The sequence below is a fragment of the Opisthocomus hoazin genome, chromosome 2, assembly GCF_030867145.1.
Source record: "Opisthocomus hoazin isolate bOpiHoa1 chromosome 2, bOpiHoa1.hap1, whole genome shotgun sequence".
NCBI lineage: Eukaryota > Metazoa > Chordata > Aves > Opisthocomiformes > Opisthocomidae > Opisthocomus > Opisthocomus hoazin.
This window is the reverse complement of record NC_134415.1, coordinates 60980018-61052106: the sequence shown is the minus strand read 5'-3', so window position 1 is coordinate 61052106 and position 72089 is coordinate 60980018. Positions and strand designations below refer to the sequence as shown.

At 41.4% G+C, this 72089-nt stretch overlaps 2 long non-coding RNA genes across 2 annotated transcripts; one reads left to right on the top strand and one right to left on the bottom strand.

Annotated features, from left to right (window-relative positions):
- Positions 1-15418: 15418 nt before the first annotated feature.
- Positions 15419-32640, bottom strand: LOC142365566 (uncharacterized). Its single transcript, XR_012766492.1, has 3 exons — positions 32400-32640; positions 20397-20497; positions 15419-15943 (listed from the first exon to the last, which is right to left on the bottom strand). It is a non-coding gene; the product is annotated as an uncharacterized LOC142365566 (long non-coding RNA).
- LOC142365571 (uncharacterized) lies at positions 31589-63687 on the top strand. Its single transcript, XR_012766493.1, has 4 exons — positions 31589-31680; positions 31771-31976; positions 58522-58641; positions 63027-63687. It is a non-coding gene; the product is annotated as an uncharacterized LOC142365571 (long non-coding RNA).
- The last annotated feature ends 8402 nt before the right edge of the window (positions 63688-72089 follow it).

Sequence of the window (72089 nt, the reverse complement as noted above, 5' to 3'; positions counted from 1 at the left end):
GCAGGTGTCTTCTGTGGGATATACTTTGTTATGGCTCTCTTCAGCAGAGATCAGTGCAGATCCCTGACAGACTCATTTGCCTGTTGTTTGATTCAGGCTTTGTCTGAACTAAAGGAGGGGATCAACGTGGTCATCTGCTTAGAGGCAGATGCGGCCCAGTCTTGGTGGGTGGGAGGCAGAACGATGCAGCCAGACAGGTCCTGTCATGGTCAGCTTTGCTGTGCTTGCAGCACTAAGCAGAGCTGATGGAGGAGGCTGTGTTACTTTTCTGAATTTCTGTGCTTATGCCTGAGTAAGCAAATCTGGGGATGTTGTCAGGAGGCTTCTTTGCTTGGCTGACATCTTGCAAAACAAAAACGTGATCTCGATCTGAAGCTTTGTGAGATTCCCCCTAAAGTGAAATACATGCTTTAAAATGCCCTGCTGAAACAGAGTACCAGTGGACAGTCTCTTTAGAGAGAATTTTGTATATTAGCCCCCAGTAGCCAAGTTAAGTTTGCAATCAGCTCAGACCAGGCTGCTCAGGGCTTTGTCTCACTGGGTCTTGAAAACTCCAAAGGATGGAGGCTGCACAACCTCTTCACTTCATGGAGAAATGACACTTGCAGTAGTTTAGTTTGCCACCATCAAAGGTAGAAGGTCCCCACACCTTCAGCCAGGCTACTGCTTCTCTGATACGACACTCCTCCCTGCTGACTGTGGCATTTCCCCACCATTAGTGAGATTGTATGTTGTCAAGCCAGTTTGTCACAGGAAACAGTGATTCAGCAGAGCTGGGTACAGATGCAGAGAGAACTGTGGGCAGGTTTAGCATCAAAATCTTAAAAACTAAAGCTACACCACACCTGTGCCTACCACACCTCTGGACAGCTGAGCCTAGTAATCCAATTGCAAGACTAATGTTATGTTGTCTGTTGTCTATACTATCACTGTCTAGTCTGTGTCATGATTTTAAAACACTCCAGATGTTAGCATGAGGTATTATGGACTGTGGCTGGAAACGTGGGAGAACTACAGAGTTTTCTGTTCACTTCACCTTTCCCATGTCCTGCAGAAAGTCTGCAAACCCCCATGCTTGCAAATCACCTTTAAAATCAAACAAATTTGGTGTAATCCAGGAAGAGTGAAAGTGTTTCTGTATTTACTGTGTTTCACTACACTACATAGGATTCAGGTTGTTTCTTATATTCAGAATTACTACATCTGCAAGAGATCTACCAGACAGAAGCCACTTACAGCAGGATTATTTTATCACATGGATAGTTGTGGAGAAAGGGCAAGCACAATCCACTTGCAAAGCCTCATTCTCAAAATAATCTTGCAATAATCTACACTATAAAAGAGCAGCCCTAAAAGCAAAAGCCTGTACAAGGACTGCTGTCCCTCAATCATTTCTCTGCACCAGCCTCCCGAGTATGAAATGCCATCATGGCTGAGCATAGAGAAATAAGCGATTTATAGCTAAAATGAAGCCTGCAATGGCTAAAGTTCTACATGAGACTGAAGAGTTTGTTTGCTGAGTTACTATGAAAATTTAACAACTAAATCTTCTCTCAGATCCTGAGGGAATACGGGGGATTACTAAGGAGTAGGAATTTGACATGATTGAAAAAAAAAAGAGATGAAAATGGAAGGATTCCCTGCAGTTGATCAGTTCTGCCCTGCACAGTAGGCATCACAGCAGCTAGTGAGAATTACTACAGAGATTTCCAGGAAGATTTGTACAAAGCAGAGGAAATACAATGAGGAAATATAAAACCTCCACCACATAAGTCAACTTTTATTTGTTTGTCTGTGTGCAAAACTGAATTACGAATTTACCTTCAAGGCCTCAAGTGAACTCCACACCTCTTGCTTCTGCATCCAGCCAACTAAAAGTAACTAAATAACCTCAGAAAGGGGAAAAAAAAAAGCTAACCAAGAAACAACAACTCTCTTTGGTTTGACTGATCTAAGCCTTTATAATTTTTCATTTTTTTATTTATTTTTTTACTATCCCCACTTCCTAAGCTTGGTAGTTTGAACAAGAGACTTCTGTTTTGACAGCCTGTCTCCTGGGTTCCCCACTGAAAAGGCCAAAGCTCCCAGTGAAGCGGCAGTAGCTGCCTTTAAATAGGAGACGAGCACTTCTTGCTTTCCCGTGCTGCATGCAAATAGAGAGGCTCAGTGCTACCCAGCTCTGCCAAGCTTCCCTCCAACGTGCCTTCTGCATGGCAATGGCCAGTACAAGTGATCATCCAGCAAAGTGTCTCTGAGTGTGTTAATGCCTCTGACCCTGGTCCACTGATCACCCGCTTCGGCAGGGGACTCGTCATCTGTACAAACAGCACTTACAGAGCCCGCAGCCTCCCGGCTGTACGTGACGGGGAGCACTGCTTTATGCTCCGGCTGTTCAGCAGAGCTCGGTGAAGGGCAGCTGCCCCTTCCATGCTTGTAAGTAACAGTTCCATGACAACACCTTCAGCTCATTAGTTTTGTTTGTTTCTTTCTAGAATGGCAGTATATTTTCTGTTTTTTTAAGAGCACTAAAGAATGGACCATCATATCTGTTACTAAGCTACCCACGCGGTAATTCAGGAAAAAGCTGGAGGTTTTAAAAACAGAGGAGAAATGATCACACGGCAGAAACTATATTTACTCCTCCAACCCCCACCTCACCACCTGATCCTCTGCTGTGGTGCCCGAACCAGAGCCCGATACATACATTTGTAGTCACGCATGTGTTTAATAAAGTGAGAAACTCTAAACCCCAAATTAACAAAACTTGAAGCAAAGACAGCGAAGATGCTACCTTCTTCTGCCTTGCTGTTTGGTTATTTCTTTGATGAAGGAAAAAGTGATGCTTCCTTCCCTCTGTCAAGGGAAAACCAAGTAGCCTGTCAACTCTGGAAGAGTTAAACAGGAGTAGACTCTACGGGAGTGGGGGACCAGGTGGGTTATCAGGGCGGTTGTGAAGGTGATCTTTGAGTTGGCATGCAACAGCTCTGGGCTGCCAAGTCATGGGCCACCATCCACATCTCATTTTTGACCTGGCTTCATCCCCACAACCAGGGGTCTGAAGCTGTAAAATCTGTGCCAGTATGAGATATCAGCACCATGGCTTGGGAGAAAACTCATAGCCAGTTGGCGCCATGAAACATGCCCTACATTTTCACCCTAGAAGCAAAAAAAAGACAGAAACAGAAATATATAGTATGCATGTAAAATCTCCTTCTAGTCATGTCAAAATCCTTTGATGATTTGCCAACATACATTTACAGATCTTTATTTTAAAACTGACTCCATACTCCAAATAGGAGGAGATTCTAATATGTGATGTAGGCTTCTGGACTCTAGCAGAATTTGATAGGGGAGGCCGACACAGTCACTCATCTGCATTAATGGGGAGAAAAGCCACAAGCAAACCATCATTTTGCTTTGATGTTTCCTGCACAAACTGCTTCAGGTTCAAGTGCACAAGATAACATCATCCACCAGCTTAGGAAACACAGCTAGCTGGCACCACTGAGTAATGCTGAGAGTCCTTTTCATACAAAGCAGGGTATTTTCCTCTCCTATCAAGGCAACCCTGAAATTATGAAAAGACAAGTGTCACCAAAGAGATGCTGTTAACATCGATTAAGAACTGTCTGGGCATCTTGGGGAGGGAGGGGGAGGGGGGAGGGGAAGAATGCTATCATTTTATATCAAAGATTATTTTCCTCCCTAAACCCCATAAAATCTGGTTAAATCTCCAAATCGTTATCCAGAGATTTTTAATAACTTTTGTAACACAAATATTTCAAGACACTTTTGTGTGGAAGATCATGTGTGTGCAGTGGATATTGCCATATTTATGTTCTTATTTTGCCAAACTTGAATGGCCCTTTTTTAGTCCTGCTAAGAAGACTGGACCCAAACTGGGGCATGCAAACATTGATGAGCAACAGCAACACAGCTGGTTTTCTATTTTCTTCTGCCCCTACACACACCTACCCACAGAGAATACAGTCAGCTATCACTGATGTTATGAGCTGTGCACAGGCACAGCACCCAGGCAGACGCAGCAGGCCAGGGATGGGGATTCACCCAGCAGACACATGCAGCAGGACTGGTGTGGGGTGAGAGGAGGACAGAGGCAGCACTGCACCTCAGATGGCCCACAGACAGCACAGAGGAAAGGGTGCACAATCTTCTACTCCCGCAGAAGCTATTGAGAGCAGAATGGGGAGAGAAAATAGGGGACCGAGCACTGAGAGCTGGCTAGAAAATCATGAAGAAGAGCAAATGTCACCTTCAGGGAGGAGATGGTTCTGTAAATGCTGATTCAGATATTGTCTGAACCAGGGCAGAGAGGTATTGAAATGAAAAGGCTCCTGTTTACTTTAACAAAGTGCTGTACAGTGACGATCTACTTGGGTCTCTGCCACTTTCTTCCCAGCAGTTTCTCCCTCCTATAACCTGGCCTGTCATATTTGCAGTGGCAGTTTGGCTCACAAGCCCTCCCTCTCTCTCTGCCAGCTCACCTGCCACTACAGCCAGCTTTCACAGTAGCCACAAACCCTCCACCGCTCCTGCCTTTTGCTGACTGCACTTTCTGGAGTAAGTATCTCTGGTAGCTCAACTTTAAAGACCACAGGCTGTGGCACATACCAGGCCACACTCCCTTGGTGGGCCATTCATCAGTGTTTTCCATGTTGGGATGGGAATAAGAAGAAAAGACACATACGGAAACTGAGGTAGTGTAAGGAGTGGAAGAAGCACTCAATGCCTCTTTGCTCTAAGCCAGAATGCCTGTCCATTAGTTTTTTAAGCATCAGCTTAACTCACAAAGTTAGGCAAAAGAAAAAAAATTTCCACCCTGAAGCAAATTTTCTCAGTCAAGTTAAACATTTTTCTCTTGAATAGCAGGGTCTATAAAGAAAGTGCTGATACAACCTTAACCTTGGCAGCACAAGCACCAGGGCTGTGATAATTAATGTAAAGAGCAGTATAAGTGGTTGGAGCATCAGTAAGAATCATTGAGATAGAGTGGTACAAACAGAACAAAAAAAAGGGTCACAACTCAGAAAAAAGGGCTTTAGAGGTTCAAAGGCTTCTTCCTCTGTCTTAGATATGAAAACAATATGAAAATAAAATGTCATTTATCCTCAGTCTTAAAACTGAAGTGAAGTCCTATCTGCATGCAGATCTTGACAGCTTCAGGCCAGGAGAAAGTAGCCATTGTAGATCTTGAGCACATGTGTTATTACATATGTGGAAGTTGTGTGCATGTGTGAGAACAGTTGCAATAGGGACAGTCTGTTACTGGGAAGCAGATATGCTGAGTTTCAAGTTCATGTTACCAGGAGACCCGAAAAAGTTGAAACTCAGCCTAACCAGGCTGCCAATGGCCTCTAATGAAAATTTCCATTTGGATAGGCTTGATGTTGACTTGGCATGACACCAAACAAGCAGCCTGCTGCAAAATTTTACACCAATTGTATTTCTCCTAATTAAACCCTGTCTGACCTCAGCATTAAGAAACAATTTGTTTCAGGATATAACCAGCACACATAAGCAATTACATTCTGTTTGCCCTATTAGCATTATTTGGCTTCTATGCTTTCCAGTGCTCCTACTGTTGTGAATGCTGCCTGGGAGCCAGAGCTATAGAAAGCGTGGAGTGCTGAAACTTTTTTGTGGGGTAGGGAGGAAAGAGAGGAGAGGAACAGAAGCTTAAACTGAAAATATCGTAATCTTTTAGTCAAACCATAGGCACCCAGAAATAGTGGTCAGATGATGCCTTCAGGTTTATTCAGGGACAACGGGAGACAGAAATAAAGTGACTTATGCAAACCATTGAGAAGATATGTATCAATTTGGGGTTGTTCAGCCTGGAGAAGAGAAGGCTCCGGGGAGACCTTATAGCAGCCTTTCAGTACCTGAAGGGGGCCTACAAGAAAGCTGGAAAGGGACTTTTTACAAGGCAAATTTGCTAGCATTTGAAAAAAATAAATAAAGATGATAAGCTAATTATCTATTATCTCTCCTAGCTTGTTATTTTTCATCCATTTCTCTAACTTCTGCTTCTCATCAGTCAGTTAGAAAGATCAGAAAGGACAAACTTTGGTGTCCTGGCTGTGAAACCCTAAAACGTAATATACACCTAGCAGGGCACAGGATGCATTTCTTGTCTCTGCCTTTCTGAAAGCCAGGGGAAGACAAGTGGCTGTGGGAAGACAAGTGTTTTGGAAGTGGAGGTGAGAGGTGAGACCATGATGCACCTCCAATGTTGAGGGGCTTCTGCAGAGACTTTTCCAGTTCGTTAGGAGACTTTCCCAGTTAATTAGGAGTAATTTTCACTCTCAGTTCAGTACCCCTCAGGCACAGAGAGGAGAATTATTTAATACATATGGGAAGTGAGGATATAGAAGTAATCTCTGCATCGTGGTTTCTTCACAGGCCAGAGCTCTGGAAGACCTCTGTCCCCCACGGATGGATCGGTGCTCTTTGGGTGAAGACCTAGCGTGATCAGGAGGCAGGAGGAAGGGGAGAAACGAAAAGAGGGTGGCTTGTCAACCACACTTTCTGCAATATGTGCAGGGTGACTAAAATGTGAAAGACAGTGGTAGACTGCAGAGGAAAGAGATGAGTAAAACAACCAAATGAGATCTGTCTAGCACAGGACAAATCAGTTACAGCTTGGCGGTCTCAACATCTTTAGTCCACAATGAGATAGGACTAATACCTAGATTAGACCTTTCTGTGTTTCTTTGCCATTGTAAGACTGAAGAAGACTTTTTAGTGTTCAGATATTCAAGGAACTGACTGGAAAATAGCAGTAAGATGTGTCTGTGCCAAGGCCATTAACCCTCCATTCTTGCCAACATCAAATTAAATAAACTGAGAAAACAATTTTCATAACACTGTCACAGTGATATACAGTCGAGGCAACCTTTTGGAAAACTGAACTCATGAAGAGATATAGTAGAGTAGTCACAGTCAGCGACTACGTGGTCAGACCTGTGAATGACTGAGCTCGACCCCTGGAAACAAGCTCCACAGGTCTATGCACAACTCTCACGTGCAGTTATGTCAGACTCCTGCAGGGCTCATATGGGCCATGAAGAACAGTCTCCCCCTTCGACCTGTGCTGCAAACTGCTGCTAAGTTCTCCTGGTGGTCTTCTAGAGGAGGATGAGATCCAGGAATGTACATAAATATATGAACCATTTGAAAGCAATGAGAGAATGGCAAACATAGAGACTGTGATTGCTGGAGAACATGGAGTCAGCTGTTGTGAAAATGTGTGAAGTGATCACTTATGTCACTGCCTGTACCTGTTCAGGCCTCAAGGAGAGAAAGGAAGGAGGCACTTGCTCTTTACAAGCAGTTGAACTGTTTGCTTGAGCAGAACTGCGGCAGCCACTTCCCTGGCTTGCTTTCACTTGAACTAAGCACTTCCAGGAGACACTCCTGTACCAGCTTTGAGTCCCGGCTATTCTTTATGTCCATGTGGCAGCAAATGGAGTACCAGGATGTGCGATCCAGGATCCAAGATCTGAAACTGTTGAGATGAGACACAAGACACTGTAAGGCACATCTGGAGTCTGATATCTTTATGCTGAACAGGCACAGCTACTAAAGGTTGCTTCGGATTTGCTATGGTTTAGCAAAAAATGTAAATGTATGGATAATCATCAAAGTATGCTTTAACTTGAGGGATTCTTTCAGCTCTCCAAAAAAAATTTAAAGCTGGGTAAATACAAATGTGCATTTTACTAATTGCTTAACTATGCTTATTCTTTTCTATGTGTTTGCATATTTGAACAATTGACTGTAAAGAATGTGTTTTGCTATCCCACATATAAGCCCAAGACAGAATGGCTAAATCCTATGCTAACTCTTTGAAAATATAAAGTTTAATTTTATTTAAGTGCCAACTCATGTAGTTTAGTTTACTTTCTTGTTTTGATTTTGTTCCCTCATGTCAGTTGCATCAAAAACAGAACAACAACCCAAATACAACCTACCTTATCACCTTTCTTAGTTAAGAAACAACCCTACAAAAAGGGAAGGTTTCTTGGAGCTTTCTGTGAGCAGATACAACATGTTCTTTAAGGTCCATTGTGTAAATATGAAAATATGTGGAAATGGAATATATTTAGGAAAGTTTTAAAATGCATAATATTTATTCAACTCTAATAGCTTCTTATTAGGAGTCAATAGAGTCTATCAACTAAATGGGTATTTCAACCATTTTCAATAGACACATTATTTACTCAATAGACCATAATGATTCTGAAGGAGGCATTAGGGCCTATTATGCAAATCTGTGTGTATTGTAGGTGTATTCAAAAATAGTGAAATTTTGACCCTGGCTGTTCTACCGATCCTGATGCCATGGCTCTTTAGAAAGCAAATTGCATAAACCTAGTTTGAATGAAATAGAAAGGTTAGAAGTAGCACAGTGGAAATAATAGATTTTTTTTCATTGGGCTACTGAGCAGAGAATATAAAAAATTTTCGGTTCAACTCGAAGCAGTCTTTTTCTTCAGCAAAATAAAAAAAAGGAAAAAAACAATTTTGTCTCAGAAGAAACATTTCCTTTCACACACAATGTTTTCACTCCTGTTTTGCCCAGTAGCTACAGAAATAACTTCATTGCATTTTCAGCTGGTTAGAGCATTCTCCCAGGAGACCTGCGGCGAATAACCTTCTTGACACTGGATGTGAGGGGGAGGGGTCTGAACATGAATTAGGACCATTGCTAAGATGGCAGTGCCAGTCACCCAGCACTCCTGTTGGTCAGACCTCCAATTTGTTTCCAGCTATACTGCTCACAAATAGTTTCAGGCTGACTGAGAACATTAAAAAAAGAAAAAAATTACTGCAGGAAAAAACTGTAAAAATGGCCCATCTGTACTGGCATGGGAAAATCCTAACAGCACTTGGTTGGTGACCTCATTCAAAACTAATAGGTATTAATGAAGGTGCTTCATCTGATTTCAGTGAGTTTTAGCTCTGTGTTCCTTGTTGCATGCCAGATACAAAGAGATTTCTTTAGGGAGACTTACAAGCATCCTAAGGGAGACATATACCTAAAAAAGATACTTCTGATTCACATAAACCCACATGAAACTCTCTCAAAGTTCAGCTGAAAGTGATGAAACGGGCATCTTCATTCATATCAAATATTGAAAAAACAAACATTTCTTAAACAAAAAAGAATATAGGTCCCTTTCCAAGAAGTTAACATACAGCAGTGAACCCTGGACTAAGACATCCAGAATAACTTGAGGGCTAGAAGTAATATTGTAAGAGATTGGATAAAATATTTTGCACATGAGGCTCTGTAGCTTGTACAAAGTCTCTAGGTAGTGGATGGATACTGCTGCCCAGTGCTTTTTGGCTCTCCACGGTGACTTCGCAGAACAGAAAATAACATAAACTTAACATTAAAAAACCACCAAATTGACTTTGCTTTAACTTGCAGTGTACTAGGAGGTTATTTTGACTGTCTAACCACTGTTTTTCAGAAAAGGTGGTCACTGGTGAGGTAGTATGTGTGGAAAGAAGCAATATTTTGTATGAAATTGTACTTTTTGGAATTATGTGCATGGAACTAATGGACATACATTCTCAGTTGTGTACAGCTGGTGTATGTGGAGAAAACCAGATGGAATTGTAGGCACTCGGACCCTTCATCACATTCTGTTCATCAGAAATTAATTTGCAATTACAGCCTGCAGAATGACCAAGATTATATGAGTGTGTTACATTATACAGTATACTCATCATATCCTCCTCTGAAGACCATACAAGGTGAGTTAGCTACGCTGCCACTTACAGCTTCCTTAGTTTTAGTAGTGGCAGCAAGTAGGTCTTTCCTTCCAGAATAAGGTTGCTAGTGAACTTCAGACCAGGTCTCCACAAGCTGAAGGCTGCCGTTGAGAGCAACATAAGCCAAACAGGCATCCCATGACAGTGTAGCTGGGCAGTTGTTATTGTTGTTCTGGAGCTCACAGGAGTGAAAGTGAGGTTGGAATGGAAAATGCATAAGGATCAACCAAGAGTGAAGGTGAAGATTTGAGTATCTTGACTATCTAGACAAAAGAACCCTAATCCTGCTATGCTTATCTGTATTTGTGCTTTATGGTCTCATACCAACAACAGAACTAACAACAGAACTTCCTTTTTCTCTTTTTTTTTTTTTTTTTTTCCTTTTGGTCTTTGTGGGGAAGAATTATTGAAATGAGTTTTGGGGCAGATGAATACCCTGGAGGTGCTTTGGCCCATTACTTTCCTGTAGACCATTTGCCTTTCACTCTCACTTGAGCTACTGTTCGACAAAGTTAATAGCTGCAAATTCCTCAGGGATGGTTTGTTAAATCATGGCCAAGAAAATAAATATAATGAATGAACAATCTCAGGAGAAAGTCCTGACATTTAAAAAAAAAAAGTAAATGAGTCTCAGAAGTCTCAAGCCACAAAATAGGCAAAGTACATTAGTAAAAGTGAGATATGTTTTGCAGCAGTTAGAGGAGGAGATAAAGTCTTCTCCAGGGGCCCACACCCCATTTCTTGAAAGCTCAACCAAAACCCAGTTGTGTTCTGCATCCTGGTGTCTAACAGGACAGACCTGGATGTGCTCTGCTCATAACTTCCCTCCTGCTCTCCCAGCATTTCAATGTGCTTCGGCTGCCGCTGAATCAATGGACTTTGATATGAGGAAGCTGGAGCATAGCTTTGAACTCCACCAAACCCAATTATATCTGGTCATTTCAGAGAACTGTGGTGGTGTGACTCTGAACTAGGAAGCAGAGAGTTCATGACAGACTTGAGTGCTGCAGCTGCAGCAGCAAATTCATCCCGTGCTGAGGTATTGCAGGTTTTAAGCTCCAGAAAAGAACTGGAAATCTGAGCCAAGTGCTGCACTAATTACTAGAAAGGCATTTTGGCAACTGGTATCTGGTGTGTCCTGGGGTTAATGCCTTTTAATTGTCATGGCACAAGTGGTAAGTTTTATCTCTAGAGTTACTGGAGGTCTGTAGGGGATTTAAATCCTTTGCTGAAATGGGGAGAAGTCAGCTTTTTTCCCGCTACTTATATAGAGCATACCTCTTGTCTTTGACAATAACACTTGATGTTCAGTGCTCGAGAGAGGATGAACATAGCCGGGACCTTAATTTCCTAGAGATACAGGGAATACCACATCAAAATGATATTAGAAAGCAGACTTAGTTTTGCCCATGGCTCGTGTAATTAAAACTTAGCCTGGTGACAGGGTACTACATATAGACAGAAAGACACCCTTGGGCAGAGGACTGTTGAAGTCTTATGCATTGCTAAAGTCCTATTTATGCCTTTTTTGCTTGGCTTTATTAAAACCAATTTCATTCCTCGGTCTTGAAAATGCACCTGTGAAATATTTCCGTAGGCCTTCCACAGTAATGGCAGCTTTCAACTGCTCATTGCTGATTCTGTTCTCACAGGGACAAAGCCAGCAAATCAGTCCTGACATTAAGCAAGAGCGGCTTCCACCTGGTTCTCATGGCTGACAACAATTTCCCTCAATAAAAGAGGAGAGGGCAAAGAAGACCTCCATTTCCATTTTTTTCTAGGGTAAAAAAATCAAGAAACTGCCCACCTTCCCTGTGCACACACATGCACCTTAGTCCTCTTTCCCATCAAAGGGAAGCAAAAACTCATGGTAATATCTCGCCCTTCCACTCCAGAATATATTTCAGTCACAGATAAACATTTGCTTTGGATACAAAAGAGATCTTCTGAGACGTGCTCATGCTCTGTGGTCATGTAACTGGAGTTTAGCATTACCCAAATTTGCTAAACCCATATTTTTCTTGTGCTTGTAGCTACTGTATAAGATGTTTGAACTCTTTTTATTGCCCCTTTCAATATTTTTCACTCTTTCTAAATATAATTTTAAATGCACAAAAAAATCTTCTTGGGATGGACTCTGACCAATGCCCATTGGAATTTAAACCCATTGATATGTTGCAACGCATGGGTTTGCAGTTCTGATCATTCCTTGTACTCCTTATGAAAAGCTACCATGAAACTGTTGTGAAAAAGGAAAACTGTTGTGAAAAAGGAACATTACCATGTTAAAATTGTGTTGAGAAATTTGTGGAAAGACTGGTGAAATTCCCAGGTTTCTAATCATTCTCTTGACCTTGAGAGGATTATTTTCAGGTAGCAGACTGCAAAGAGGAAGGAACTGATTTAGAAAGCATAGTACGAGAATAAGACATTACAAATTCTTAAGATGCAAAGCTAAGCCACATTCTTGGTTATTATTAGCTGAGATGAATTTAGTGGAAAGTAATTACAACAGAGTCAAGAGAAAATAGTTCCCCCCAGAAATCTCAAAACATAGAAGTGGGAAACTACTGCTTCACAAATAGTAGCAATAGTCACAAAGGCCTCATCCAAGGACTGTAGCTTGTTTGACTTTTAAGAAAACATGAATGATCCCAAATATTTAGTTCTAAATAGCATTTAAGGTAGAAAGAATAGCTAACGGACAACGAAAGCCCTGGAGTCCCGTTATTTTACCTCCAGAATTGCCAGTAAGTATCTTCTGAGTGCTTTTCAGATACGAAGGACAATTTTTCTACCTTAACATCACATCACTAAAAATTAGTTTTGTTATTTCTAATAACTCATTGTCATGTTTTAACCTGGCAACCAGCAACTAAGCACTAGACAGCTGCTTGCTCACCACCATGAGATGAAGAGTCTCATGCTCTACCAATTGAGGTAGCTAGGCAAAAACGTTGCTCTTTTAAAGACATTTTATACACAAACAGGTGGTGGTATTCATCTAAGAAAAGTGTACCATGGCCAGAAGCAGAAGCCAACTGCTAGCAATTTGAAACTGGACTTTGTTAGTGTTTCTCACTCAGGTTACTCACATGCTTAAAGATTCCTCAGACCAGGAGGAACTGGCTCAGTTTCTGGCTTCCAGTTTCCAGTTTCTGGCTCAGTTTTTTGCCAGAAAACCTGAATAAATACCATCTGCAATACTACAAAAGTGAGGTGGATTTTGAAGCTGGGAAGGTATTTTATATCTGATGATATAAGGAAGTGAATTTAATTGCTTTAATCAAAACAAAATGCAAACCTCAACAGAGTATTAGTAACTTCAACCTCATCAGAAAGGCATTTGATCATGTAGGGTGTGATTTCTTCTGAAAATCATAGAGAAACCTCACTCCAGATTATTGTCAGATGCTGAATTTTTCCCTCTGTGGTGATAACATTGAGTGTAGCAACAGATTAGCGTTCAGGGAGGAGGAAACAGATCTGGTTGGTTTTGCTGGCATTGTTATGATTAAGCTGCAGATGCTCCGGTATATTCAGAAAGATTCTGAAAGGGAATGTAATTTTTATATTCATTTTTTTGATATACAGTATCAACCTCAAACATTTGAGCACATTATACTTGTATTGCCCTGTGGGTCGAGAAAAGACGCATATGGTCCTAGAGAAGTCCAGATAGTCCCAGAATACTGTAGAAAATTGTATTTTTTGTTGAAGATCATCAGTGGTTTTTTTTCAACCGTCTGTTTCTGCTGTCCTGTTGATAAAACCAATTACAACTCATTCAGTTTACCATCCACTATACTAACAATTGACACAGTAAGAGGACAAAACTCCCGCAGGGTGTAAATGCTCTGAAATCAGCATGTTAAGGGTATCATTTCAGAATGGTTAGCACCAAGGATTCCCACTGGGAACAAGAAGAAGGGATGTTTACTCATTTAATTGTCTGCTCTGATGCCTGAACAGGCTATGAAGTCCCAAGACTTATGAAAATACAAGCTTCAGGTTCTAGCCTGGGAGCATGTATTGCAAGTGATCTTTTTTCCTTCCATATGGTCATGTGAGAAGATCTTTTAGTTTCCCATCTATAAGCAAGGTGTAATACTAGCTTCACTAATCTCTCATCTTTCTTCTCAGCCTGTGTCTAGACTCATAAACACTGTGTATTTTGCTTTGCAACAGGTAAAAAGTAAAAATGTTGTGGATAGCTATCCTCGGGTCATTACTGCAAATATATATACATAACAATTCCGTGGCCATACTGACAACTCTTCTCAGCATGTTGTCCCAATCACCTTCTCTTCAAATTTGTCAAAATATGTTACGTATAACTCATGAATTGGTTGCCAATAACCACTCAAAGGTCTGCTGTGGTGCTGTTTCTTTTAAACAAACTGCTATTTTCTTCTTCGTTTTCAAAAAAGGGTGAGGAGAAGATAGCTGTTGCCCCTCTCCCTCTGCCAGGTGTTGTGTCTCTCACCAGGTACTGGAGCTTCGGCACTGTTATCCAGAGCTGCCAGTGGTGACGGTTCCCTTCCCGAGGCACCTGTCATGCTCTTTGGTGGCTTTTTTGCAGTGGCAGAGCGGTTTCACAGCTGACTTTAGGTGTGCTGTTTGAATACAGCTTTTCCAACAGTTCAAATGAGTTCACCCATCCCTGACACTTACACACAAGTGCTCTGGAAATGTATTATTTAAAGCCTTCCATCCTTGGTGTTTCAGAAATAAAGGTGTAAACTTTCATTAGAGATCCGAGAAAAAAATATTTCCTTTGCTCTCACAGGAAGAAGTGAAAGGCCAGCCTTCGAGCTGTGTGTACCCCGGAGGGCCCTTGCATCAGGATAGGCGAGAATTACTGGAGATAATATTGCTGTCACCCTCTCTGCACCTGAGGGTGGTGAAGCCGTTGAGGCGTGCTGTGTTGACACCTTGCCACTACAGTTGCTGGAGGGATGGTGTGACGTTACCACAGCATTCACGTGTCCTGTGTCACACCTTCTATGGGGCTGGGGAGGCAGGAGCTGCCTTAACAGTTTTGTCAGGTCTCTGAAAGATATATGACACCTGTGTACCTTCTACTGTTTCCCACTTGATCAGATGCTTATGGTGGAGAGCAAACAAGGAAGCTGAAAAACATGCCATAGGTTAAACATATTTTTAAGGGCATCGTGAAGGGCTGGGATCTGGAGCTTCAATGTAAAGAGCGTGAGGAGAGCTTATTTTGATTGCCATCAAAGATGCTTTTTTCTTCTCCCAGAAATGCTTTGCCAAGGGGTGCCCATTTTAAGGATGATGTGAAGAAGAGCACTTTTGAGGGCCAAAAATCCTCGTCTCTTGTCGTGGTTTAGCTCCAGGCGGCAACAAAGAACCACAGTTGCCCTCTCACTCCTTCCCATCCTCCCCATCTTCCCACTCCTCCTCATCCTGCTGGGGTTAGAATGCGGAGGAGAACTGGAAGAAAAAGGTAAAACTTGTGGGTTGGGAAAAAGACAGTTTAACAGAACAGCAAAGGGAGAAGAAAATAAGAACAATAATACTGATAAAGAGAATATACAGAGTGCAATTTTATCACCAGATGATGCCCACCTTGCTCCCGGCCAGCTCCCCCACTCAAATACCAAGCATGACATCACACGGTATTGAATATTCCTGTTGGTTGGCTAGTTTGCGTCAGCCGATCCGGCTGCTTGTGAGAATTAATCTATTTCGGCTGAACCCAGGACACTCTCAAAGGGGTAAAAATCTCCAGTTTTCTAAGCCAAAGTCTTGAGGTTTCTTTATTCTGCAAGTCAAGAATTTAGCAAAATATGAGCCTGTGAAGCCTTTCAAAAGATGGTATTTTCACTCCATTACAGAATGAAAACAAGTTTGAAAGCTTATGAACTGGAATTGCTGGTCTCGAGATAGCAGTACATGATGAGCATTTCCCTTACAAAAACCCAGATAAATACTCCAGAATAATGCAATAGCAATCCCGAGTAGAGCTGTAAAACCAATGTACAGTGGATGTGTTGGAGCAGAATGGTGACAAACTGCAGTAGTTTAAGGGAAGCATCTGTGCGCGTGGCGGTGTGGAGTGCAGATCCAGTTGGCATGTGACATGCAAGCGGTACCTCTTCTTGGAGCCACGTCTCTGTAAAGCAATAGAAAAGAGCTGAGCTTGTTGAAGCATGGGGTGTAAGAACATCTGCCCTTCAAAATGACAGTAATGCATCAGGTAAATGGAGGTGAGCTTGAGCCGCATGCTGCATCTGACATAATTAAAGGTGATGGAAAAATACTGCTGTTATAATGGGAAGATAGGGTTTAATATATCTATCACAAAGAATGTCTTTGTAAGAAGAGTGGAACCAGAAATAAAGATGCACCAGATTTGTACCAGCAACACGATTTCCCAGTAAGTATTCTGCAGATTTCATCAGACACTCGGTAGCACCTGCTGCAAAACGACTGTTATCTGTGGGCATGTTTGAAATGTTCAGCTCCGCTTCCATGGATTATATCAGGTTGCATCTTGTTGCAAGGGACAAATCACATGCAGTGGCTTAGCCCTCCAACTTCTGTTCTTAGATGAAACCTTTGGGTAACTGTCAGGACAGTATGAGAAGTGACAGACAAACCTTAGATCGGTTCAGGAGACAAGACCCCCCGCCCCACCCCGTCCTCATACAACAGCCTCATCCCCAGACCCTATAAGAAAACGTTTTAAATAACACAAGGGCTGTTTAAAAATCTTAAATGGAATATGCAAAGTAAGAATAATAAAACAAGAGTGACCCACGTAACAGAGTTTCATGAGGATAAAGTAGAGCACGCAAAAAAAAAAAAAAAAAGGAAAAAAAAAATCAGGCCAGGCAAATGATTGCAGATTGCAATTTAGATAGAATAATGAACTAAGACCAGCAAGAAACCCATTTAAATATTCAAGATGAGAAAGAGCCAAGGCATGCACCAGAGTTTTAGTTGCCTCAGTCATTAACCAAGCACAAATTTTACAGATGTTCAATAAATGGAATTGACAGGTCTTCACAACACAGTTAATATGGGGATGAAATGACAAATCAGGATAAAAGGTTACGCCCAATTGCTGTGCTGCGGCAGAAGAAATTTGATGTGGTGATCTTCAGGAAAAAGAAATAAAAAATAAGTAAATGGGAAGGAGGTAAGTTAAGAGACAGAGCCTATATAAATCTTATGCCTCATCCGTGTTATTAGAAATAAAAGATTAGCAAACATCTGCTGGGAGATATCACTGAAGACATGAGGAAAAGGATCCTTGAAAGAACAGAGGGGCAGCACCAGCTGACTGGAGATTTAATGTAAAAAGTAGCAGATCCACTATGAAGACGGAGAGATCCCCAGCTCCTGGTGAAATGCTTGGCCTGATGCCATGGCTGATGTGCTATGGGATAAGCAAACCTTGGAACCTTTCTGTCCAGGGGGGAAGGGCTTGACAGTACCCAGGCAAAACCTGCAGTGAATCAGCTCTGCTGCTGACAGCTTTTGCATCTTTCTCAAGCTAAAACTGCCAAAGATGGCTTGCTGCGTGGTCTCTGGTACTCCCTACTTCTCCAGAGTGCAGATGCGGGTAAGCCTGTGATGTCCTTCAGACTTCCTTTGGAATTAACAGGTCCCTCCAGGTGGAAGGCCAGTGCCATGAAGAACTATGGAGCATCAGAGCTAAGGTGATGGCTTGAGCAATTCATTGCTGCAAACACAAGGGGTTTTGGCTGAAGCCTGCCAGTGAGAGAGCAGAATTCTTGCAGAAAGAGTTGGCCATGTGCTGTGGAGAGGGAGCAGCCAGCCAACAGGGCTTGGATGATAAGCTCTCTAGGGTGGCAGATCTGGGAATTCCTGAAAGAGAAGAACAGTCTTTGCTGATGCTTTCACTTTTATTGCATTCAGGAAAATGGGCTTTGGGTGAAATTTTTCCTCCCTTTTTGGGGGGGTAGATAAACAAAATTATATTAAGATTATGCCAAGAGTGCAATTGACTTACACTGATGATTTCTTACGGTAATAGAAACAACTCTGCAAGGCTTTGAAACTTTGGCTAATCATTCAGCCAAAATTGCTACTCTATTTTAATAAGAAAGACAACTATTGATGATTTTGTTCTGGATTCACTAATCCAATCACAAATGCCTTTCTCTGTAGTTTCTTTGTACTCATATTTCTTACTAGGCTTTTTTTTAATATAAAAATAATTGGAAAAGCCTCAATAAATAGATTACAGGAACAGAGAGGATTTCCATTACCATGCAAGTTCTTCCCCTTTCATCATTTGCATGGTGATCATTTAATAGCAGAGTACAATTAGGGCAACTAGGGAAAACTGTATGGCTTTGTGTTACATGATATTGCCTTGATTTGCCAATACTGTGGGTGCACAAACAGACCCAGAAAGGTGATTTCACATGAAAATCCAGGCTGGACACTGGTGCAGAAGTTGCATCGAGACTTTTGTGAACAGAAATGCATGTCTTAGAACTGCTCCAGGCTCTTTTTCGCCTCAAAAGGGAGAGATGGACTGAGGTCAGCTGCTTTATTTATTTTTTTTCCTAGCAATTTTACAGACAGGATTATTTGTAATCCAGTTTTCTGGAAAGGACTAGTTCATGCTCAGCAATTTTAAAGTTCCCTGCTTCTTTCACTTCCAAAACTGCTGTGCTGATTTCTGCACACAGCCCTCTGCTCTGGCCTCTCCTGGTGCTGTGGGCACTGCCTTCTCCTGTTTAGGGGGTTCCAGCTGCTGTAGGTTCACGGATGCCTTCTCTTGACTCTTTCAGCTCAGGCGAGGGGGACATCTTACTTGAAAAGATGAAAACCTAAGCAGAAAACTGTGTAGGTCCAACTCTTAGTTGTCAGATACAGAGGACATTGTCAGGAAATTCAGGATGTGATAGTAACGGCCTGGAAAATACTGAAGTGGGTCATTTGTGCTATGATCACTCCACCTCATCCTCTCTTCCTCTCCCCCTTCCAAACTATCTTCCATACATCTATCATGTCCCTGCTGCACACAAGTTGCATCCCTGTGTTCCTGCCACCTCCACCCTCCTTCCAGGCTCCAGGTGCAAAACACTGCTTTTGAATTTGTGGAGTGCAAGACACATCTGGAGATCTTCTGATTTCTTCCAGATCAGGGACAGATCAGCTGTGCTGTGGATGTAGAAAAGTGAGAATTGATACACCCTTGTCACATGCAACAAAAAAGTGCAGACACAAGGAATTGTAGGGCTAGCTGTCATTTTCCCTTTGCTTATTTCTCTTTTTTTCACACTGTTGAAACCCTTTTTCAGGGGGATACTATTCTTCAAGAATTTAGTCTCATGAGCTGTATTTCTCAACTGGGCAAATTTCTGCTATATTCATGTGATAACATTATTTAAAAGAACTATAACAAGTACTACTCATTTCACAGGGTATGACTTGTGGCATCCACACAATGGATAGTGTTGGGGTGGGAAAAGTAATTTGGTCAGAAGGCTCAAGAACTAATCATATTTACAGTGAACAACTTAGTAAAGAGGTTTCTGGAAGGGAAAAGCTAACATTTTTATGTGCAGATGATATGGAGTAGTGGTGTCAGTATGGTAGGTAGGACACAAGAGAAAAAAGTTTAGCTTTTTGCACTTTGCTTTTGTGTAGTCTTGTCAACAATGTGGGACCCTTCACCTTTTAGCAAAGAAGTTTGTGGTTTGTGGGAAGTAATTTCATAGGCAATATTCTAGTCATATGAGCCTCGACTGGGTTGCCAAAGAATTTGTATTTTAGCAGTCTCCCCTTTGTTCATGTCTATAGGGGAAGGTGAGCTCTGCTTTCTGAAAGGGACATTTTCAACTTCCTGCAAAACCACCCCACATCCTCCAGTATTGTTTAAAGGTGAATACAGCTAGTGAAACAAAAATAGGTTTCTTGCCCTCTGCTGTTCTGAAAAGCAACCCTGGTCCATGCTCCTGTCTATAGTGACCAGAGTGTCCTTGGGATTTTGCTTCTGTCCGTCTCTGCAACACAGTAGCCCATTGCCTCTCATCAGTCTTCGCGCTTTCTACCATTGCTCCCTGCTGCTGTTCCTGGAGAACCCTTGGGTGCCAGGGCTGCATGGCAGAGAGCAGGGGCAGGGGTGCAGCGGGGGCACCGGCTAGGTCCAGGGCTTCCCTCTTTCCCGGCTAATCTCCTCAGGGATCGCACGATTGCCCACATGCTTGTGTGCAAAGGAGGCAGCTAGGTAAGCTGAGGGGACTGCAGGAGTGATTTCCTGCTCTGCCATGTCTCACAGCTCACAGGCTCCCCAGCTCCAGGCTGCTGCAGGATGCTGGGCAAGGCAGGCAAGGGATGATCTTTTCTCCTCAGACAGCATGTGCAGAGGCTGATGACAGTAGCTTCATGCTTATAATTTTTTGCCTATAGCTGCTAAAGGTGATATTAAAAAGGAAAGAATGACTCATAATAACTTCTTGTTGCTTTCTCTCGCTTTTTTTTAGGGTATGTGCATGTGTGTGCCAGTTGCATCAATTAAGTAGCAACCAATTCAAGTACATTTACAGTCTATCTTTGAAATGCCAACCCCATACTGTACTTACCAATTAAGCATGAGCAGATTAATGGGAGGCATTGTTCTCTTGGGTTAACTCCACCATATTGTCATTAGGTGGATACGCCCTCATGAATCCAAGTCTTCTTTCTATGAAAGGAAAAGAAAATGCACGCTCAGAAAGTAGGACAATTTCTACCATGCAGAATCAGCTGAGAGGATAAAAAGAAAAGAGAGTCTCCTCCCTCCCACTTTTTTATTTCAGTTGTTGTTTAATTGTTTATTCGACCCAGTGGTTTAGTGATTTCACATCTATTTAATTAACAGAGAAATGGATAGGGCACACTGAAAAACAAGAAAGGAAGATCAGATAGACAAATGGTCTCTGTAAGTTCACAGTTCTTAAAACAGATGTTCGCCTCCGCTGGCTATGGTATATCATTATCTCCAGGAACCCTGAAGAGAAAGCAAAATCCTTCATTACTGGTAGGAAAAATAGAGCTGGCTTACAGGGCTAAACAGATACATCAGCCCGTTGCATCAGAACCCATCTTGCTGCTGTTGTGTTACTCACGGGTCAAGAAGTGTGTGTGTCTGGAGGAGAATGAAACTACAGATAAACATTTCAGATGTCTGCGGAGTGAGAGACTACGATGTGATGAAGAGGTGGTGTCTAAAACACAAGCAACGAAATGGGTGGGAGGTTGGGATCATTCCTCCCTTACTTATTTGGTGCAACAGCAAGGTGGCAATCATCTCTTGGACGTCTTACTTGCTCTATGGACAGGGCCATGTTACTCTTGGAGTGGGGCTGCCTGTTACCTGCTTGGCTGTTCCCTGAGTATCCTGACTGAAGGGTTAGGTAGCGTGTACAGTGGAAAAACATATTGCCTGTTGCCTGTTGCTTTCTTTTCTCTTTTCTTACTATACATTGCAGACATAGGTAAAATGCCAATCCAGTGCTAAGCAGTCCTCATCCCTCCTACCTGGAAAAACTAATAGTTGTGGGAATTCCTCCTGTCCCGGAGAGATGCACAAAAACACAGAAGTTTGCCTGTGCAGTTAAATCTGTGTGTACAAATGCGTGCAAAAATACATGCACAAACCTGCCTGTGCAGACTGGCCACTCTGTTTAACTCTCGACCTTCCATCTGGTTTCCCCACCTGTGGGGCATGAAATGCTGTCTTCTGCTGGGTAAGCAGTTGTGATGGCAACCACAAAAGAGCTGCTTGGAAAATGTGGCCTGAGCAGTTTGATTACTGGTGCCCCAGATTTAGCTTGTCTTGTGATTATGCTTTATCGCTGTTACAGTCTCCACAAACTTTTACTCACAGCTGAGTGTTTCCAATCTGGCTGCCATTTCTGACTTCAAGTGTATTAAAGCAGTATTCAGATTCCCAGATAAAAGAAGTGTGAGGATTTGCTAGGCAGGAGGCACTAGAGGGACCCTCTGCTTCCCCTCTGGCTCCCACCCTCCCTCCTTGCATCAGAGTCCTGGGAGCGGAAAAGAGATGTTGAAATCAATATAAGAATAAATTGCCACGTGGTCCTTATTGTGGAGGCAAGGTTTCTACAGAAAATCCCTGTAATCAGAAAAGAGGGAAGATGAGATTAAACTGATTAAACTGAGAAAGTCAAAAAAGGACAACTTGAAAGATTAGCTCGAGGACGACTGAAAAGCATAATCCTCCATGCATGTTAAGTAGAACAGTCCCCCTCTGTTATCAGCCCCTTCATCTGGTGACCTTCTGTTGCATTAGCACAGAGCTACTTGATCCAAGGCAAATAGTGAAAATTGAAAAGCCAGAATGTCAGTGATTACAACAGGTATCAATATTACTGCAGTGATGGTTTGTTATCATTAGGGAGCTCCATCACAGCTCATTCTGGCAGCAGAAGGAACAGACAATAACAAGGTGTTACACTTGTGGCAGGCAATAGAAGAAAAGACCTTGCATTACAATGGAAAAACCCTTTTCATCTGCTCCCACCTCTAAAATTACAGCAGCAGACCAGGGAAAGAGATGGAGGGAAGCACGGGAAGCTTGTCTATGTTCTTGTCTCAGGGAACAATTGAGCCTCAGTGGGTCGCACATAGCTGGCGTATGTTACCCTTTTCTGCTGGAGTGAGAGAAAACAAAAGGCCTGTGTCAGTTTTACTGGTTCAATGATTTTTTTGCTTCACACACCCAACTTTACAGCAAATCCATTCCCGTGTGGTCCCAGCAGCAGCAGCAAGGCTGGCTCCTCTGCAGCCTGGCCAGCAGCCTTACAGCTCTGTGTTGCAGGACTGCACTTTCCAGCTCAGCCAGTGTGGTTTAGGGGCACCATCTCCTCTCTTCTGCTTTGGAGATGTCAGCAGGTCTGGAAGAAAAGAGCAAGTTTGCTCTAGCTGAGATTTGTTAAGCCCAGATATATCGTATCACCCATCTTAACTAATGAAGTAAGACTTTTCCTGATAAGACATTTAGTGGTTTGGAAATGCACTTAGCACCACATTGGCATAAATCCCCCACATTTTTAGAGGATGGTTTCGATGTCTTTTCCTTTAAGTTGGCAGAGGCCACAAAAGCTAAAAAATACAGAGTAGCAGAGGTTTGTGACTGCGTACTTCACCAGTTACGTTTGCTATGAGTAATGCTTCCCATTTGTGCCTGTTTTGTCCTTTTCTCTGTTCCCCCACTAAGGTCTGTCTTTTTTTCCCACTGATGCCCAAAAATGCAGTATACTCAGGCACTCCTTCCTTTGTCAAAAGCTTGAAAGTCTGCTGTGGTATTCATCTCTGTTGTAATGTTGCTGATGTAAAAGGAGAAGCATGACTCTGAGTCATTTAAATGTTTTGACTGAATCCTAGATTTGTCACTGAGTTGCTGTTTGATTTTTTTCAACCTGCTGCAACTCAGTGCTTTTGTTTCTCCTGCTGCCTTTTGTTGGTCTCTCTCAGTTAAGCAGCATGTTCTGCGGAGGTCAGAATTGTTTCTTACCAGGCTCTTGGCAAGGGCTTACAGGAATGTGACTCCAGCTGGAAATTGATAAAAGTACCGTGGTCAACCCCCAGTAGTGGAAAAAGAAAAATAATATATATTTTAAAATATTTTTTCATGATTTTTAAAACCACAAAATTTCATTTAATATTGAAAGACCACAAAGCATTAGTTTGACGGCATCAGGTTGAAACATTTTGAAAAACCGGGGGGAAATAAAGGCCCTGCTACTCGTGAAATTCAATCCAGCTCCAGGATCCAGAGAACAGACCCATTTCTGGCAAGATTCTTTACTATTCACTTGAAAGATCTTATCTGCATGTAGCACTAATGTCAGTAAGGGGAGCTGATTGCTATAGTCTTACCTTGCCTTTCTTTGCCAGAGAAGGAAGGATCCCACAACACTTGGGCTCACAGAAAGCTTTTGGCCTTCTCTTAGTAGATTGGGTCAAACCTAATTTAGGCAAAAAGAAGCAGTATTGTTGCCTTGGGAGAGCTCCTACGTCTACCATACCTGAATTTGTCCTCAGTTGCTTAAGTCTCAATGAAAAGAGGTTTTCAGTTCAGGAGGTAAAGGGATTCATTAGATCTCATTCCCAGAAATGTCTACCTGATAGAGAAAGAGTCCCCTCAGGGGTTATGCTCATAAGCAGGGGGAGACTAAGGGGCTGAAAAATGACCCATTTTGAAGTTTACCTAATTAGCTTCAAATGTATAAGTTGGGTGTTTTGCTAGATGGATTAGTGTAATTATCTTAGCGCACCTATTCATGCTAGGAATGTCAGAAAATGAGAGAACAGAGAGGCTCAGAAAAAAATCACAGCAGCTCAGCCTGTTGACTGCCCTGACACACGAGTAATTGTGCTGCAGAGTGAAGAGAGAAGGCTGGAAAAGCACAAGGAGAGAGGAGCTGCTCCAAAGGCAAAATATCGACAGCTGACCTACAAATAAACTGAGAGGGATCCATCTTGGCCCAAACTCCCTACACAAAAATACTACAGGAAAATCTTCCCCTGTGCATGGAGTCACTGCGTAAAGGCAGTATCCTTCTGCAACAGTATCACCGTCAAAGGCAGTATCACCTGCAATTCGATCTGAGGTATTCATTGTAAGCTCTATGTGTTGAGTTTTTGCCTCTGACACTGAGCCGTATTTAAAATGAGTGAAAGGAGTGAAAGGATTTTTCTTTATCTTGAAAGTGTTTCTTCTGATGGAGAATGGATTACTATTGTATTGTTTGGTTACAGTTTCTTCTGATCCGTTGATAAATTAGATCCCACACATCTCCTGAGATCAGTTATAAACTCCCCTGAAAGACCGTAGACAGCTGTGAAATAGCTTTTCCCAAGAAGGACTTGCAGTTATAAAAGAAAAAAAAGAGAAAAGAAAAAGAAAAAGGAATAAAGAAAAAAGAAAAATGGAAGTGGAGACAGCTTCTTTATTCCTAAGCTTTTTTTTTGTATGGGGTTGTTGTCTAGGTACACATCTGCTATGAAATATATCAGGAGATTGGAGAAAAGAACAGCATTATCAAATAAACCTGAGAGCAATTAGTGATCCCTCCAATCATTTCTTTTTAAACAGCGAGTGCTCCAGTTGTGTAGTTTGTTCCAGTCACAGAAATCATGCTGCAAAACTGGGGCTCATGGCCAGATTGCCTCAGTGTCCATGCATCATGCAAAACCCAGTGGCAGCTGGAGTTACTCACCCACCTTGTTGAATGCTTTCTTTGCTCCTAACTCGATCTCCATGTCCCCATCCTGCAGGATTAGCTGAGTTTCCAGCTAATGGCATTTCTAAGTGTGTCAAGTGTGCAACGTTAATTTCCCCAGCATCTCATTGACTTTTTAGTCAATATTGCTGTGATCCTTTCAGAACAACTCTCCTGTTCGAACTATTGTAAATGAGTTTAATCACTGGAATGACCTGGTTTCCAGCAGGGTTGTGCACCATTGGTAACAGTGCAGTCCTCAGGTGATCAGCACCCCTTCATCCCGTTGATTCACTGGGGCCGTGAGTCATCCCTGCAGGTTTTAACCCAAAGAATAAAACACCCTTGAGGGTGTTCAAAATTGGCAAAATTTTTCCGATAACTGATTTTTAAGTTGGGAAAGGCTGTTTCACCAAAATCTAAATTTTTCTTGTGAGAAATGTCGATTATGATTTTTTTTCATGAAAGAGCACCTAAGTTCTAAGCCCCAGATAATGATTTTATTAGGACTAACAACTTTATTGGTTTGTGAAATTAATCTGATTTAATTCAATGTATCATTTATCATAGAGCAAGTCACCTTTATCATTACAGCTTCCTCTTATATTTCCATAATGTGAAATTGAAAGGATGAAAATCGGGACACAACATTTTTATTTTAATAAAATTGAATAGTTGTGATTTATATGAAATAATGATTCAGCTTTTTCTTGTAATGTTATGTCAGAAAAACCTTATTTTTCCATTTGGAATTTGGAATGAAAACAAACCTTAGAATGTGGCAATTTCAGATAATTTGAAACCTTCAAGTGCTGACCAGCTTTATCTGCCTGCTTGTGCTAAAGTAATTTTAGACGTAGATGAACTTTCTCCCTTTGTTGACTTTTTACTGCTGCTTAAAAGGCAAACATTTGTCATTGAGTCACAGCAGAGAGCAATCAAATGGATTGGAGACCGGTGTTCTGCCCCTAGCCTTTATTTTTGGCAGAGCAGAGAAGGTAGAGGGAGATGTGTTCTGACGTCTGTGGTGTGTGGTGGCTGGTGAATTTTCAACTTCACAGCCATGTTCCTTCCTCATATGTGCTCCTCTGCTGTCATCTCCTCTTGGCATCCCTGCAGAGTGACTACTGGCACCCTCCACCTGGAGAAGGAGGGCTTGTCCTGGCTGCAGCGGAGGGACATTTCTTCTGATGGAGTGGATTGGTATAAAGATTTTTGTGTGCACGGCGATGAGAGAAGAACTTAGAACGAGACACCTCGAGAGGCAAAAGGAGAAGAAAGTAGCTAGGATTTAAGTGGCTGGAAAGATAAAAAGAAATCCAGACCCTGCAATTATATGTGCAGTTTAAGCCTGTGAGAAATTTCTGGGAGGTGGTATGAAAAAGACTTAGATGGTTCACACTGAAAAGCAGGCTGCTTGCACTGCCAGCTCATGGCTTAGGGCCAGATGCCCATCCAGCTGCCATTGCCATCGTGCCCTACAGGATACCTTAACATGCATCTGGGTGGATTTTAGCACTTTCCTGGTTAAATACTCTTTGTTTCCTCAAAGGTTTTGGTTCACGATGTGATCTTGATTTTGGAAGTGAATGAGAACTGCCATTTTTAGCAAGCTTTCAGACTGCCTACTTGGTGCCATCTATTTAAGACATTATAGAAATCCTTTCAGCATCTGCCTATTTGAGCATGAATGTGACATTTTAAGAGCCTTGCCTGATGGTGCTCTGCATTTCTCGTCGAGACACAGCTCTTTGACTAGACACTAACAAAAGTAGCCTGTAGCAATAAAGAGGACATCAAAAAAAAAAAGTAACTGCTGAGGAAGCAGTATCGAGCCAAAGATAAGGTGCAGACTTCATGTTCTAAGGAAGCCAATGAAGAAGAGCTGCTTTTACAACAACTGCATGATTCTTAGGACATGTGGGCACAGACAGGGTATATTTGGCATGTTCAGATGTTCTTCTTGATGCATAGAGAACTCACAGAAGTCAGGACATCTCTTCATTACATGTGTTGTTTCTTATAATTAGTTAGCACTGTGTGTCGTCTGAGGACTGACCTTCATAACCACACAAGCAGAATTCATGTAGATTTTTGCTTGACTTGCTGAAGATAGATCATAAAAGACCTGCCTTTATAATCAATCCAGTCTCCTGCTAGTGCTGCCATTCATAACCTTTCATAAATTGATCAAGACTCTGCCTAATGTCTTGTCCCAGACACACCAGGAGAAAACTTGCTGGAGAACCGCTCTCCGATAATGCTCAGAAATCTTCTCATTTACTGCATACATCTCATGTCTAGGCTATTTCTCCTTTAGCTGATGTGTTCCTCAGGCTACACAGGTCTGTGTTTCTCCTCTTTCCATCCATTTGCAGATGGAATGCCTGTTTACTCCCAGCCTTCTGAACAGACACTTGAATCTGAGTTTTTCATGTTTCAAGTGAATGTTGGAAGGGTGGCAGTGTTGGGGGTCTCAGCTGAGGCTATCTTCGATTTTAGCAGTCGAAACACTCAAACTTAAATTGTTAAACTTTCAAGCATCTAGCTTTATAGTCCCATGGTTAATGCAGTCATGTGAGGCATAGGAGAACCAGGCTTAAACCCCACTGCCCTGTTTAGCATTTAGTTACCTATAGAGGAAAATCTCTGCTAAATAGCAGGCCCCTGCTGTCCCCAAGGACACTGGACTGCTGGTGGCTGGCTGTGGCCAGGGCTGGCATCCCAGGAGTTGGGAGCACTTCCTCACCTGCTCTCTACCCACTGTAGCAGGAACAGCCAAACTGGCTTTTCTAGGTCTTTCTTCAAGTCTCAGCTCTTCTACTCGTTTCTGCACCTCTGTCATTTCAGGAGCAGCCTGGTCTTGGTTCTGTTGGGTTTGCCTATATTTCTGAGAAGTTTGGTGTCAGCTGTCTATGTAGCAGAAGCTGCAGGTGGATGCACCAATGCCAGCAGGAGCTGTGCCAGTTGCCTTCCTAATGCAGCACGTGAGCAGTAGTACTGATGTTGTGGGAGTTACTATTGTCAGTCACTCCTTGTTTAACTTGGTTTGAAATGAGCTCAGTAAAACTGAAGAATGGCCTCATAGTTAACTGCAATTTGGCTGAATGTCAGGTGGTGCCTTTGGGTCTGCAAAAATTTGCAGTGATTAAACCACCTTCTTAAGGAACCTGTTTTGCTGAGCATTTTTAATCCGTGTTTTCAATATCACTTTGGTATAGAGTATGAGTACAGGGCACAAGATGGAGTCAGTGTTGTTCTTTGAAATCAATGACCTATTGTCGTGGTTTAACTCGGCAGCTGGCAACTAAGCACCAGACAGCCGCTTTCTCACCCCTCCTCTTCCCCCTCAGTGGGATGGGGAGAAGAATGGACAAAAGGGAAAACTTGTGGGTTGAGATAAAGACAGTTTAGTAAAACAACAAAAGAAATCCTCCTCCTTCTCCTCCTTCTACTCCTCCTTCTCCTAATTGTACTACTACCACTAATAATAACGAATATGCAAAGCAAACAATACACAATACATTTTTTTCTCACCGCCTGAGCAGCAATCACAGAACACAGAACTCATGGATTTCACGAATTCTGCATAACTCCTGAAATAAGATCAAACTTCAGGAAAAGTTCGAACTCCCGGCCACGAGAGGATTCAAACTCACAGAAACAGAGAAGAGCAGATAGCTTTCCCTCCCCAGCCAACCCCCATTCATAATCTGAGCATGATGTCCATGGTATGGAAGATTTCCACCGGCCAGCTCGGGCTGTCTGCCTGGCTATGCTCCCTCCTAGCTCCTGCACACCTGCTCATCAGCCGAATATGGGTGACTGGAAAAAGTTTTTGGTTTCTTAACAACAGCTAAAACCATCAGTATTATCAACATTCTTCTCATATTGAATTCAAAACACTGCAGCTACTTGGAGGAAAATTAACTTTATCCCAGCTGAAACCAGGACACTTACATACATGGAAAACATTAAATGATAGACTATTGACTCATAGATCCATGACATGTCTAACAAAGGTGGGGCATGCAAAAGCCTTATTTCCATAACTGATGGGAATGATTTCAAAATAACACACAGACAACCACACTTACCAAACCAAGTAAATTGTATTTACTGCACGTTAATGTCTGCACTGATTAGGAGTTGAGGATTAATGATCCTTTGCTACTAAAAACCCTGAAAATATTCAACAATTAGATCCCTGGAGGAAATACGAACAGTAACTGCTGATCTTTGGTCTGGTAGACTTTCCCTCCTTGTCTCTCTGTTTACTGGCCTCAGTGATGGCTTGCAGTCTGGAGGCAGATTTTGCCCGGTCGTTCCCAAACTCCAAGATACGTGGGATCTTTGAAGACATCATTGAAGGAATACATGATTTGAATCACTCACTGGGCCCCTTAGCCATTGTGTGTCACGAACCTCTACACTTTACAGCTGTTGAGACAACATGAAGGGCCTGGCAGAACAGGTGCTGATTCATCATCCCGTTTAACAGAGCTCAAAAAATTACCCAGCTGATATCACCAAAAATTAGAGGTTTCAGTAAAATTTTCTTGCATAACTCTGTAAAATTTACCTAAATGGCTCTAGACTGGACCTTCACCTCGTGTAATGTAAACTAGTTCATTAGAGGTTTATGGATTTATAGTGGCTGAAGATGTGTTCCAATGCTATAAAACTGCATTCTTCACACCAAAAGTTGCCACAGTAGTGGCAAGTAAGTTCTTGTAGTTGCTACACTGGACAAAGATGCAACTTTACACAAAGTGCTGGCAAAACGTGTAAAGATCAGAAGGTATTTCCAGATGTTTACAAATGAGTTAGTGCAAGAACAATGGGGTTGCTGCTGTTGTTGTTACTGATGTGTGCAAATGTGACCAGGAGCCCTAGTTATGGACTGGGCCCTGCTGTGTTAGCTGACATTCAATACCAGAACTAAAAAATGATCTGTACACTCTTTTGGACAGAGATGAAGTTTTAGGTTATCTGTTCTGGAGGAACTCAAGAGAGTAAATAGAGGCAAGTCATCAAATACACTATTTGCCCGCAGCTCCTGTGTATGCCTCACATGCTGCAGGCTGTATAAGCATGTGCCGTTCGCTGTCAGTGCAGGTCTGCCTGGATTGAAAGGGGTTCTGCTGAGTGCACATGCAGCCAGGGAGAAACTTTTGTTTTTACAAGAAGCTTACTAACAATAATTAAAATTTTCTTTATTTGGAAAGCTGACAATTCATGACTCCCTACGTGCCCCCAGATTTACACAAATAGTTGATTACAAACCTCTTATGTTCTGGAAGACTGAGAGAGAATTCTTATTTTAGCTGTGCTGAAATGACAGAGGTAGGCAATTCAAGTAATGGCCTGTTAGTCGGTTATCAAATATTGCTCTTCAGCAAAATTGCTAATGATGATGGTCTTTCCATGCTGCCTTTAACAGAGTGCACAGTATATTCTGAAGAGAGATGATCTTGAATACAGAAGGCCACCAGCTTGAATACTGTCCAAATCAACCAATTATCTGTGACAATCAACCAACTTTGCCAGGCCACACAGAGATTAGTTGCTATATAAAGTTCCATGCTTTAAATTAAATGGCTAATGGTACAAATGTGATATTACTCAGGAGATGAGACTTGATTTTTAGAGGAAGGATAAACTTTTAGTAGAGGTGGACTGCCTCCTGGGGGTATAAGAACTATTGTTCTGGGTAAGTATCTTCATCATCCTTTAAAAGCAGTTCATAAAAACCGTCCAAGTATAGCTTATCTAAAATTCTTCAGCCGACATCATGGTGGCCAACTATAACTAGATACTGATCTGTTCCTGACTGTTGAGCTTTTCAGTCTGAACATACAGAGGTTTGTTCTCCATCAGAAAATCATGAAGTCTGTCATCCCAGCTATTGGAGAAATCCCTACTGATTTGGCGGCTTTTTTTCATTAGTGCAAATGCTGATACAAGCACATGCGCAAACAGAAGGGCTGTCAGTCATCAGTGAGGTTATATGTACCACTAAAGCTTCCCACATCATTTTGGGGATTCACAAAGTATCCCAGGAATGAACATTCCACTGCTCACCCCTGCTTACAGGATATGGATTCAAGAACTTCTTGTGCATTAATAAAATACATACAGTATTATCTTTCTTCCTCCACCTGATTGCAATGAGACAGTCTCATATTTCATTAATACTTCCAGCACATTCATAAAAAAATTTCCTCAAGAGAAATGGAATGATGGATGAATCTTTACATTGAAAAATGGCATCTTTACTGATTCCATAAAGAATTCTACAGAATGTGCTTCTGCTAAACTACTGAGTTTGTATTATAGATGAGAATTTCTGGTGTAAACTTGATTATTATGCTTTTATTTAAAAAGGTAAAATATCCTTATCCACATTTCTTGGCAAATGATACTCAGATATTATTTCAGCAGATCCTCTCAGCAGAAAAGTTTTCTCAAATTACAGGCACTGGCACTGTATGTACTTTCAGTATGGAAACGACAGATTACAACTTTCTCTTCATGTTGCTGTTTAAACAAATACATTTCCGCAGTCATAGCCAAAGAAGGATACATGGAAGGATAAGGAGTTGCTTCATAATAAATGTGAATAGTGTATGCTGGGGTGAGTATATTCAACTAAACCAAAGAAAGAGAAAGCAGAACAACTAAGAAGAAGGGAACATGGATCAAGAAAAGCTACACTCTGTTTCAGGGTTACTACAAGATAAGAGTAAAACCAGAACATCTGAAGAGGTTTTCCCAATAAGCAACATGTTTTGGATAAACAGGACAAAAGTTCAGGAACTGGGAAGGACAAATGTATTGGACAGCCACTGAGTTGCCCACTTCTGTTCTGAGAGACTGTTCTGGATAGCAGAGCGAACTGGGAGTGCCAGAGCAGGACCAGTGTGCTGGGAGGTAAGTGTGGTGGGACAGGTAAGTGTGGTGGGACAGAAACTTGTCCTGTTGGGCAAAGTAAGCGGTAGGGCTCAAACCTGAGGACAGAAGGAGAGAAGTACATATAGCCCTGCACACATCACAAAAAACTACACTACTGGTCAAAAACATGTGATTTATCTATGCTTGCTGGAAACTTTTATCCTCTCTTTCTGCAAACAAAGCACTGTGTGCAGCTATTGGAGAAAGGAATGCTTGTGCTCTGTGTGAAACTAGAGAAATGCTGATTTATGATAGTCACACAAAGAAAGGAATTTTCATTCACTGCATCTTTAAAAAAGTTAAAAAAAATATTCAATGGCCAGGCAGAGAGAAGTTACCATGAAGAAACAAGTCAAACAGATACAAGGTTCCTCTCAGAGGAGCTTGCTTGCTAGGGCTCACCTGCATCAGAAAGTCCTGGTTCCAGTGCCCAGCCTCTGCAGAGGGTGTGTGGTACTGTCGCTCCTGCTGCTGCCCACACTGACAGAGAGGGAAGAAACAAGCTGCAGGAAGAAGATACTGCCTTTGCCGGGAAGAGGAGTGGAAGGGAAGAGGAGGAGGAAGAGCATGAGTAATTGTGAGCACAAGCCATGGCCCAGCTTCTCCTGTGCCTCAGTCGGCTGGTGCACAGCTCCATACGGCCTTTGCCCTAAAGCTCTTGCTCATTCTGTACCCAGCCACCAGAAAAGCAGCAAGTTTTGCCAAGGCAATGAAATGTGGGTTTGAATCACAGGGCCAAGCCCTCTTTGAAAGTAAATGGGAGAAACTCCATGGCATTCACTGGAGCTGGCTAAGGATCTTGCCCTCAGTTTTCATGATGCTTTTAAGTATGGGATATAAACAACCTGCCACCGTGGATACACTTTGTTTTAGAGTGGATTTTTCACTGCTCCAACGTACCTATTAATTGCACTAATGTTTTGCCGAACTCCTTTGGATTAAAATGCTATTTCTAAGTGTCAGTTAATGGGTTTTAGTGAAAGCAATTTATTAAACGTTATGTACTCAGTTTAAATCTAACAGGGTAACTAAACATTAAAGTAACAGGGGGGGAAATCTATAGTGCTCTAATTTGTATTGTATGTTCTTTTCACCAAGTATAATTGCTATTGACTGCCTAAAGCAGCATTCTCCAAATCATGAATAATCAGAAAAAAAGAAAAATTGCAATTGTATGTAAAAAGCAGTGTCACGGCATACTAGCATAAACATGGGATGAAGAGCCAAGAGTTATGAAATTTGATGGTCTGCATTCATTTTTTTTTCTCCCTCACTAAGATAGGGACATTAATAACCATCCAGCTCCCAGTGGTATGAGGAGATGGTGAGCGTAACAGATGAGTGCATATTTTATTCGTAATGGAAACCACTACAGGAGGGCTAAAACCAAACTAAACAAGTATCTGTAACTGGAAAAAGGACAAGGTGGTGTCAAGTCATGGAATGGCAATTTTTTTCTCAGAGCAGGACAAGCTCTGTTTTCTTAATTTCAGCAATGAGTGTCCCTCCTCAATGCACGGCATGTTAGATTGCCATAGCCATAAGAGAGTGATGTCCACATTATTTTGTGTGAGTAAAGGAGGAGCTGGTGTCCAAGGTATGACTGCTATTAGAAAGACTTCTGAGAAAAAAATAAAGGCAAAAATCATACCTTCCTTTAAATCTATAGGATTTTATCTTTATTATTGGAAAAAAATATTTGATATCTGTCAAGAATTTGTCTTGTGAGAAAAAAACTAGTGTCAAGAGGGTTCTCTTGATGCTCTGCCCATCCTACTGAGTTAACCAAAACTTCATTACAGCTTTATGTCTACACAGCATAGCCTGACAGGTCCTGGCAGCTTCAGAAAACTCAGCAGCAGCCTGCAAAGATGGACATCAAAGCCAACAAAGCAACATTTTTATGAAATCTTATTGACCAATTATAATGCACTCACTCCCCTGCCTTAGAAGCATAGAATCACATGCTGGAAAAGATATCTAAGATCATCAGGTCCAACCATCAACCCAACACCACCATGCCTACTAAACCGTATCCTGAAGTGGCACATCTACACGTTTTTTGAACACCTCCAGGGTTCACTAACATCATCCGAAGGTTCACTAACACCACCCAAAGAACTGCTCCCCAGTCAGACTCTTCTTCATGACAACTGAACGCATGCCAAAGAAATAAAACTTCGTGTTAGAAGAGGTATGATCTGCTGTATAGCAGCCTTTTATTCACAAAAAACTAGACTTTAATGTTTAGCTGATATCTGTCTCAACTTTTACTTTCTAAACACTAGCACCTGATATTACTTTCAATTTTCTATAGCCAAAAAATGTCCAAAGAAGAACTATTGTTCTTTATGTGTTTAACTACTTACTTTGAAGGTGGAAATGTTCATGCACCAAGTGACGAAGCTTATGTGCTATGCAATGCATTAATTTTGTGACCTATATTTTGCAACCTGCCTGCTCCGTCACCTATGCCCTTTCTGCAGGTTGATTCACCTCTGGCAGTTGCAGATTTATGAGGAATAGAAAGAAAACTTCATCTTCCTCTCCCTCAGCCCTTGACTCACCCTTCCTTTCTGTGGCATCGACAACACACGTTTTCCTGGAGCAATGCTGCAGATTATTTCTGAGTTCCTGTACTGCATTTCAAAGACAGACAGAGAGGAAGAGTTTGGGGGACTCAGAGAGTTTGGGTCTTGTCCTCACCACTAGCATGGAGGGCATACAGTGATGCGTGTCTCTTCCAGCTGACATCTGGGAGACATCTGCTCCAGATTTAGGTTCTACTTCTGATTTGTATTACTCCTTAGCATCCAGAAACAGTCCCCAGTTCTCTCCTAAAAGTCAACTTAACTTCTGAAGTGTTTCTTTTTTGCAGCCTGTGTGGAATCCATTTTCTGAAAATTACAGTTGTCTGAGACTCAGAAGTTGATTTTGAAAGAGGTAGTGCACATCTTCTCCCAGATTAATGTCAATGTTGCTTCACACGTTGTGTGGAAACAACTTGAGTTAAATAACCTATAAAATCTCAGGCCTGTCGCTTAGCTTCACTACCTGTGCCTGGCCAGTTTCCCAAAGTGGGTTTTACAGCTGACTTTTGTACTGAACTTGATGAGAAACGTTCAACCAGCCTGTACCAGCAAAAGGACATTGGCAGACAGCTGTAGGGTAATACTGTCTTGTATCGGCACAGACATTTCTTCATGAACTTGTCAGCTTCTGAAGGAGGAACAGAAAGTTCAAGGGAGCTATAGAGGCTGATGTTGTTTTGTGACACCAGAGTTGGTAGAGATGAAAGTATAGCAAGTCCTTGAGGCAGGACCATGTTGGTTTTGTTTAGTATTGTATCAAGCTTGGCATTCTGTAAGTAAATAAAAATAATGACGATACTACGGTGCGTTAGTGTCTGTGTAGGGAGTCTTTGGCTGGCTGTATAATGTGTGTCAGTGCAGAAAGTGTGGAAACTCCGCTTAAGGAGCTGTGGCCAAAAAGGATTGTTCAGCCAGCAGTGTGACAGAGGTGTGGAGGATTGATTCTTACAGTGCTGTTTAAACTTTGCTAGCAGAGAAAGCAAACCAAAACAGCTTTAGACAGGAATTTCTGAGCAAATCTGGGACCATCTGTGTTCATTGCTTTACCAGTATTGCAAAAAGTGTTCTTCAATAACCTCAGTCCATATTCAAATAGAATTAATGTAAAGTTCTTAATGTAGATGTATGCATGCATTCAAAATAACAAGAAATAAGATGGTCAAATGCATGAACTGGAAAAAGATTCTTTGCTACAAAACTACAGAACACAGAGATTCAAATAACAGGCAATAATAGAAGCACTTGCTGTGCATTTTATAGATATTTCTTGTGAATTATGGGTATTTTCCCTTATTATCTAACATTATGGGTTTGCGTGGCAAGGGTTTGGTAGCGAGGGGGGCTACAGGGGTGGCGTATGTGAGAAGCTGTGAGAAACTTCCCCCATGTCTGATAAAGCCACTGCAAGCCGGCTCCAAGACGGATCTGCTGCTGCCCAAGGCCAAGCCAATCAGCGACAGTGGTAGCGCCTCTGTGATAACATATTTAAGAAAGGAAAGAAAAAAAACTCAGCAGTGAAATGGCGGTGAGGAGAGAGGAGTAAGACTATGTGAGAAAAACAACTCTGACACACGAAGGTCAGTGAAGAAGGGGAGGAGGTAGAGCAACGGGAGTGAAGCTGAGCCCAGGAAGAAGGGAGGGAGGGGGGGAGGTGTTTTAAGATCTGGATTTATTTCTCACTATCCTACTCTGATTTGATTGGTGATGAATTAAACTCCCTTTTCTCCCCAAGTTCAGTCTGTTTTGTCCATGACAGTAATTGGTGAGTGATCTCTCCCTGTCCTCTTCTCGACCCTCGAGCCTTTCATCATATTTGCTTATTTCCATATTTCACATTTCCTCTCCCCTGTCCAGCTGAGGAGGGGGAGTGATAGAGCGGTTTTGGTGGGCACCTGGCATTTATCCAGGCCAAACCAAAACACATAATCATTTGGATTTAACTGGCCTGCTTTTACGATTTTACATCTCCTTCTGTACAGGACAGCCTCTGTTGAATATTGGATGATGGGATTATCAGCACCATTTTACTTTCACCCCACCTTCTCTCAAGTCAGCAATGAGGATGGAGGAGTTAGTTTTCTACTTGACAAATGTTATAGGTGGGAACAACTTTGGAAAAGGTCTCTGGATCTGAAATCTATGTGTCAGACTTGACTGTGTTAGTTAATTTCAGCGATGCTGTTAAGCTGCTGATTGCCAGGAGCTGGGACAATGCACAAAGGAGAGAATCACTCAGTCCTTTCTACTGTGGCTTTTATATTCTTTCACCAGGCAGCAGTTAGTGGCAGGTGTTGGAGACAGGATCTTAAGTTAAGCGAACCTCTGGTCTGACCCTATAGGGCACTTTCAGTTTTATTTAGAGACACATCTCAGCAGTGGAAGAATCTGTAGCCTGATCCATTACCCAGTTAAAAGAACATGTTGCAACTCACTTAAAAGCAAATGCAGTCTTCAATTACACACACAGCAGCTAGAAGCAGCCTCAGCTCAAATTAAAGGGCATGCTTTCCCAGAGGGGCAGCTGGCCCTGGTTGCCCAGAATGAGCCTGTTCCTGTGTGGGAGATTGTTTTTTAAGGCCATATCTACTTATGCCAAAATGCTTCCTGCTGCAGAGGCTGTGCTAATGCAGGTGAAGCATAATACACTGCTCTTACACACTATTTAAACAAATATCCTTTTTTTAGACCTATGGAGGTTTGTTGTTTTTTGGGGGGTTTTTTTGTTTGTTTTTTTTTTTCTTTTTAAAGACTGAGCCGGGTTTTGGCAGGAGGATAATAAGGACTCCAGAAGGAATTCAACATGGTGCTTTTTTATCGTGGTGCCAGGGTTTCACAGGAAAGCCGGGGTTGTGGAAAATGCTTTCAGCTGTAGTTCACAGTAACACCTATCATCTGCTTGCATGTGGGGCTCCAATGAGGAGCTACACAAGTGCTTTGTGCCAGCCGTACAAAGCAGAGGTAACTTAAAGGGGGGGTTACTACATCTGTGAGAAAATACTTAGGTAGGAGGCAGCCACTGGGACTAATGGTTATTTTTGTAACAGGTATTTTGAGGAGAAAGGGTTTGTTAGATCATTTGCAAGGTATAGGAGGCGAGGCAAGGAAAGGAGAGGAGACAAGAGGAGAGGAGAAGAGAGGAGAGTAGTCAAGAATTAAGCAAAAGTTGGACAGCATTTTCAGGAACAGAGTTTTGAACTAAAATGCCTGCCTTTGGACAGGTATGGGGTAGGTTTGCTGGGTCTGTTCCTAAAACTGCAAGACAATAACTAGAAACGTCCTTATCTGGGGAAGCCAACCTCAGATATAGAATTGTTCCGCAGGGTAAACATGCCTTTCCAGGTTCAAATTAGCAATAATCTGACCCAGAGAAGAATGCATAGCACAGATCTGCCTGTTACACCTTTCCTGCCCTCTCCCTCCTGAAAGCTAATCACACATTTTCTTTCATTTTTCTATACTATAACTTTGGAGCGTCATTCCTTACTCAATTCACACTTCACCTCTTGGGTGTATTTTGTTTCTGTTGTTCTCATTGTGCTGGTTAAATAATGCAGGAAGACAGATAAATTCGAATAAAATCTCTGATTGGCTGAACATCAATTTAACTATCTAGAATAATTTAGTGTTATTGGATACTTCAGATGAGTCCATGATGTTTAGACTAGAAAATAATAAAATGCACTTAATTGATTAAGCTCTTTGTAGGAGTCTAAGAATTAGCATACTGTCTAATGGCGAATAATTTATTATTATCAAGAAGAGCTGATAAAAGGGTTCAGTGCTATTGACTACCTGACTTGATAACCTTGATCAGCAAGCTTTATTAAAAGAAAAGTCCTAGTTTGAATGTAACTCTGTAAAGGGCATGAGATGACTTTAACACTTTGTGTCTTGAATGGGACGCTGCTGTTTTGACAGACAGTCCCAAAGTACCGCCTTTGGAGACCAGCACAGGCTGCAGACTGAGAGGCATGTTACTGGGCTGACTGGCAACATGTTCCCAAGTGAAAGATTTCCCTGCAACCAAAATCTCTGTTTTGAAATGAACTAGTACAGGATATTTATAAAGCAACTTACTGCAAGATTCATTAACTACACATGTCAGAGTAGGGAGATGAGCTCTGCAGTGGTATTTGCTATTCTCCGTAGAATGTAGTCAGAGATACAGTCTGGTTCCTTTCATACATTTCGCTGAAGTGGCAGCTGTTTGAGCCAAATTTAAGGCTAGAGATAACTGAGAAACAGATCACAGCTTCTGGGGTTGACCTATGGCCATATGATCTTTGCTGAACTGGAGGAAGGTGAATAAGTGGGATTTGCATGGAGAGGGAACGGTACTGCATGATGACTGAAGGACACTGATGTGCCAGGAGGAGAGCTCTGCTGTTTAAATGGGCTCTTTTAAAGCACATTGCCCATTCCCACTGTTCAGTTGTGGCTGGCAAGTTCTCATTTAGTTTAGAACTGCCCTTGCCTCTGACTGATGACATTGAAACAAAGTTCTAATTGTTCTCTTGTTCTTCTGGTGTGGGTCTGGGAACACCAGCTTTCTGCTTCGCCCCAAACCTTCACTCTAGTGAGTGGAAAGATTCGGTTCAGTGTTTCACACAAGAGCAGAGTAAGCAGAGCCTGTGGCTCCCATTGGCACGCAGTAGATTTGTGACAGCCACAGATTTGACATTTCATGTCTAAATACAACAAATTAATATGTTTTCAGGCAAAATCTTTGGCCTGCAGAGCAGGATGAAGATGATGAAGGAGCACAAGTGCCTGGAAAGTGGTGGAGTGTAGTAAATGCATCCTTTCTTTGCCTGTGCTTTTGCAGCTTTCTTTTGGAGTGGCATGGATAGATAGTACTGCTTTAGAAAACTAGAAAAACTTGGATTCTTACCCTCTGTTGTTGAAATGTTGAGATATTCAGTTTCAAAATGGCCCCTTCGAATGTGTCATCCCTTCTGCCCTTGTTCTGACACAGCAGAACAATTGGTTTGAATGCTTGCCTCTAGCCATGCTCTCTTCAATCATCTACTCAAGGTTTCTTGCAGTCAGATCAAAGAGATGGAGCTTTGCAGAATACCTTTTATGGTTTTGAAGACACTTCTTAGAAGCACGGTGCTCAGCTGACATTTATATCTGGGCACTTGGCAGACACTAATAGGAATGGGAATTGCTGGCACGCTATGCAAAGAAAAGGCTGTCCTCCCCATATTTTCACTGTATTTGCTAGGTGTCATATTAGAAAGGCTGAAGCTGTGATGATGGACTATCTATCAAACCACTACAGCAAATCAGGTAGCAGCAAAACTGCTTTGCTAAGAAACACAGCAAATCTCATTTTAAAAAATAAATTCTCATTGCTTTTAAGACTGGAATGCAATAGTTTGAACGCATCTTATGTGTCATAAAGACTCAGTCTGGACAAGTGAGCGGAGAGGCTGGTTATGTTTCATTCTAAGATCAAAAAGCTTAGCGTTTTTCTGCTAATTAAAAACATGCTTCAGAGAAGAGACTTTAAAATCACATTGCTACAAATGAGAAATTTGCAGTAAATTTGGAACTCTGAGAATTTAAAATCTGCTTAAACTTGTCTAATTGTGTAGTGCAGTCTAAGTCGAACTTGGATAGTTAAGCAATTCAGCACACATACAGAAATTCTTTAAAATATCTTCAAAGCAATGATGACTAGCTTGTCGTAGCAGAGAATAGTCTATGACAATAATATGTACTAATATACATAATGTACTAATTAATTAGTACAAACTAATGCTATTGAGGTTGGATCGAAATACCTAAACTCATGTTGTCTGACTGGGTTTGAAACAAAGAGAAGGTAGGAGTTCACAGAAAGAAGCTATCTAATAATTAAGATTCTTCCTGTTCATGGAATTCCTGTTTTGATTGTATTTGCTCTTGCTGTTTATTCGAAGAATATCTCACTAAAGCTCACTCTTGGATAACTTCCAAATATTTGACATTTAAAATTGGAGGTTTCATTCTCATTGGTTGTATCAGTGATATTGGGTATTTTATTTCCCAGATGAAATGAACTAACAAATTTTATCTGAGATCCTTGGGATGAAATTCATCTGAGCTAGTCATGCTAGACTCTCTTTCCACACAGATATAGACATTTCCAGAATATGAAACACGACCTCCTAAAACAGATATCTAAACTACATCAGGTTATTCACATCTAGCAGAGTCTGCTTTTCTCCTTTAGCTACAAAGGGATTACAGGGTGACTAACTTGGATGTTGATGTCCATACTGCAGAAGTCTGAAGCCAGCTGAGATGAATTCCACATGGGATAGGTACAAACTGGATACAAGTTTTGATTATATTTGTACCATAAAGTGCTCTAAAATTATTTTGCCAGAAACTTTTTTGTTCTTAAAAGCTGAACATGATGGAAATGTGAAGTGGTGGATAGTAGAGGAACAACTCTCTAGTGATGGCTGATAGCCTTGCACTCAGCAGGGCTGAGGTCAAGTAAAGTTGTAGATTTCTTCTCTGACCACAGGCAGGTCATGTGAAGTCAGTTTCCCTGAAAGGAAGAAGTGTTTAACAGATCTTCTCTGTCTCACAAGAGCTTTGTTGCGATTAATACAATGAAGGCTGTGAGGGGACCTATTTATCTAACTTTCTATTTAGATGACTCAGAGCAGAATCGTTTTTTTAAAGTTCACAGATACTTATGGAGTTCAAAAGATTTGCTACACAAGGGAAAATGAGCTAGTCCATCTCTGTGGGGAACTTTTCACTGTCTAAGTTAAAAAGAGCGATCCATATGATGAAAATATTTTACCCCAACTATTCACGTGACAAAAAGATCTTGGTGTTAAAATTCATATGGGCAATTGGGAAGAAGCTGCAGCTCGTGTAAGATTTTTGCTTTCTAGATTGCATGATAAATCAGGCTCACACATGTGTGTTGTGGAAACGTGACCACACAGGATCTCTGACTCAGAAAGGATTCTTGAAACGGCATGTCTGAGATATACCGTATACCATGGCATCTCGGAACAGAGGGCAGAAAAATGGTCCATCCTTTGGAAAACTTAGTACTCACTGTTGCCTTTAACTTAAGATGGAAACCTCCCCTGATCACCATGATCTTTCAAAGATAATCAAGACCGCCCTCACGAGCCATCTTCTTCAGCACTTGTGGGTGTCTTCCATCAGGTCCCAGGAACTTGTGTATGCCCTACCTCCTTCACAAAGAGAAAGTCTTCCTTGCTGCAGACCTTCCTCCTGGTCTCTGGTGCCTGCGATATGGAAGGCTGGTCTTATGAGTAAAAGTAGAGGTGCAGAATTCATGGTGAGCTTCATCTTCTCCATGACTTTTTGTAAAGGTTCCCATTCCCATTCAGCAGCAGGCAACATTTTCTTTAGTCTTCCTTTTGCAGCCACTGTACCTGTAGCAGCTCTTCTATTTGCCCTTCATGTCCTTTGCCAAATTCAGCTCCCAGTGGGCTTTGGCTTTCCTAACCTTATCCCTGCAAACTTAGACAGTGTCTGTATTCCTCCTGGGTTGCTTGACTCCTGTTTTCCATCTCTTGTACACTTCCATCTTATGCTGGAGTTTTGTCAGGAGACCCTTGTTCATTCATGCAAGGCCTCCTACCACCTTTGCTTGGCAAGGCAGGATGGGCCATTCTAGATCCTGGAGGAGGAGATTCTTGAAAATCAATTAGCTCTCCCGGACCCTTCCTCTCTCAAGGACTATATGCCATGGGATGCTTCCAAGCAGGTCCCTGACAAAGTCCTCCCTTCTGAGGTCCATGGTTGTGATCCTGCATTTGGCCTTGTTCCCTCCCACCAACATCCTGAATGCTACCCCATCTCATTTTATGAACTTATGATGTTGTGATGCATCAGTTTTTTCCATCTTTTTATACAGATTTCACTGGAGCATATTTTCTAATCCAAGACTGACATCCACCTCCTGCTTCTACTGCCCCATTGGTACTGTATGTGAATTTACCCTGCAATAGCACTGGAGTAGCTCCACAGGATCAAACAACTTGGTATAAGTCTGGCCTGAGGTTAGAAACAGGCCCCTCAGTCTTTGTAACAGAACTAATGCTGATTTCTATTACACAGTTTTCTGAAGGATTCTCTGAAATTGTTTTGTGCCTGGACTACCTTTATTTTATTAAAGTAATGAAATAATACATCTTTACCGACTCCTCAATGCCCTTTATATTAACAAAGCATGCATTATTTCATCTCTGTCTAATTAATATCCTGTTTAATAGGTATCTCACTTCATGTTAGGTTCCTGTATTCTTAAGAATTTTTACTAATTTAATTGAGAGCAGTCTCAAATTAATTGTATAATTAATCTTGTCAAATTAGGTAACATTTCATAGAGCACCTTATTAAAGAAACTCGAATATTTTAAATTACCATGCTATTAGGCATTAATAAAGAAGTTCTTCCTCTGTATTGTTCTGCTTTATATCACAAAGAAGGTAATTGCAATATAAATTGCAATATAAAAGCTAAGTTCTATAGTACATTAATAATTAGATACACATTATTCCTCATTAAAGCTTTTTCTCTTATTAATTCAATCAATAGAAGCGATAAGCCTTTTTTAAAACTGGAATAATAAAACCCCCAAAATACTCGGAACAAACTATTGTGCTGATGCCTGAACAACAGGATGGGTAGAACCTGAGCTGTTGCTTGACGGATGCCTCAGAGAAGCGGGTTTCTGAGAAACCTAGTGCTGTGCTGCAGATGACTTAAAGACACATGTAGCTGTGGAAAGCTTTCTTTGCATCTCATGTTTGGGAATAAGAGCGTGTCGATTTCCTGACTGAGAGTGAAGAGGTGTGCTCCCTGATAGGCTCCTGGGGATTACAGAGCACAGCAGCCTCCTTACAGAGCCTGAAAGAGTTGCCCCCAGAGACCTCCGGAGGTGACCGTAAGGCTGATGTACAGGACTGGGGAATCGGAGGTGGCGGCTGTGATGTGGGAGAGGAGGGCGGGCAGGCTGAGGAGAGGGGAATGGATAATGAGAAGTGCTATCAATTTTTTATGAGTATATGGAAATTGTACTCAAGGTCAGAAAGCCCAAATACTATATTATATCTGTAGGTGCCAAAGAGATTTTCATTTATATAATATATTGGTCTAGTATTTTAAATCCTTAATCTTAGTGCCTGCAGTTGTGTATACTAAAAGTTCCCATTAGATTAAATACTTTAGGCACAAGAAATCATCCACGCGTGAATGCTGAATGGGTAAAACAGCATTTCACATAGGGACATATGCTTGGGTATAATGTGTGGGATACAATAAATTGCAATGTCAGCCATATATGTAGAACAGCCTGTTCTGATAAATTCAAAGTTACTGCTGAGAGGGAAAACCATAAACTAGCTGTGTGAAAGCTGCTCTCATCAGACAGCCAACGTTATTGGCATCTTACAAGTGCGTCACATGGGAGTTCACGAAATTTTCTTTGTGAACACACTCTACCACAGAGCAGTGGATTACTGTGCAAAGTAAGGCCAGGAAATGCAACCTCTTTCCTCCCTCCTCTTCCTCTCTTCTTGCCCCTTCTTCCCCAGATAAATTCACCCCTGAATTACGTGACAGTGCATGCAGCCATGATCTTTGGTGCACATTTGAAACAATTCTGTCAGACCCAGCTCTAGCTCCCCTAAGCAGAGCTTTGTGAGTAACAGCTTATTTATTTATTTATTTATTTATGCAGTTGAACAGGAGAAATGTGTTTTAAAATAAAATAGAACATTGTAGCTATGACATTTAAAGTAGAGGGGGGAGAGAGAGGGGAGGGAGATGATATTGAACTGAAACATTGCATTCATCCTGACACCAAGTGTTCTGATTTGTTATTTGAGGCTAGACCTTTCTCATTGTCTTTTTATTTAGTTCTGTTCTTTCCCAAGAAAAATCCTATTTCAGAAGAGAAATCCAGATTTGTTTTGAAATCTTACCAAAAAAACCCTCCTTCATTTTTCTTGGCTGAGACTAATCACCAAATGTGATCAACATTTGCAAATAGGACTTATCTCCCTCTTCTGCCCTAAATCTGCTGTTGCTTCTTCTTGATCTCTCTCTGTCACTCTCTTTTTCTTTTTGTTCCTTTTTTTTCCTTTTTTTTCTTTTTGTTTTTTAGTGAGTAAACTGACACTGAGCACTTTTCACCCAGCTCTGCCCTTGGGACCCCATTATCCTAGTGGCCAGCCTACTAGACTGAATAGATATGATGTAGACGTTCTCTGGAATGGAGATCCATGCTGACACTTAATGTCTATTTCTCAAAAAAAGGATCTTCACAGGACATAATATCAAAGAATCCTTTTCCCACTTACTTGCTTTTGAGGACAGAAGCTTCCCAAATTCGCTCTTGTGTGATAGGGATTGCGATAAAACATCTAGTTGGTGCAGACAATGTGCAAAAGTCCAAAAGACCATTAAAGCCTAAGAGGGTGGTCCAACCTGCAAGACGCAAAGTTGGGAAAGCCTTCAAATTCTCTTGTCCCAACAAGAAGTGTGGTAGATAAGACCAGCTGCTGCAGAATGCTGGTAAAAACTACAAGAAGAATTCCTCTGATTAATAGGACTTCATAGCTCAGCAAGTGGTTTGCTGCCGTCCTGAAGAGTGACTGTCGTGAGGAGATGGCTTCTGAAGACAAGTGGGAGAAAAAAAAAAGCTTAGCACAACATGTTGCAGAGAAACCACTTCAAAGTTTTGAGCACAAATGTTGATTTTTCATCATACCAGCAAAAATGTCACATACTGTGAAAATCTAACGTGCTACACATACATGTAGCTGTTACTTCAGTGAGTAATTATTGTGGGAGTGACACTGCCATTACGTGATAAGTCTTGGACAGTAAAATGCTGAGCAGGAACTAAGTGGTCACTGCAGAATGCAATACTGACAAGGTATCATGTTGGACTGCATCCATCACTTTTAGCCTGGGTGTAATCTGAAAGCACCAAGACTTGTGTTTTCACAAGAATATGAGCCCTTTGCAACTCTGTCTGCCCCCTTCAAGGAGTGTGAGATGTAATGTGTATCTGGTGCTAGTTATATTTTTCTCTGTAATTCAGTATGATTTGAATCTGATGGAGTTCAGTTCTTGCTGTTTTTTGCAGAGCTGTCATTCTGATTTGGTTGTGGGTTGTTGTTGTTTCAGGGTTTATTTTTGCTGTGTGTAATGATATCTGAATAACCTTGGTGCATCCCTTCTCCCCCACATAATCTGTAATATTTGCCATTCCTCACTGCACTACTCCTGTTGGAGATTTGACTTCAGTCTTGTCAGCCACACTGCTCAACCTGTCACTGGCCTCCTGCTGGTAAGACTGACAACGCCAGATTCGGCACATCTTACCCTTCAAAAAAAGGGGGAGGGAGGGAAGAAAATGTCCCAGAGATATATTTCTTCTGTTGCTTTTATTAAAATCAGTCTTGCTCACCTGCAGGGTTTCTTTTCATTATTTTAAACATTTTTCCCCCACAGTCATTCCACATTATCGTTCAATGTTAATAAAACTGGTTGCTTGCAGTGAGGAGAAAAAAAATACTTTTTATCAGGTGTGTATTAGCAGAACATGCTGAGTCCAATTGCTACCTCTTGCAGTTAGTCATTTGTTTCTTACGGTTCCTCTCCCTCCTCCCCAACATCCCACCTTCTAAAGCAAATGGGTTTTGGGGAGAGAAGCCTAAACACAGATGTCAAGCCCTGGAGTTGTACTGCAGTCTATTGGATCACACAGGATGTGCCTGTTTCCTTAGGGGTTGGAGCTGACCCATTTCTAGGCTGGGACGTGGACTTGGGTTTGTCTTGAATCCTCCAAGATGCTGTGCCTTTGGCCACAGAATCCACCCTTGTAAATTGCTAGTGTCAGGATCAGTTTTGAACTGCAGGGCAATAGGCAGTAAACAGGAGGAATTTATAGAAATATCTGGGCTTCCTTCAATGCTTTTGTTTGAAACAAGATTTCTCATGAAGTATTAGGTAACACAAGAAAAGCCCTCCACTAGAAACAACCCCTAAATTCATCATCTCTTTAAGACATTGCCCTAGAGCAAATCTCATATTCATGTTCAATTAGCTTAAATTTTGCCCAGGTTTGTGATATACGCAGAAAAAATACTTGGGTTTAGGTCGTCCTGGTTCTGAAACATGCAGAGAATGTGGAAAACTTTAGGTATTTGGGGAGGAATTGGGCTGATGCTGGGTAGAGCCTTCAGAGCAGATATGAGAGCAAAAACTTGAGCCTTGAGAAAGAACCTACTTATTTCTGCCACGCTTAGATTCATCCCCAGAGGCAATTCCAAGCACCTGCCAGAAAACTAAAAGTTGCTTAGCCTCCACCCTTTTATGAGACTCAAGTAAGGATGATGAAATTCTGTTGCAAGCATCAGCACCACCAGCGCAGTGAGCTTTTCTGACAAGCGAGTAGGAGAGCTGAAGTAGTTAGTTGCATGGGAGATGTCTGGTTGGATGGATAATGTTATTACAGCATAGGCGGATGGGCCCTGGGAAACAACGTTTGCAAATCATTTTGAGGAGTACTGGTGGAAGACTCCGCATACCAAGTGTTTTGGAGAACAGAAAGCTGATGTAGGTTAAGCTTTTTTCAGATCTACAGACTACCTGTGGACCATGGACATGTGACTAATTTTACCTCATTTGAGTGAAAATGAACCATATACTTCCAAAATGCATCCCAAAATGCATCCCAGCTGGTAATTTGCCACATGTGCTTCCAGAAGCAACTTCGGCTAACTCAGTTTTCCCCCTGGAGCTCTTGCTGTGACACAGTCCTACAGCTGCTCTTGAGGATAATGTCTCAGCTTTCTCCTGCTGTTCTGAACTACTGCCATTTTCTGAAGAAAGTTTCTGCTCTACCCAACACCACAAATCATTCTCTTAAGCAGAAACTGAGTCAGCACACACATCCTGTAGTCATGTAGGGTGAATTCCCTGCCCCAGAGTAGAATGGCCGTCTCAAATTTTGTCTTTTCCTTCCCTCTGCTCCTCACTGTTGCAGTCCCTCATAACAGAAGCAACTGGACAGCCCTGGCTGCACTTTCAGGCCCTCCCAAGGACATGTCTGCAGGAAACACACCGGGGGGAATGGTACAAGGAGGTCCAGGATGCTTTGTCCTCCTGGCTGCTGCTTTGACTGAGAGCTGATGCTGCAGGGAAAGAGAAGGGGTTTGGTGCTTTCCCAAATATTGACGTCTTTCCCAAGAGACTCAATAGCAGCATACAGATTCTGCTCAGTATGGGTACAGTCCTGTACTGTACAAATGGGATACACTGACCGTGCTGAGTCTGTATGTGAACTCCAGCAAAGCCCACATACCACTAAAGATGCATAGATCACTGAAGATGCACAGAGTTCAGCAGGGACTTAGAATGCGTATTTCCATTGAAGCAATTCTGTCTCTGTGAGTCTGCTTACAGTTCATTTCAATGAGTGGCTGTACAAATTGTTCTGGAGGGCTGTCTACACCAAAGAATTCTTGTAAAAGAAATTGAGGGGAGCTTGAGGAATAATGACATTTTCTTATTCTAGTTTCATATCCTCCTTTGGTGTCAAAAGAAAACAACTATGAAGCATTGTCATGGCAGAAGCTGCTTCAATGAGATTTTGGAGCTGTCTGCCCAGAACAGCACTAAACCAACACAGCAATAATCTAGAATGCAATATATTCCATTAAATTCAAGTCAGCTCACTAAGCTTTCATCTTGGTACTCTCAGCAACTTGCTTTCCTTTAGAAATGTCACTGGTTGATGGAAGCTCCCTGGGTCTGGTATGCACGTTCTGGGATATCTCCCATACTGCAGGGCAGAAGATAGTCCAGTGAAGCAGAAAACATAATTTGCTTTGCTTGAAACCACCTTCTTCCAGTTGATTTTTTTTTCCTGTGAAGATTTTGTCTGGGGAGAGGTATATGAAGCAGGGAGGAGGGGGAGAAAGAAAGGTAAACGCCTGCCATTTCAGGAGATGTGAACATTAAAGACAACAGTGATCTTCTTAAGCATGCAAGACTTTACAGAACCATCAGTGTTTCTCAATATGCCACTACCAATTAAGGGCAGAGCTATAAGGTTTTGCTTGGCTGTGCAAAGAGTAGGAGAATACCACCTAGATGTCTGCTGCAAGAAAATGTAGCTATTGAAATAGGTCTAAAGGGAAAGTATTAAGCCAAGTTTTAGTATCTGGATTATTTATATCAGGGTCTCACTGGTTAGGATAAAAGCATCTTGCATTCTAAAGGTCAGGAAATGCCACCCATCCTTAAATCAGCCCTGTTATGCTAGATAGAATATGCACATATTAGGATACCAGCTGATTACATGACCTTACAGTATTTTTTTCTGTGGGCACAGGAAATGTTCAGAGAGCAAAGAAACAAACTGATGGATGATGAGGCAAGGTGCAAGGAAAGAAGGAGCATCCCCTCAAGGAGTTTCTGTTCCTGTGCTCCCCAGATTTGTCACGAAATATTAGACAGCAAGGTTTGTCCAAAACTGCAGAAGTCACACTGCAAATGATTGAGCCTTTGTAAGTTTTTGCAATATTTAAGAATTTAGAGATGGGGGGTTTATTTTTTTTAATTTCTGCCTTGATTCTAGAGGCACCAACTACTGAAATCAATCCTCTAGAGAAAAACTATCGATTTCCCCCCTGTTCTTCATTCTATTTGAACTCTACAACTTCCCTAATTCCCCTAGGGAACAATTCTCTTCCCTACAGAGCTACAGTCAGTTTCAAAATTGACTTGAAAACAAGAAAACAAAAATCTGCCTTTCTTTTTCTTGTGTTCTAAAAGTTCTGACAAGGGCCTTTCTCCAGAGAGCCATCTTCTTCAATCTCTTTGTGTTTACTGTCACCTGACAGCATTTTGTTCTGCCTTAAGGAGGCAGTAAGCCAGCTATGCTGCTTCCTTTCTGTGGCTTCTGCTACCCACAGGTCAGCTTCCTACCGGATGTATCTGAATCTGGTCTTCAGCCTGATCCCTATTGCTTGCTTCCATTGCTTATCAACGTCCAGAACATTCATATTATTTCCTGGGTGGGTCTCTTTAGTTGAGTGTATTTTTTTCTGCCTTTCTCTCTACTTTCTTTTTCAGTTTGTTCTGTGTTTGTGAAAGATTAGAGGCCATGACTCTGTGGGGGCCATCACACAGGAACCTTCTCTAGTGAGATACTCACTATTAATCTATAGTAGGAATCCCTCATTTCTGCTGGAGTTCTGTATTAAATCACATGGATACTTAATTAGACAGACTTCATTTGATTTTAAATATCCACGTGACTTGTGCAATTATTATTCAGCCTTGTGTAACTTCTCTCTAACTATGATGTACTCTCTGATGAGGGTGGTGACACACACATAGGCAAAAGATGTCTCTGTGTCATTCTAAGCAACATGTCAATGCTGTTTTATGAAATATTTTGAGTTCCTCAGACAGTAGGCATTTCACTGAAATAAAGAGCAGTATCAAAATATTGGCTCACTTCCTCACCAATTATAGTTATACACTAGTCACGCTTTCTCACCCATCATGGGGCCAGAATGCTGTTTGGAGCATGTACCTGGGTATCAGATCCTATGTGTAGCATACCTTTAAGAGACCAGTGACCTCTTCAGCTGCCACTGGCCAGAAAGCTGCCTTGCTTATCTCTGTCTCCACAGTAATTCACTTTCCCATACTCCAGCTTCATAGGGACTCAGATAAACAGTTTGCTTGTTATGCAGCACCTTATGGATGAAAGACCTTACAAGAGTGTTTCAGAACAAATTTTGCTAGTTAGCAGAAAGATTATAAAAATATGGGTTAAGAACATGCATGCTTTTCACCACTTTTATTTCATGACGTGTTTTTTCTGGTGTAATAATACACTTTTCTGATTGCACTCAATCACTACTTTTGCTCTGGAACATGGCGCAGGTTGTCTCTTTCCCAGTCACCTTTTTTGCTCAATGTCAGATGGACATTCAGTTTCTAAAAAGCTGGTTGTCTTCTCCTTGCTATTAACCAAGCTTGCTTTGTTTGTCAAAAATTGTGCTATGAGAGTGGTGTATTTATGTTTGGTTGTATAGGAATTTTCTTTTCTCCTAGGGATGACCTGAGCAGAACTGTTTTCTTTCAAGACGAGCATCATCCTTTGCATAAACACATCACAAGTTCTGGTAGAAAGCATGGAGTAAATATGAGAAATCACAAATAGTGAGCCAAAAGTTGTTCTACTACAATAGCCTTTTGCAAAGAAATATTCCAATTGTAACAGGTCCCAGCTGTAGAAATAATGGAGATAATTATCCAGAGAATCCATGTAGATGGTGACTTTTTGGGCTCACTCTGACAACAGTCTGAATCATTTCTCTCTTTATTAGCTCTGCTTCTGAACCTTGCGGACACCGTGTCACTGAATAACCTTTGAGCCTATGTCCCACATTCTCTTTGAAGCTGTTGTTAAAGATAGCCATCTACTAACATCTATTTGAAGGGAAAAAAAAACAGTCGCTCTTTCATAGCAGGAGTCTAAAGCTTAGTTTTGTGTCCTCCACAGATGGAGAACATGCACCAGTACTCAGTTTTGTATTTAAGAAATGTTTACATGAGACCTGTCACGAAGCTAGGAGTTCTCAGCTGAAGAGCGTTTAGTACCTGTTTAACTTGTAGCTGGCTTAGTCATGTACTATTTTAAGATTCTTCTGCTTCAGAAAATCTCATTTCAGTGTTAAAATATTAGTGTCTCTGCAATGTTATTTCCATGGTGCCCTGCTTAGCTCCAGGTCACTTATATTTTGTCAATCAGTCCTACAGTGTTAGTTATTTATCTATCACTTAATAACTGTGCTGCAGAGAATAATTTATCTGGCATAGCATGGTAATTTGTACTATAATTTCACCCCTGCTGCTGCAGACTTGCATTCTGTTACAGAAATGATTGAGGAAAATTAAGATTCCTAGGTCACACTTTGGGCTCTATGTTTTCTGCCTTTCATAATTTCATTTCACTTCATCATCTTTGATTGAAGAGCGGGTTCATCTAGAAATGCGAGAAGTGGCAAAAATCACCATGTTATTCAGCCCACTAGGACACAGTTCATGAAGATAAAGGGAAGGCGACTGTGTAGTCTTGAAATTGGCTCAGGAGACTCATACGCCATCAGAGTTGAACCCCCTGCAAAGGCACTGCAGATGAGTTCAAACTATGTGTTCTTGTTTCTCACCTCTCTTAGAAATGTAAATAAAACTTATATGTGACACCGATGCACCCTTCTCCCCAAAGTCTAGGCAGCGTTAGTGTTGGTCAGGTATAGAATCAAACCTTGTCAGACATTCAGCTGCACTAATTTAGGAGCCATTTGTTGCAATTAAGTTGGAAACAAGAAAAGGGGGCAAATATAAAGAAAGTAAAGAGGGTTGAAAGAGAACATAAAAAATGGTATTGATAGAATGGATTTTACTTAGCCTTCTTCACAGAGCATAATAAACATACATTATTTCTTTTAAACCATGAATTTTAGTATGATGATTAGATGGTGGAACTTCTTGCAGTTCAAGTGGCCAGCTACCACAGAAATGTTCTGTTTCAGGTATTCACTTTCAGACTGAGGAAAAGGCAAGGACTAAAACATGCATTGGGCAATGGATTTTGTCCTTTGCCTGCTATTAAGTACTGCCATTTTGACTGTTCTTTCTGTGGAACAGAGAAACTTTCACATTCAAATTGTCTCCAGATGTTGCATTCTTCAGGAAAGGTGTTACAGATGGTCATTTTTTTGACATAAGCAAAATTGATTGATGCCTGCTAAAATGAGGCTCTAGTCAGACTTCTAAGTACTAAGGAAATATAAATAGCGACAGAATCAACAATATGAGCTTTATGAAGACTAATTCAAAAATGAGCCCTCCTCCAAGAGATTCAGCGGACTTGCTACGGACCTACTTCTGCATCCCTAGCATTTATTGATTTATTTTTAGGTGGGATTTTTTTCTCTGGAGAAGAGCTTCTACAGAAATTGCAGAGCAGCCAGTGAGCATCACCTGATTATCCAGTGTTGACACTGAGTTGCTCTTCTCTCTGTTTCTTGAGTAAGATGTTCCTGTGTTTGCTGTTACATTTACTTCAGCTCTGCTTCTGTATTGCAGAACAATCTAGTAAGGAAAGGCTATTCTCACCATCAATCATTTCTTTCTGGATTGCACTTTATCTCCATAGCACACTAAGCTTAGTTAATGGGTACTTCAACCTGGTACCTCAATTCTAATTCTCAGAAGTTACTTATGTAAGACTAGGGACTTCAGCTTGGACCCGTTTTTCTCTGTTTAACAAGGAAGCTGAGAGGCAGATGTCTGCTAACAACTACAGATGTAGTGAGCCTACAGTCTGAATGATTTTTTTGCTATTTGCAAGAAGTAAATAACATTGTACTGGGAAACCAGGTGACTATCTTTTTTTATTATCACAGTCTCAGACAGTGTATCTAGAAACAGTTCTGAGCACATACTGGTGAGCTGTCTACACAATAAATGAATCAATGAAAAATACTAGGTAGAAGAGGGACTCAGGAGAAACTGCTCTGTGGATACCAATCCATGTAATTTCTTAGAGATTAGTTAACTCCGTGGTTTTTCAGACTTTTAGTTGTCACCATTTAGAGCAGGGTGACAATAAACATTGTGGCAGATGCTCTCTATTAACCCCTGTCCCCCCCCCCCACCATGGGAAGGAAAAAAGGAGGAAAAGGGAGAGAGACTTACAAATTGAATATTAAAACAGCTGTACTAAGAACACTAATAATATTAGTAATATTAGAAATAAGAGAAATAAAACAAAATATACAAAACTGATACTGAGCCAGCGGCTGCCAGGCAGGCACCAAGAAGTCCAGGACTGGGCTCAGCGGTAGATGGGAACTGGACTCAGGAATGCACAGATCGGAATCCAGATTAGGATCGCAGGCAGGACAAGGAGCAGGGTCCCCTTTAGCAGCTGGCCATGGAAGAAGAGAGCGAAACCCTTGTGATCTCCCAGCTTTAAACTGAATATGACGTGTATGGCATGGAACACCGTGTTGGTCGATATCAGGTCATCTGTTCTGTCCACCCTTCTCTGCAAATACGACCCTTTACGACTCCTCACTTGCGGAACCTAAAGTGTCTATCGGTGACCTTGGCTGCTGTAATAATAATTATAAACTGGGGCCTTTTTCTGCCTTCCATTCCTACTGTTAACTCAGTAAAACTATAAACATTAGGTGTTACCAGCTTTGGAGCGGGCACTGTCTGTAAAATATGCAGCCAACTTCAGAAAAATGCAGTTGCTTAGAAGAACTTAGCTGTGAGGAAGATTCACTAAAAGAGAATTGATTCTGTTTTAACCAAAACCAGGACAGTACTTTATGTTTTACCTGAACTGTTAGTGAATGAGGAAATATTCATAAAACATGACAGCATCTGGAAATTAGCGTGGCAGCAAGAATTCATTACTTCTGGTTCTCCATCTTCAGAAATCCTGATTAAATCCAAACATCAAACCATCAGTCTGAGGAGAACCACCATCAACCATCTGGGTTGTGGTGTGGTTCTCCATCTTGGTTTATTTGTAAGTAGCTTCTTGCTTACTGAACTGAGGCATAAACACTTACACATGGCTTTGAGACTAAAGTATTGGAAAACACTAGTTCTCAGCATAGTCTTTTGCTTCCTCTTTCTATTACTTCCCTTTCAAGGATGACTTCCTCCTTACCTCCTGCCAGGTCTTATCTTACAGGTGTTCCTTCCGTTTCTCGCTCATACTCTAGCAGGTGGCTAGTCAACTTCAACATGACTTTGGGTAATTGAGCTCAAGCTCTGCTTTGACAGGGAATCAAGCCTTGCAAATTCACATCTAAACTTTACATCTTTTTGTGCATTCAGCCTCTCCAGGTGGTGGGTGATAAGCATCCACCCTTCCCCTCCCTATAATCTCCACAGAAAATGCAGTCAAGCCTTGCAACGGTCTTTCAAAAACAACGAAGATTTAAACAAAAAAATATATTAAACAATCCATCATTAAAAAAAATTTAAAATATTGACAGCATTATTATAGAGTGTGGATTACGGTGCTATACACACAGTATTTGGAAGATCTTCCTTTCATTGCCTGTACTGGCCAAGAATCCAGAGAGTATCAAAAGTTTACAAGAATTGCCTTTGACCACTTTTTTAAAGACAGGCTGCAGACAAAGAGAACAAGCTGTAGAAAACTTCTGTCAGTCTGTATCACTTACAGTGTTGAGCAAGGTGGGCAGAAGGACAGGTAGAGCAGTTTGTGCATGAAAGTTTGGTATTCAGAGCTCACCTTCATGTGGTAGGAGTATGACAAGGAGAAACTGCACCTTAGTTCAGGTCCGAGCCCATCCACATGGGATGCTTTAGAAAGCTGGGACTTGACACCTGAGTTCTAGCCCATCTGTCAAGGAATGATAGGTTTCAGGCATTGCACCCAATCTTTAAGTCAGCTAAAAAGCCTGTACATAGCTACATGCCTTTTTAAGACCTTTTCCGGAATTTGAGAGCAGGTTAAGCCCTTCGTGTAAATACAGCCTAAAATAGATACTGACATACCGCAAGAGATGTTTTGAATGCAGAAACATTTTAGATACCAAGATAGATACAAAGACTAAATCTTTGTATCTCCCTTGATTTAGCTATGCACTGACGTAACAGCAGATTTTAATCTTAGAGACGTATCCATCAGTGTATTGCAGTGATATGGAAACTAGTCATAATGGAACAAATTGCCCAGCTGACCGAGTCCTTGGAGTACAGTAAATCCTGGGGGGGTTGTTCTCTTTATACTAACACCACTTTTCGCTCTCAGGCAAAGAAAGATCACTCTGCATTTCTATAGCGCCACATAAAGTTTTTAGGCACAGAGCCTAGGAGATAGTTTAGATAGCAGGGCAACTGATAGGAGGGAGGTGAAGAACTCCTCTGCCTTTCTTTTCATTTTTTTTTAAGTCTTAAATTGCTTTCTAGTAGTGTGGAAGAATCTGAAATCTCATACGGAGTCTCCATCCTCCTCACTGTGCAAGCCAGATGAGACAGTGAAGTGAGCAACCTTTCGTCACTGGGCTGAGGTTGTCTCAAGCTAAGCCAGGAGTGAGAACATTCCCACGGTGTCAACCCATAAGTGAAACTGAGAAAAATACTTTGCAGTTCTCTTCTTTATTGGTAACGGACACTTTCAGGGGCTCTACTTTTCCCAGCTGCTGGTTTTCTGTCAACCCTGTGCTACTGCTGTTTTTTCACTCATTCACCTTCTCTACCTTGCCCTTTTTCATGCACGTTTTCTCCTCATCCGTCTTTGACTGTCTCCCTTGTGGATTCCCCTACCAGAAAGAAAGGGTTTCTTCAGCAGTGGCTTGTCCATGTAGCAGTGTTTTGCACAAAGGATGTGGTTCCTCCCACTCCCTTTGCCTCATATACAAGTGTTAGCACTCTCTTTTGATTTCAGAAATCTTTTGCGGTTTGCCACCTTTCACTTGTGTCTGTATGTGTCTATCACCCTTTACAAAAGGAAACATGACTTCTCATCAGTTTTCCCTTTTGTCTTTAGGATCATTTTAACATTGACCTTTATAAACACAAATAAAAAGCTGGGATGTTTGGGACTTGACTTCCAGTGCCTGAAAACTGCCTTGCATCATCTTGGGAACTACTATCATATAAATAGCAATAAAGCCAATGATTCAGAAGCTCAGAGGAGGAGCATTTCCAGAACGAATGGGGAAAGGGAAAGTACTGGTCCTGCTGTTTTTCAGTGTATTATTGTTAGAAGAAGTAGAACATGCTGGTCTGTCTCTGACTGGCTCATGTGAAAATCAAAGAGGCCTGCCTTCCATAAGCAACATTCGCTAGCTTTTGTAACTATGGTTGTTTTGACTTTGAAATCTGCAATCTACATTACTCCCTGGCTGCATAATTTGAAGTTAATTATTTGTCCATCTGCTTACAAAATCTAATGATTTTAAAAGGTTATTCCTCTCTATACTTGATCGGTTGATTAGATCATTTGAAAGGTTATGTCACTAGCTGGTGTCTTATCCATTGGTTATCTTTGAAGATACAGTTTTTACAGAGGTGGTTGTTTAATCTGGCTGCTCGGTGGCATTCACAATTATACACTGGGATGCAAAGCCCTTTGGCACAGCCCCGGAGTATCCTGCTTAAGCAAGAGTTGCAGGCTAAGGTGTGCATTCTGCAGTGATAGCTGCTCCTGTTGCCTGCAACCCCACCAGACACCCTCTTGAGCAGCCAGTATGAACTTTGCCTGCTGTCTCATGGATTACGAGCAAAGCAGTGTTCCCAGCTCTGACATGCAGCCTAGAGGAACACAGTAGTATTAGCAGAAGATATGAACTGCAGTCTCAGAGAAAAAAGAATAAAGTCTATTTGGGAAACAATGCTTTTTTTTTTATTGTTGTTGGTTTCATACACTGGACTGGGTGGTTTTCTTGGCTTAACTTCCAGGATGTCCCATTCCACCAGGTTCTGCAGCAAGCTCCAAGAACTGAATGGAGGGAGCAGCTCTGTCCAGGTAGTCTCCTTCAAAGATGCAGGCTGCTTGTTTCACAAGGAACAAGCTTTTGGGAGAAAATGTTCCTCTCTGTGTTTATTTATATTTCTATAGAAGGAACATAGAAACACAGACCAAATGAATCAGAATCTATGACTTTTACACCATTCTAACAGCTTTTCTTTGCATATCAGTGGAAAAGATCCTTGTTTTGTGCCCATCTGAACAGCTGCTCTGTGTGTATGTGTGTGAGTGTGCGCGCGTGTGTGCACGCGCATTTAGAAGGATGCTTTGCTAAATGAATTGGATCTCCTAGAGAGGCACCTGGGGATAATGTGTAGTTGCCTCCCACAGGTATGCCCAGTTACATCCATATTTATAAACAACTTTATCCTCAGAACAAGAGCCGTTAAATCACTATCCCTGAGGCTGCTCTGGCTGTGGTAGATAAACCTAAGTATATCTGTGTATTTTTATGTCTAAGGATGGTAAGCCTGCACAGTGTGTTAAAAAGGGCAAAAGTTCAAAGCAGGATATGATTGAATGGACGTATAGTAGGAAATAGGATCAGATGAGAGCACAGTGCCTTGTATGGAAGGAAGTCTGCTCATTAGCAATGCAGAGATGCTCTCGCCAAGAGCCAGGCTAGTGTCTCTGAGGAGCAACATTTGAGAAGTCTACAGGCACAGGATGCCTGTGAACAGCAGGAAGATGACTGAGGGACCGCAAAACACTTTGGAAGCTTTGAGATGTTTCAAAGGATTGCGTTCCCCCCTGCATGAATGTGCTAATCTGACCTGAGAAGGGAGTGATGCAGCTTGTAGAAGTAAAACCAGTGTTTTCCATCTGCTTTTGTTTTTACACAATGTCCATCTTCTACTGTCTTCAAATCCTGATGTTTAGTTGATTTTTTCTAATCCTCCATTCAGCTGGGATCTGTCCTGCAGATGAAGAGTTCCGTGGAAGTACACTGGTTCCTGCTGGGGACATTGTTCGTTCCCAGCATGATACAGGTGTACTGTATCCCTGCCTGTTGCTTTAAGTTAACGTGGCTTTATTTCAGTTGCTCTGCACTTGCATTACCTCTCTTGCATACCCACTGTCCTTAGAGAAGTTATTTGCTAGACAGTTCTGGAGACTGAAAGCTGCTTTAGCAGGTGAGTTGAAATGTCTGAAGCCAAATGCAAACGTCAGGATACATTCATACAGTATAGATGGCACATTCAGGTATTCCAGATGCTTCTTTTGTTTGGTTTTCTTACCACATTTCTTGTATGTTTCTGGCTGCAGTGGTAGCTCGAGGTGATCAATGTTTAACACATAAAGCAATATCTGCCTGATCCCACAGATGGTCATAAACAGTGATCCAGAGATACGGATTTGTCTGGTTGGAGAAAGCTGTTTAAAGCACCTGCTTTGAAGTCCAGTGATGACTGCCTCAATGGCACCTTCAACTCACTCCTTACTGGTAAGACCGGCCTTCAAGATCCGTCCGAACATGAGGAAGAACTTCTTCACTCTGAAGGTGATGGAGCACTGGAACAGGCTGCCCAGGGAGGTTGTGGAGTCTCCTTCTCTGGAGATATTCAAGACCTGCCTGGACGCGGTCCTGTGCAGCCTGCTGTAGGTGACCCTTCTTCGGCAGGGGGCTTGGACTAGATGACCCACAGAGGTCCCTTCCAACCCCTAACATTCTGTGATTCTGTGATTCTGTGATCCTAGACCAGACAGAATGATGAAGGGGAAGTGACATTTAATCAAGCTGATAGTCTGCTAAAAAGAGTTGACTAGCTCAGTGGGTAAACAGCAAGCAGTGGATGCAGTTTACTGCAATTTTAGTAAAGCTTTTGACACTGTTTCTGATAACAGCTTTATAGACTAGCTGACAAAGACCACAGAATCACAGAATCACAGAATGTTTGGGCTTGGAAGGGACAGTAGATATAAACTTGACCTGTATGGGTCACCTTGCTATAAAAGAGGAAAGCCCAAAATTTTTAAAATAAATTTTTCTTCATTTTGGAACAGTTGCCTGCATAGAGCAGGAACTGGCCATGTATTGTGCTGGCTCATCTGGGAATGCATGCTACAAACTGTGCAAGCTAAATTAATGGAAGTAATGAGTGAGGGGGGGGAGTTAACCCAATTTTCCAGATTTTCCAAGAAAACCAGCCTTATACAAATAACTTAGCTGAGCATATTGTCTCAAAGGAGGTTGTTTCCTTATAACTTCTGAATCTATCGACTACTTTCAAGAAAATTTTACAAATAAACAGAGGTGAAGAAGTTGGTGTAATTCTACAAATGTTGTGAAAATTGAGACAGGCCTTTCTGCCCTTCTCACTGCCTTTAGCAGTGGAAAGACCAATAATCTGACCTTTTATTACAATAACAGATAATCTACCCAAGAAAAAGATTTGGTTCATCAGTTCCCCTACTCAAATAATGTTTTGTTTCACTTCTCATCTCTCCTCTTTTTTCACATGGGAGCTCCCTATTGAAACATCAGATTACTCTTTACTGTCTGTGGGAATATGTTCTGCTCTTAATTTAAAAAGTCACAGATAGCCTTGTGTTCGTAACAACTGGACATAGACTTCCTCTTTGATACATTTTACCATAATGAGCAATCACTGTCAAAGTGAGTACAAGTCTGAGATGTGTGACAATGGAAAACTTTATCTGTGTCCACATACACGTATAGCTTCCAGGCTGGCCAACCTGGCATTAAGCATTATGCAAACTCTTAATGAGTTTCTAGGCTAAACAGAGAGGAAGAGAAATTGAGGCATTGGGCTTGCTCAGAGCTAGGAGGCAAGCTAGTGATAAGAACCAGGACTCAAATGCTGATCTCTAATCTGAACTATGTCTTTTAGCCCTACAGGTCTCTTCTTAGCTCTAGTCTATTGCTCTTGAGAAACAGCTGAAGTCAGAAGTGTATTTGTAAAGAGACTATCTTTTCTTTCTCTTTTTCACCCCTGCTGTTGAAATAATTTCCTGTCTTAGCTGGTTAACCTTTCCTACTCATTTCTGTTTTCATGTAATTTCTTGTTATAGTTGCACATTAATCACAAATCTATTGAGAGAATTCTTTCTAATCTAGCAGCCTTCGTTTACTTTCTGTGTCATTTAAAACAGTTGTGCTATGGTTAAGAGTTTCCAATTACATTCACTGCAGGACAAAAAACCAAGAGATCAGCAGCTTACAAATTCAGCTGAAGATATCATCAAATGGGAAAACAAATTAGGTGACTAAAAATAAAATTAAGGATAAGGATTCACATGCCAGATTTTCTTGTACTCAGTGACACAGAATGACTGGTCAGATAATTGTTAACCTTTTCTCCCTAAATAAGAAAAAATGGGGTGATTTTTTTCAACAGTCCTAAACCGGAGAGTCTGCCTTGCGGAGTCTGTATGGACAATGTATTTTAGAGCACCTGCCACTCCAGTTTCTTAAATCTCAGAGTGCACTTGCTATCACACAGAAAAACACCAGAGATTTCTCTGACTCAATCAATAGATTCAGATAATACAAAAATGATAACCCCCCCCCCCCATCTTCTGCATCGTGATGGTGGAGAAACTGATGAAAATGGGGATATAACGCACACTGACTGGAGGGTTATGTGCGCCTTTGCTTTCTTCGTTCCTTCCTCCTTTTCTTTCTTCCTCCCATTCTCCCTTCCTTCCTCCCTTCCTCCCTCTCTCCCTCCCTCTCTTCCCCTCGTCTCCCGTCCCTCCCGTCCTCCTGTCTTCCCTTCCTCCTTCATAGGGATCTACTAAATAATACCTTGAAATAAATCTGATTTCTGATTCCACCAGCCCAAGGGTCTGTAAGTGAATTGGTACTCTGAAAGCTCCTCAGATAGGAAAAGCTTATTACCTGGATAGTCATGGTTTCAAATACAAAGTTGGATGTATAATGTTTACTCGCATTTTTCTACATTTCCAGAATACGCAGAAAGTGGTAAACACTGATTCTGTAATGCACATGATTTCTGCATGCTAACACTGCTTCACATAAAGCATCTGCATCAGAACCTTCCAATAACCACACCATGAATGATCTTTAGCACCAAGGTGCTGCTTTCCTGAGCAGCTCAATAGATTATTAAAGCACTAGGCAACTAAACCAAGCAGTTCTACAGGTAGACAGAAAATGAATAAAAGTCTCTGTCTAGTTGTCTGAATAATTAATTTTCTCCTAGAAAAATCAGAGATGATATTCCACTCAAGAATGCTTGATAGAATGAGTTTGACAGAAGAGCAGCTCTTTATAGCTGAACTTCAGATAGTATTAATCTATTAAGCTCTCCAAAAAGGCCAGGAATCACATACTTCCCAAAATAACTCCATGTTCTCCAATGGGCAAAACCAGGCATGAATATGAACCATGTTGTCAAATATCAGTCCTTATAACTCGTCTGCCATAAATGTTCTTTGAGAGTAAATATAATAGAGTAATTTTTCAGGCACCAGATAGATTGATTAAAATTGCAAACTACAATTCGGAGCTTGAAATTCAGCACATGAGACAGCCTAAGCTCGAATTCATTGCCCAAGTTACCATGGCATCTTCTGAAATAATAAAAAGCAAACAAGCCCAGCAATATAATTGAGCCTTTAAAGGGGAAATCTGTCCTCAATTCAAAAGTAATAAAAGGTCAATCTGTTTCAGGTCTGTGTGGCTTAAAATTCTCCTGAACAAGCTGAAGATAGGTTGCCGGTCTGTGCATGCATGTGTGTGTGTTTCTTTCTTTAACATGCCCATACCCCATTTCACAGCTTTCAGCACATAAATCAGTGTTTGCCAGCACTTATATGAAAGTGTAAATAAAAGGGGCTTGATGACTCACTGCACAATGGCAACAACTATAGTATTACACAGGCAGGACCGCAGCTGCTATCCACCTACCTTTGAATTGGCTCAATATATCCTGTCCGGGCGGATGTTATTGACTTGCCTCATTTGTCTGTGCTAACAGGCTCTCTTTGGAGCAGGAAATGGGGGAAGTGAGACAAACCATTCTGAAACTGCCCTTGCAAGATCCGAAGATGAGTATGCCAAACGCTCAGTCATTGCAGGCGTCTCTAAGTTGTTCATCACACGATGCATGCACCTCCTGGTTTTGGTAGCTTGCCGGTGACCTGCATGGGTGAGCCCTCTGCCACAAACGTGGTGAGGTGCTGTGGGCTGCAGGAGGGCAAATGGGAGTGGGCAGATGGAGAAGAGGCTTCAGGCAGTGCCTCCCCGATGTGGTATTTGGCTCTGAGAGACAGTGGCAGCCGTTGAACAGCTGGCTTTGCTGCATGTATTCAGGTGCCTTGTATGTGGAGATATGTATATATATACAGACACACACACGTTTGTATGTGTCACTGCCTACTGAAGCATCATTAGTGATAAACAAATTGGAGCTGAATCCAAATGCAGAAAGACCCTGACTATTTCCACATCATCTGTTTTCATGAAGCGGAGAAGATTTGTTCATCAGCAGAAAGTGGAATAGGAGGAAGGTAAAATTACAGTCTTTTCAAGTTAATGTATAGGAAGCTGTTCTGCTGAACTGTGTTTCTTAGCTTTTTCTACACAGAAGAAAGCATAGGTCTAAATAAGGAAACTATGCTCGGTTATCCTAAAATCCTGGAGCATTGTATTCTGGACATTTCACTTATCTCTGAAAGTAGGAGTTAAATCAGAGTAATTTATGCCCACTTACACTCATGTATGCTGAAAGTGACAATTTGCTTCTGGCCCCAGATTATGGTTTCATCATCAGATCCTTGTTCTTTTGGTGTGCATGCCTACACACATAATTAAGATTTTTTTAACATTTTTGTATTTTTCAGTACCTGGATATTCTTACATTAAGATCAGCTCTTCATCGATCCCCGCAAGCTGGAACCAAAGAATTCTTGATAAGACTCCTATAACTCCTGCCTAGCCTAATAAATATGGGCTACAAAGCAATGCAATCTGCTGAAACATTGGTGCACATTTTAAACAGTCGTCATGGTATAAATATTCCTAAATAGAAGTCCGTGGTAATCTAATACAATACTGTGATCTGCAATATGGTAATTACAACTGTGACTTGACTCATTAATTTTGGTAACAGTTGTTAAGCAGCTCATTAGGTGGGTATCGAACAGCAGATGTCAATCTGGGGAGCCTCTCAAAACCTTCCAGTATTTTTCTTTTCACAGCAAGGAGCATGGCAGAGGAGAGGGGAGGCTGGACTTACGGACTTCTAAGCTGTGAAGTTCTGGGCACTTCATGATCTTGGCAAACATTGTGTTAGCTCTGTGAGCCAGAATTAAGCAAAGATATGATTGTGTAGTATGTCTCAGCTGCTGTCCTTGAAAAATTCCCGTCGGTTGCTCACATCATTTGTATTTCAGCAGAACCCTCCCACTTTCTGCTGACAAACTATAGGGCCAACAGAGTGCATCCCTATATAGGATTACACAAAACTGGTCTGTGCTTCCACTTGCTCCCTCCATGTCAGGCTTGTGTGTGATTTGATGTTCTAATAGGATGATTTTTGATGCTTGTATTAATTCAGCTATAGTACATCAGTTGGAAATAAACATGCATTAGCTCCTCTTCATGTATCTGTATGCTGGTTATGGTGAACAAGATCACAAAATTCACAGACATGAAAATTAACACTGTCAATGGCAAGTACATGATGTATAATATCTTTAACATATGCTTTAATCTCTTTGCTTCTGCATATTTCATCAATTCATTCTTAGGCACTTCAATGGTGTGACAATGTCTAAGACTGACCAAAAACGGACACTGCTGGGCAGATAGCCACCCTGCACAGAGGGAATTTAGATTTCCCTTCAAGTATTTAGGTTTTTTCCCATTGTTCTGAGGTGTTTCTTGAGCAGACTTCTCAAGGGAATTTGAACAGACTATTCTGAAACTGACTGACTACAAACAGCAATGCCCATACACATGCAGGGCCGGGTTCAGCCACAGTGTCCGTAGATTTGCTCATAGTTTAATCCTTGAACTGATAGAAGCCTGAAAGTTGTCAAACTGGTCTCCTTCCCCCTCCACAAAACCCATCCAGCCAGGCACAGGAGTGCCAAAATCACTATCAGACTCTGCAGTACGCAGGGACACACTGGAGCTATTAAAAATTTGTGAGCAATATCTCCCAGTCCAACTCTGCAACGCTTCAGCAAGAATAGAGTCAGGAGCACAGCAGCTAAATAGTGTCTCCTGCCCAATATGCCACAGGTGACATTCTTGTGGTGCATTTTCCCTCCTGTCTGCAGTCATGAGTGAAGCCTGAGTCTCCAGAAAATAAGGACCATCACTGTGTAGTGTTGTTTCAAGGCAATGGTGTTTTGCAGCTGGCAGACAGTTTCTGGGTTGCAAAAGATTAATCTGCTTTCTTATTCTCAGTTTACTTTCTTGTGGCTCTTCCTTACGTCTTTCTTTCTCGACATAGTCAGCCTAAGACATATGCTGCTTCTGGTGTATAAACACTGCCCTGCTAAGTAAATGACAATTTTCTGATATGTAGACCAACAAAACCAACAGTGCAATATAGTTGCATTCTGGACTTGTAGGTATTTTTATGCCCTGAGTGACTGAATATATTAAATAGTGCTTTTCATCCACTTCTTTCCTTTCCTATCCTTTAATCATTCTAATTTTTTTCTTGATAAACAATGATGCTGAATAACACCACAGATCCTATGCTGCTGGGAGAAGCACTTCCGGTGGCAGTACTTAAGTGACAAACACTGATATGTTTATGCTGGACTTAAGCATAGCTTAGAGATGAGAGATGTAAACTCCTTACTGTGAATCCATCCAAGATGTGGTTTGCTGAATCTTTGCAACCTACGCTTAAAAAAGACTTCCAGTCCCTCTCTGATTTAGCTGGAGAGTACAGCCACATAGTGTAAAGTATCTCCCACCCACCGCAACGCTGCATCTCTTTAAGTTCTCTGTTAACATCTTTCCCTCCCTCACAGCCTCCATGCTGGCTCTTAAATAATGACACTGCAAGTAACAGAGTCAAAATGGTAGAGTTTTTTTTCCTGATATACTTTCTACTATTCGATCACATATGGAACAAGACTTTTGAAAGCCTGTTTTTCCCTTCCAGAACACAATCTGGCTGCTGTTGAATGCAAGCCTTCTCCCCTGGGTCACCTTCAGTCTGGAAGAGCATTTTTTTCTTTCTGTCTTGCTAAGTATCCATCTATTTTCAAATCTTACTGGCAAAATTCTCCTCCCCTGCTCTTTAAATTTAATTCTGTAAAATACGTTTTAGTAGGATACTGGTTATATGAACGATACTACAGGTCAGTTCCACGTCCTCTAATGTAAGCTATGGAAAAATTGATTGTGTATTCCAAGTTAGCTGTCCATATTCCTTCAGTAGTCAGTGGAGAGACAAACGATTTAGCCCTTTCTAGATAAGTATTAGAGGACAAACCGCAGGTTATATATGGGCTGGTTAATACTGTGAAGAAGTCTGCTCCCTCTGACTTAATTGTATAACCAAAGTCCCAATACACCTCAATATCAGTCTGGATCTAAATTCTGACAGGCCACCTGGTTTCTCAGTGCATGAGCAATTTTACATCGTGCTAAGGAAGTTTTATTTAATGCCAGATTCAGCCAGCCTTTCTTATGTGGAACAAGCGATTTATTTTTCTCCTATTTGCTATTTTTCATTCATCCCTGCAAAGAGGAGCTGCTGGATTTTACAAGCACTTCAGCAAGCAGTTGTCTAAAGTCCCGTAAGAGTGGCACCACAGTTCAAGCGATAGCAAAAAGGTGAGCACTTGATTGATCCTCGAAAGTGTTACTAGCACTAACTTCCCTGCCCACCTCCTTTTGCATCACTCACTGTCACACATTTTTAGAGCAGAGCACTGTTCTCCTCCAGCTCCATTGTGTGCCTTCTCTTTGCTACACTGAGTTATTTGCCAGACGTGGGAATTGTAGAGAAAAAGCCCTTTGCCAGATCTTCACTTCTTTGTCTCGTGATCATCCACTTCCTGAAAACAAAAAAGCTGCAACAAATAAAAGTTCTGTTTGGCTGTTAGGCAAGCATAAAACCCCACAAATCTGCAACAAGTTACTCCACTCAGACCCTCAGAGATTCAAACTATTTCAAGCCTCAACAAACACAAAGCTGTGGAGTCCTATGTGTAGCAGGACCAGTCTGTCATGATCTCGTACTGGTGGTACCTTTGGTGTAGGTGTAGGTGTGCAGGAGCCAAGGCTGCTGGGTCGGCGGGGGGGAGTCCTGGGGGGAGCTATTAAATGTCTCGGAGCATCAGAAAGGAGGGTAGAAAGGGAAGAGGGAGAATACTACAAGTCCTTTGAAGTGTTTGTTTTGCCTCCCATTGAATGTTTATATCCCTCTCCAATGAGGCCGACAACTGTCTAGCGAGCAAAGGAAACTGTCTAAGTAGAGTTTTTTCCTAACACTTTCACTATACCCTGTCCCCCAAAGTATCTGTTACAGCAGTTTTTATTTTAGAGTTTCTTTTTTTTTTCCATTCTTTTTCTCCTACAAAATCCTCCATGAGATACAGCACTTTTCCTCCTCAGATTTGGTTGTACTCTAGAGACGAATTTTCTGAAAAATGTTTCTAGCTACTGGTAAGTTATTGGAGAAAGTGGATAGGGATAGAATAAGATCAGGAATAAATTCTGCTTTGAGGAAGCAGATTTTGTCAGGTGTTCCTTATTTTTAAATAGTTTCAAAATATAGAAATTCTAGTAAGCTGTTTCATCATATAAAGAAAAATAAATTGCCATACACTGTAAAGCAGTTAAATTAGTTCATAAACTGCGTATGCTGTGTGTGGTTACTCGGTTATGAGGCTCTAGATACAATCAATAATTGTGCCCTATCATTGTACCATAACAATATCGCGTAGGCATAAAGGGCTAACAAAATCCACATCTATTATGAACTGCTGTCTCAGTTTTCCTGTTGCAGTTCCTCACAAGCTACTTTTTTATGTGTGTGGTCTCATCTGTGGGGGAAGAATAATTTAAAGGATCAGTAATGGGATGTGGAACATTTCACCTCCAGGTCACTTGTTTGAATCTAACCCTGAACCAGCAGTGATTGAAAATCATTGCCATCTGATTGCTTTCTTTTGCTGGCCTAATGGATATGAACAATTGGTCCTAGTCTAGAGCATAAAGGATGTGTGTCCACATCAAAAATCTTCCTTCAGATTGTAGTTAGCCTCTTTATACTCCCAGCAGAGAGAGGACCAGGGTGGAATGGGCGATAGTAAATGAATTGCATTACCCCCATGACCCAAAGGTAGCCTTTTCACAGGAGTGAGACATACTGGTAGACTTATTGAGAAACTTTTATTGCCTGCATGATACTCTGCACAGAGATAGCAAACCAAGCCTCCTAGTCAGCTGGTGTCTCACATTTTTTGAATGCTAAACTTTCCGAGAGAGCTGAAGTGTTTTGGGAGTGACTTTCTAACCTGCACTACCAATCAAGAAAAACTTTAAACAAACATTTGAGGATCTTGAAAAAAATTAGAAAGTGTGTGAGAGGAGCGGAGTGGGAGAATACAAAGGCAGAGGTGACAGTCATACAGAAACAAAAAAAAACTTGGAACCGTTGTATTATTGGCCAAGAATTCGCAATTTAGCCAATGTACCACATAACACATTGTCCAGCAAAACCAGCCCTTTTAGAATGGGTTTTTAGTGATGAATCACAGATTCTCTAACTGATGCAGTTTAACTAGAATCCTTTCCTTGGCTTCTCTTCCTTACTTCTTTTGGACTGAACTGTGTGGTTGCCTATTAGAGACTCTCTGTAACTCAATAGGAATGTGCCTGGAGAAGAGAGTCCATATTTACACCAGAGAGAGGGACTGCAATTTTTAGAAGGCATTATATAGCTCTTTGGGATCTATGGGGTTGTTCTGGGAATAAACCATCTTCATTACTGTGACCTGAGCTGTGATCCACAAGGGGCACGTGGCCATGCCTGCGAAGCTACCTTTCCTCTGGCTTGTCAGGCAGGAAGCACCTCAAGTCCAGAAGCTACAAAGCTGTGTTTCTCAGGGCTACAACTCATGTTTAGTTCTCCTTTTACAGGCCTGTCTGTTTTCTCAGGACAGTCGATCAATCAGACAGTGTGAGGAATACTCTTATTACTTCATTCCACAAGACCAGACGAAGAAAAATCAGATTAATTCTGTGAAGCACAAGCAGAGAAACAGCGGGTTTGTTATGACTCTAACTATAAACACCTGCCTTAATCACAGAGCTTTTCTTAATTCTTTGTCTGATCTACTTAGGTAAAATCCTTTCTGAATTAGTATGAGTAATGACAAAGCTAAAAGCCAAGCCAAACGTAATGATTTGGGCCCGTATAATTTGGGGTGCTTTGGGGTTTTGTTTATTTGTTTGTTCTGTAATGTAGGTCCTCATATTTCAGTACAAAGCATTGTTCAATACCAATTCAGGAGAAAAAACCAATGAAAAAATAGGACTACACTGCTGCCTTCCAGGAGCCAGTAAGAATAATGTCTTAGATTATAAGAAAGGGCAGTAGCAATATCACCAGTGCAAAGAACAAGTAGCAACTTCTGGCTGCTTTATCACTGACTTTTTTTTTTCCTTTGCCAATTTAAGATCAAGATCTTCGAAAGAATTACATTCTGTCTTAGGAGGAACTGACAGAAACACATTTTCAATTACCAGTGGGTGACAACAGAACAACAATGTTGGTACTTTTCTAAACAAGGTTATTTCTTGGTTTACAGAGGTGACTATTTATAAATGACTGAACAAGATTCTCTTACAAATGATCTTGTTTTTTAAAAAAGAAATACCCTCATTGTGGGAATGGAGATGTCCAATTTATATCATACACTCTGTTTTAATGGGCAAAAGGTCTTTGTGCACTGCAAAGTTGCAGGAACAATATTTTGAATTGATCAGTTTTTAAATAAAATCTACTTGTGTGATGGGGTCTCTTTTGCCAGCGCTTTGCTTGGACACAATCCTGCCACACTTGAATGACCCCTGTCTGTGTTCTGTCCTGTGTGAACAAGGCCTTAAAAGGGGATGTGGTAGAGTCTGTAAATCACCACCTCTTTGAAGGAAGAACAATGCTGTACTGTGCAGCCATACAAACCAGCAGGGACATGAACCCGCCTACAGATAACAGACATTAGTGTGCTATCGTTAAGGAGAATAAAGAAATTTTGCAGTTTTTCAGTGCACTGAAACATATGCTTTTAGTGAGCTAAGCGGGAGGGAAGAAAGGTAGACCTCTTGTTTCCATGTGGTTATAAAGAAGAAATAAGTGTGGCTAAACTATTCCTGCTTAAATATTTTTCTGATTGAGCTTTGTCACTGTAAAAAACTGAATTGTACAATAAGATGACCTGGAACAAGCACCATTCTGATGGCTAAGCACAGTTCAATGGTGCTGGAAAGGAATACATTACACAGATGCACATGAGTCAGAAAATGATCCAAGTGCAAGGCAGTATGACTTCTACCTAATGGGGCACTTTGTGAGGATATAAAACAGATGATCTATAAATTACAGCGAAGTAACAGCCTTTGGTATGTAAAAGAGTCACATAAACACGGCAGGCAGTGTGGTACCTGGGAGCTGGAAGCTGGATAGCAGTAAAGCAGCAAACAAGAGTCTGTGACAGATGCATCCTATTTTGATTTACATTGATACAATCCCAAACCTGGCTGGCATCAATACTGCGGTTACATCCATCTATGCTAGGAAGATAGCCCTGAAAAAAGCTAGTCCTTTCTGGTACTGATTTAGTGTGTTTTTACAAATCTAGCAGTGTCATGGTCATGCAGACATGCTCTGAAGTCCAAAATGGAAGGGATGACAGATCCGTTGAAATCTCTGGGCAATGACAGAAGGTTGGAAGGAGTGATCTGATGCTAAAGTCTGCCATTGAACACAGCCTGGGAGATCGGGTGTGATAAAGGACTTGGAGTTAATGGAGGACTTTAAATACCCAAGCACCTTTTGGAAAACTGGTATGGTGACAAACAGCCTGTCAAGCAGATCCTATCCTACCTTCGAAGAACTTCGCAGTTCATTGCGGAGAGGCAGCTTGTGTGAGAACAGTTGTGAAGGAACGGAGGGCACAATTCTTCGGAATAAAAAGTGAGAGAAAGCAGAATAAATCTAAAAGACTACAAAGAAAAAAAAAAAGACGTTAGGAAAAAATTGAAGCAGGGGCTCAAATAATCCAGAAAAGAGGGGTCTCCCTGGGGACAGTCAGCTTGACATGTGCAAAAGACTCTGGAGTGAGGAAGAACAAGCAGTGCTTTGTATCCTCTCTGAGTAGGACAACGGGAAATTAGTTTAAGTTCCACAAAAGATAAAAATTATGAAAATATTAAAATGTAGGGGGGAAATTGTATTTGTGAAGACAATAGTCCCTTGAATGGATTGCTTAAGGAAGATATGGGATTCCGCTCTTGAGGTAGCTTCCAGGCACAGGTTAGACAAAGCGTCATGAACAGTTCAAGTACAGCTGATCTTGCGTGGGAGGCAAGACTCTATGCTGAGAGAATTCACTTAGTGTTCTTTTAAGAAGAAATCTGAAATTTGAGAATAAGGCTCAAACACTAGCCTTCAAGGAAAAAAACATTATTGACATTAAAGTTTTTTTCCTTCAAAAATTCTCTCAACTTCCTCACTGTTCAGGTTAAAAATTTTACCTATACAAAATTGTCCAACCTTTTATTTTTCTTCCTGATTCCATTAATTTCACCATTTCAAAGCCTTGTAATTTGGGTTAAATAGATTTCCTATATAAATAGTTTTTGCTCTGAAGCTCTTTGAAACACCTATCATATTATAGGCTTTCCCCAAAGAGTCATTTCTCTTTTCTGCTGTGCTCTTTCTTGTTGAACAGTTATGCTATGAATTGGTCCAGGAAAATAAGTTTTGTAGTTTAGTTGTTTACAAATTGTCACTGTTCTTTTGGCAAGGGGGGGAGGAATTTTAAATTTTGGTAACAAAGTGCTTTGCCTTCACTGAATCTGAGAAGTTTAAAGAAACTGAGTCTTAGACGTTTCTTAATAGGAATAACAGTTAATATTTAAAATCTGAATGGAAGTATTATAGATGCATAATCCAAGAAAGGGTAGAATCTCAGATTTGCTCCATGGCATTGCCAGGACTCATTCTGCTGCTGGACTATGTTTGCTACCCAGAAGACTCCGCCTCCCAAATCTCAGATTAAATAGAAATCACCAGCAATGGAAGGAAATCTCAGTTAAAATACATGGCCTTAATACTATCAGCAGACAAATCCGTGCTAATTATGCTTTTCTTGATTTTTCAGCAAGATCTGTTCCAAAGGGGTGAGATGTTTCATTTTCCTCTGGACTGATAACGTTCACCTCAGTTTATAGAGAATGCTGGTTTGTCTGTGGACGTAATGTTGAAAGCAATATATGTATACCTCCTCCCCACAGCCCCTGTGCTTTCGTTGAGCTTAGGGGCATGCAAAACAGTTTTCCTGGCACCTGCAATGGCCCCAGGCTCCCTCTTCAAAGCGAAAATTATATATTCACAGTAGGAGGACTGGTTCAGACAATCACTGATCCAGAGACCTGGTCTAGTACTTGGGCTGGAAATACCAGAAGATTATTTTTTTCCAGTGCTGCTTCCACAATCTTGTTTCTAGACCAAGATGGAAAAAGGCACACAAGAAGTACTTTACAGTAAAGCAAAAGAGTCTAGGGGAGAGAATGAACTCTGTGCATATTGTATAAAAGGCTTTATTTCTGGCTTAGTTTTATACAATAGTAAAAAACTTTGTCTGAGTAAAGTTAGTTCTCTCGTTTTCAAAATGTTGGACACTCCCACAAAATCTATTGCCAGT